Genomic DNA, 72089 nt, shown 5'->3' on the forward strand with positions numbered 1-72089 from the left:
TTGGGCTCTAGTTTCCTTATAGAATAAAAACAGACAGGTTAAGGGGTAAAGTAAAAAAGGTGATTGTGTGTGCTTAGTCACTCAGTCATGCCTGACTCTTTATGACCCCAGGAACAGGAGTCTGCCAGGCTCCTCTGTCCATGGGGATTCCCTAGGCAAGAATACTGAAGTGGGTTTCCATGCTCTTTCAGGAGATCATCCCAACCCAGGGATCAGAACCAGGTCTCCTGCATTGCACGTGGAGTCTTTACCATCTGAGCCACCAGGGAAGCCAAAAAGGTTATAAGTTGATGCAAATATTTCCTGGTTCTGGCCAGACTACAAATGATATGTATTATTTTCTTCTTTCCTACAGTCATTCCCAGGGGGGACTGGTCAGAATGTTTCCTTGAACTGCTGCTGCTGCTGCTCCTGCTAAGTCACTTTAGTCGTGTCTGACTCTGTGGGACCCCATAGATGGCAGCCCACCAGGCTCCCCTGTCCCTGGGATTCTCCAGGCAAGAACACTGGAGTGGGTTGCCATTTCCTTCTCCAATGCATGAAAGTGAAAAGTGAAAGTGAAGTCGCTCAGTCGTGTCTGACTCTTAGCGACCCCATGGACTGCAGCCCACCAGGCTCCTCCATCCATGGGATTTTCCAGGCAAGAGTACTGGAGTGGGGTGCCATTGCCTTCTCTGTTCCTTGCTTTAAATAAATGTAATTTTTCTTAATGTTTAGGCATGGGAGGCAGCATTCCCAGAGATGGACCATTTCTTTTGTATTCTATTAGCTACAGGCAACATCTCTTTAGTGATTCACTTGTAGCAACAGTAATAGAATACAAAGGTTAAAGTAAAACAGATCCAGTATGGAGTCATGTTTGTTCTTTCCCATTACAGTTACATTTATTTTAGTGTATCTATATAAAGAAGTAAAGCCATAACCAGGAATGACTCAATCATAAAAAGGAAAAAAAAAATTGGGTCATTTATAGAGACATGGATGGACCTAGAGAATGTCATACACAGTGAAGTATGTCAGAAAGAGAAATGCAAATATTGTATAATAATATATATATGTAGAATCTGTTTAAAAAGTTGATATAAATGATCTTATGTACAAAACAGAAATAGACACCCAGAAGTAGAGAACAAACATACGAATACTAAGGGGGGAAGGCAGGTGTATAATGAATTACGATATTGGGACTGATATATATACACACACACACTATTGATGTTTTGGGTAGAATAACGAGTAATAAGATAGGTAACTAATGAGAACCTATGCATTGACTCTACTCAATTCTCTGTGGTGACCTAAATGAGAAGAAACTCGAAGAAGAACAGAGCTATATGTGTATGTGTAGGTGATTCACTTTGCTGTACAGCAGAAAGTAGCACAACACTGTAAAGCAACTATGCATGCATGTGTGCTAAGTTGCTTCAAACGTGTCTCTTTGCGACACTATGGACTGTATACTGCAATAAAAATTTAAAAAGAGAATGTTTTTAGATTTACAGAAAAACTGAGAACATATTTCAGAAAATTTCTATATATTCCACACAATTAAAATTCTTATATTGCTAATGGTACAGTTGTTACAAATTAATAAGTGAGTATTTATATATAAAAACAAAGCAGTATGAGGAAACTGAGAATTAGTTAGGTCTATGTGGACTGCAAGGAGATCCAACCAGTCCATTCTAAAGGAGATCAGCCCTGGGTGTTCATTAGAACGACTGACACTGAAGCTGAAACTCCAATACTTTGGCCACCTCATGCGAATAATTGACTCCTTGGAAAAGACCCTGATGCTGGGAAGGATTGGGGGAAGGAGGAGAAGGGGATGACAGAAGATGAGATGGCTGAATGGCATCACTGACTTGATGGACATGAGTTTGAGTAAATTCCGGGAGTTGGTGATGGACAGGGAGGTCTGGCATGCTGCGATTCATGGGGTCGCAAAGAGTCAGACACGACTGAGCAACTGAACTGAACTGAACTGAATATGGACTGGTATGTAAAGATATTCAGAAGGCTAAGTAGTGCAAAGGAGAATTTATACCCAGAGACATAAACATACACACACACACACACACACATCTATATGTGTGTGTGTGTGTGTGTGTGTGTGTGTATACACATATACACTTGTACTTTCAAAATATTAGTTGAATTTCAGAAACAGAATGACTGCATTTGGAAGTACTGGGGAACATGTTTTGGGATGTGTATGAGGTTTATTCTACTTTCATTTGCCTGGCTTCTATATTTAGTATTTAAACTTATTCATCTTATTTTCAATTTTGATTTAAAAATTAAATACTACACTAAAACATTCATGTGTAAAGCAAATGAAATAGAAAAAAAGAATGGTCCATATAGCATTAAAATGTTAACTAGTATAATAAGAATGAGGTAAAGTATGAGAATTCAACTTAAAACCAAGAACGAGAAAGTAATGAAAGTAAATGCAGAAGTTAATTAAAAATTAGTGTGGTCTATAAAAATTTCATTGACTAATTCATTAAATGCTATTTATTGATGTCTCACTGAATGTATTCCACCTCTTTAAGTGCAATCATAAATCAGACATGATAGAGTGTACATTTTAGCAAGGAAACTATAATTATTTCTAAAAAAAATAATAGTTCATTCTTTAATTTAATTATTGTAAATCCTTTAGAATAAAGGAAAGCTTGCATCACACTTATAAAGATTTCAACATTTCAAATAAATTGTTTCTAAGGCTAAAGTAGTTTCTTCCTGATGAATAACACACTTATTTAATACTTGATCTCGTTGTGTTTCTCCAGAGTTTCTTCATAGCATTAGTCATCTCAGAATTTCTTAGACTGTAGATTAATGGGTTCAGCATGGGGGTTATGACTGTATAAAACACGCTCAATGATTTGTCAAAGGGGAAGGTCTTAGCAGGTCTTGAATACATGAAAATGCAGGGGACAAAAAAGCAGAAAACCACAGTGATGTGGGAACCACAGGTCTGGAGGGCTTTCCACCTCCCTTCCTGACTCAGGTTCTTCAGAGAGTGCAGGATGACTCCATAGGAGATGAGTAAGAGCATAAAAACCATAGCAGAGCTCAGTCCTCCATTGGCCACAACTAAGATGCCAATGACATAGGTGTCAGTACAGACAAGTTTCAATAAGGGGTACATGTCACACATATAGTGATCAATGACATTGGGGCCACAGAATGGGAGCCCATAAACAGTGCTAAGTTGAATTACTGAGTGTACACAGCCTCCAACACAGGACACCACCAGAAGTACAACACATACCCTCTGCCTCATGATGACCAAGTAATGCAGGGGCTTACAGATGGCCACATAGCGGTCATAGGCCATCACCAGCAGAAGGAAGACCTCTGATCCTCCAAAAAGGTGCTCTGTAAACAGCTGGGTCATACAAGATTGGAAGGATATTGTATTTACCCCAAAGAACAAGTCTGAAATCAATCTGGGGGAAATGGAAGAAGAGTAAATTAAATCTATAAATGACAAACTAGCAAGAAAAAAATACATAGGTGAATTCAGGGTCTTACTGAAAGTTATCGTCACAACAATGAGCAAGTTGCCCATCACAGTCAAAATGTAGACAAGCAAGAACATAACAAAAAGGACTTTCTGTTCCTTTGGATTTTGTGTGAGGCCCAGGAGGATGAAATAAGTTACATTTTTCCTTGGCTCCATCTAATCTGGATGGAAGCAATTTACCTGCAAAACAAGGAGAACACTTTTAAAGGCATTTTATTTATTTATTTATTTATTTTTCACCTGTCCCTATTCCCTTTACTCATTTTAAATAATATGTATATTTATTTTTCAATTGAAGGGTAGTTGATCTACAGAATTTTGCTTTCTGTCAAACCTCAACATGCATTTTAAATTAATCTTTTTATTAATCCATTCAATTAAAACAATGTATATGGAGTTTCCGTGTCCAATGCATCACAAGCATTATAATTACCAACTTGAATAAGGCATATTTCCCTATCTTCAGTGATATCACACATAGCAAGGGATCAAACAATTCCAGGCCAATGCATTAAAGGCCATTACAGAATATCCATACAATGCTAAGAGTCACAGTGTCGGATTATATCAATCAATCTGAAATAAGGGAAGACTTCTGAGAGGAAGTAATGCTTTGATTGAGCTTTCAAGGAAAAGTAAAAGAACAAGGAAAGATAAAAAGGGAATTCCATTAAAAGATGCCCCATGATGAAATTCCAAATGTGTACCACTGAGTCCCACTTAATATAATTTACATATTCAGTCAGAGCAGATAAAACTTTAGGTATAAAGTCAATAACCTGGATTGTTTCAAAACTCACTTGGGGTCTTTAGTAAAATATTCCTCTTTCTTCCTGAGCACTAATTACTGAAACAGTGTAATTTTGTGTCTCCAGCCTGTATGCATGCACTTATTTTGAATCTTGTACATGTAACACTTCCAATTTTGGACATCTCTAATTGAATATCAATTTGGTATTTTCACAAGAAATATTTTTTTCAATAAAAAATTCCTGTTCCTCATCTAATTAAATGATATCACCTTTAATATATTTGCTCAGACCAAACAAAAAAAAAAAATCTCAGAGTGCTTTTCACTCACTTATTGATCTCATATGCCTTTTTTCAGAACTTTACCAAATTCCTCTAGTCTCTAATTTCAATATGTATCACAAATTTAATCCTTCCCTATCCTCATTTCCCTCCTGGCCCAGTGCAATTTCCTCTCGCCAATTATGTCCTATTTTATTCTCACCTCAAACAATTTGTTCTCCTGAAGCAGTCCAAGTGATTTTTTTTTAAATTTTGTTCTGGTTCTTAGTGGTAAAGAACCCACCTGCTAATGCAGGAGAAATGAGAAGAGGGTTCAGTCCCCGGTTCGGGAAGACCTCCTGGAGGAGGGCATGGCAATTCACTCCAGTATTCTTGCCTGGAGAATCCCATGGACAGAGGAGCCTAGTGGGCTACAGTCCATATAGTCACACAGAGTCAGACACAACTGAAGAGACTTAGCATGCATGAATGCATATCACTCAACTGCTCAAAACTACCACGATGGATTCCAATCATGCACTCACCATTTAATATATCACACTTAATATTACAGTCTCAATAATGGTATTTCTCACATTTTATTTGAAGTAATTTCCCCAAGGTCACACACTTTATCTGATAAAACTAGAACTGGAATTGAAGTTTGACTTGCTTCAGAACAGCTTACTCTCTTACACAGTATAGTCACACAACTGTGAAGCCTGAATTCCACTATCTATTTAAGTCTCACCTTGTGGAGAAATGTTCACAACCTGAAAGATGTATTAACACGCTCATGAAGCCTTGGAAATCTTTCCATCCAGTATGACAACAGAGATCAAAAGACTGCTTGAGGATATTTGTCCTTTATTCAGCTGTTTATTTCCTCCATGGACTTGTCTGATTACTCATAAGATTTCCATTTTCACTGTAGACTATTTAAAGAAATTGCACAGAGCGCACTAAAAAAGAAATAAAAGAAAAAAAGAAAGAAAAAAGTTTACCATTCTAGGATAATTTAACCGAAAGAATTGCAAATCTTATATTTCCATAGGAAGACAGGAACTAGCCTTTTCCCAGGGAAATTGATCTCAAGTAAGTTCTTTTCCTACTTATTTTAGTATAGAAAAATTCCATTCAATTATTTAGTCCTTTTCATTCAATCAAGTTGGTTTGATAAAACTCAGTTCAGTTCAGTTCAGGCATGTCCAACAATTTGAGACCCCCATGGTCGGACTAGTTGAAAGTTGAATTGAAATGTTGACATGCTATTTTCTTGTGCTTTTCTTTCTTTCTTTCTCTTAATGCATTGCATTAAGCTTAACAAAGAACATACTGAAAATGTAGATATGTTCTTAAAAAGATATCATCATATTTCCCAATAGTATAAAAAAAAATACTGGACATTTAATCTATTCTGACTTTATTTATTATTGTCAGAATTGGCATGGGTCCAAGACTGATTCTTGTTTAATTAAATTCACTGGGATTTTCCACTACATTTTAAAGCAACATGTATACGTAAAGATACTACTAAACCACATCACAGAATTAGGGTTGAAAAGATATCACAGGGAGAAAAAACAGCTCTATAACCATTTTTAGACTCTTTCCAAATAACAAAATATCAGCCCAATAATTTTGTTCCAGTGAAGGTTAATTCATCAAGTGTCTCCACAATTGCCATAGTAAGTTTATCATTCTTTATATTTCATACTCAGTTTATCCTGTCTTGACATTTGTTACACATAAAATGTTATCACTAATTTGGATATAATATTTATGGTTTTGTCAAATTATTTTTCATAATTTAATAAAAAGATAGGTATTTTATACCAGGAACTGTGTTATGCATGAGGACACAGCAATTGATAAACAGGAAGCAAGCCATGTAAAAGTTCCTTCCCACACGCACCTTATATTTTCATACTAGAGTCACACAGTGAAGAAGGGGACAATTTAATAAATTAGCTGTAATCTTATGCAATGCTTATAAGAAAACAAATTGAGTACTGTGATAGAAATAAGAGGGAGAATTCTAATGTGCACACTGTAATCAGAGAAAACCTCTCTTAAAATGTGATGCTTAAGCTGAGATCTAAATGATAAAACTGGCTAGCATTGGAAGCACCATTACAGATAGTCAAATTAACTAAATATTAAGTTAAATTATCTCATTCCAGAGATGACCTGGGCTATGTGTAGAAAAAAATTATAAAATTTTAACAGATTTTTTTTATTGCAGTCTTAAGTTTTAAAGGAGTATATAGAGTGTGCACTTGTCTTGTTTCATATTTTAATGAGAAAGCTTTCAACTTTTGAAAGTTGAGTACAATATGAGCTGTGGTTCTGTCAGATACAGCCTTAATTATGTTTGGTACTTTCCTTCTATACTCAAATTGTTGGGGATTTTTTTTTTCATTATGAAGGGATATTGAATTTGCATACTATGAAAACACACAATGAAAAATGCAATGGTTCTTAGGTCAGGAAAGAGGCGGCACCATTTTAGTTTAACCAACGACAGCACGATTAGCATCAACAGTACAGCATCTCCTTGAGGATTCCTGTACTTTTTGGGTGTGCTTCTGCAAGTTGTTAACTGTAGCTCAGATTAGAATCTGTAACCCAAACCATCCAAAGATTCTTTAAGCCATTTAACTGGATAGAATATGTAGACATAATTCAGTGCCTTCAGATGAGAACTTTCACATGTACCAGACATAAAACTCTCCACGTCATCATCACTTTTAATGGAATGTCATCGATTTCAGAAGCATTCAATTAATAAGAGCCTCCCACTTTTGTGTGTGTGTGTGTGTGTGTGTGTGTGTGTGTGTGTTTGGCACAAGCAGTTACTTCTAAGAGGGTTAATTAGAGATGATGGTCATTCATTCAGTAAATATTAATTAAGCATTAATTTGTGCTTCCCTGCTGGATTCTGGGACAAATTCTCCCCTAGCTCAGGATATATGATACTGAACAAAACAGACACCCTATACTGCTTCTTAACTTCCTGTATTTGGAGTATTTACATATACGACTAGCATGTTATAATGAATTCATGTTCATAGCAAAATCAAGTTTTGACTTATCACACAAGTGTTGTTAGGGGGCTCAGACTTACAGCTGTGTCACTTCAACTTTTGAAAATACAGGGCCAGTTTATAAGGAAAGGATAAGAAAAAGAAATTCAAGTAAGGCCAAGGATATAAAGTACCATTAGAAGCAAGAATGCATACAAGGCCAATCAGCTTTCACAGTGTTCTTCCCAGCTGAGAGAGAAAAATTATGCACAACCTTTCCTAAAATTAGAATATATACACACACACATATAATCTCAAAACAAATAATAATCTCAAAAATGACAAAATGATCTCTGTTCATTTCCAAGGCAAACCATTCAATATCATTGTAATCCAAGCCTATGTCCCAACAAGGAACACTGAAGAAGCTGAAGTTGAACAGTTCTATGAAGACCTACAAGGTCTGACACCGTTTCCACTGTTTCCCCATCTATTTCCCATGAAGTGATGGGACCAGATGCCATGATCTTGGTTTTCTGAATGCTGAGCTTTAAGCCAACTTTTTCACTCTCCTCCTTCACTTTCATCAAGAGGCTTTTAGCTCCTCTTCACTTTGTTCCATAAGGGTGGTATCATCTGCATATCTGAGGTTATTGATATTTCTCCTGGCAATCTTGATTCCAGCTTGTGCTTCATTCAGCCCAGCATTTCTCATGATGTACTCTGCATATAAGTTAAATAAGTAGGGTGACAATACATGGCCTTGACGTACTCCTTTTCTTATTTGGAACCAGTCTGCTGTTCTATGTCCAATTATAACTGTTGCTTCCTGACCTGCACACAGGTTTCTTTATATTTGGGGGCTCCAGAATCACTGCAGATGGTGATTGCAGCCATGCAATTAAAAGACACTTACTCCTTGGAAGGAAAGTTATGACCAACTTAGATAGCATATTTTAAAAGCAGAGACATTACTCTGCCAATGAAGATCCATCTAGTCAAGGCTATGGTTTTTCCAATAGTCATGTATGAATGTGAGAGTTGGACGGTGAAGAAGGCTGAGCGCTGAAGAATTGATGCTTTTGAACTGTGATGTTGGAGAAGACTCTTGAGAGTCCCTTGGACTGCAAGAAGATCCAAGCAGTCCATCCTACAGATCAGAAGAAGGGGACGACAGAGGATGAGAAGGCTGGATGGCATCATCGAGTCAATGGACATGGGTTTGGGTAGACTCTGGAAGTTGGTGATTGACAGGGAGGCCTGGTGTGCTGTGGTTCTTGGAGTTGCAAAGAGCTGGAAATGACTGAGCAACTGAACTGACTGACTGCTGATATATATAAACAGAAACACACACACAGACATATATATTTGGTGGTTCAGTCACTAAGTCATGTTCATCTCTTGTGACCCCATGGACTGTGGACTGCCAGAATCCTCTGTCCATGGGATTTCCCAGGCAAAGATAGTGAAATGTGTTTCCATGTCCTTCTTCAGAGGATCTTCACTACCCAGGTTTGAACCCAGGTATCCTGCAGGAGACCTCTTGCATTGCAAGGGAATTCTTTACCAACTGAGTCACCATGGGAGATATATATATATATATATATAACATATACATATATATATATATATGTTATACATTTATTAGTTTAACACTCTAGGCCAGGTGTGTATTTCTATTACAATTTAGAGGACTTTATTGTTGGCAATAAAGTGTTCAAAATAACTAACATAAATGAGCACTTAAGTTCAGTTCCTAAAGAATCTGCCTGCAATGCAGGAGGCCTAGGTTTGATCCCTGGGTTGGGAAGATCCCCTGAAGAAGGAAAAGGCTATCCATTCCAGTATTCTGGTCTGGAGAATTCCAAGGACTGTATAGTCCATGGGGTCACAAAGTGTCAGACATGACTGAACAACTTTCATTTTCCTTTCACTTTCAGGTGTCCAAGAACTTACTTGGATTATTTTCTTTGATCTTGAAAATATCTTCATTATTCTCCATTTAATAAAAAATAAGAAAGGCATATTTTGCCAAAGTTTGCATTATTAGTGGCAAAGCTAAAATTTGATCTCAGAAGAATCTTTCTCAAAGACTATGCTCTTAACCATTAGAATATATTGAAAGCTATCACCCATTCCTTAAAAATGCACATGAAATATATTAAGCATAAAATCCCTACCAACAAAAGAAAAACTATAAAAATGAGGCTCTTAAAGTGAATGATTGGCTAAGATTATAATAAAAATGACTTTTTGTCATTTTGTCCAAGTGTGTACTGCTTGCCATCAGGCCAATAAAAGGAGAGATAGGTTGCTAGAACAAGGAAGGGGAACTTTATTCAGAAAGCTAGTGGAGAGAGGATACAGTGGGCTAGTGTTCGAAAGGATCATCATCCATGGGTTTGTGTGCTAGTTCCTTTATAGAACAAAAATGGAATGAGCAAAAATGAAGGAGCAAAATTTTAAGAGGCAATGCAAATATTTTCTACTTTTGGCCATACTCCAGAGGGCATGTGTTATTTCCTGCAGTAATTCAGTGGTGGGCCTGGTCAGGATGTTTTCTTGAGCTAAACAAATGTATTTTATTTTAATATTCATGCATAGAAGGCATTTTACCTGAGATAAGCCATTTCTTTTATATTCTTTAAGCTATAGGCATCATCCCTTTAGTGAGTAACTTGTACCAAAAGTAATAGAAAACAAAGTTTAAAGCAAAAGAAAAAGATCCAGTAGGAGTCATATTTGTTCTTTTCTATTTCATGGACATCAACTCTAATGCATCTTTGTTGCTCAATCACTCAGTCATGTCTGACTCTTTGTGACCCCATGAACTGCAGCCCCAGGCCTCCCTGTCCCTCACCATCTCCCAGAGTTTGCCCAAACTCATGTCATATCTAGTTTATAAAGACTGTATCTTTATAAAGAAGTAGAGTAAGAGCCAGGAATGACACAGCTATAGAATGGGTCATTTATAGAGACATGGATGGACCTAGAGACTGTCAGAGTGAAGTACATCAGAAAGATAAATGCAAATACTGTATAATAACACAAATATGTAGAATCTGAATAAATTGATACAGATGATCTTCCTTACAAAGCACAAATAGAGACTCAGATGTAGGAAAAAAACTAACAGATGCCAAGGGAGAAATGCAGGCAAGGGATGAATTGTGCAATTGGGATTGACATAAATATTGACACTATGTGTAAAATAGGTAACTAGTGAGAATTTGCTGCATAGCACAGGGAGCTTTACTCTTTGCTCTGTGGTGACCAAAACAGAAAGAAATTCAAAAACAGAGGGGATATATGTATACCTATATCTGATTCACTTTGCTATACAGTAGAAAGTAGCACATTGTAAATCAACTATGTTGCTGTTTAGTTGCTAAGTTGCGTCCGACTCTTTTCGCAACCCTGTGAACTGTAGGCTATTAGGTTCCTTTGTCTATAGAATTATTCAGACAAAAATACTGGAATGGGTTCTTGCTTTCTTCACTAGGGGATCATCCCTACCCAGGGATTGAAGCTGTGTCTCCTGTATTGGCAGAAGGATTCTTTATTACTGAGCCACCACAAATAAAAATTTCAAAAAGAAAATTCTTTTCGATTTACAGAAAAATTGAGAACATATTTCAGAGAATTTCTATATATTCTGCATGATCAATATCATATATTATCATGGTACATTTTTTTACAAATTAATAAGCCAATATTTCTACATTTAAAAAAAGTAAAGCAGTATGAGAAAATTGACAATTACTTAAGTCTATATGGACTAGTAGGGGTTCCCAGGTGGTGCTAGTGGTAAAGAACCTGGCTGCCAGTGCAGGAGACATAAGAGAAGGGTTCGATCCCTGGGTTGGGAAGATCCCTTGGAGAAAGTTGTGGCAACCCCCTCCAGTATTCTTGCCTGAAGAATCCTGTGGATGAAGAGCTTGGAGGGCTACCATCCCCAGGGTGGCAAAAAGTTGGACATGACTGAAAAAGCTTAGCCCTCATGCACACATATGGCCTGGCATTTAAAGATCTTCAGAAGGCTAAGTAGTGAAAAGTTTATACACAGTAGCATCAAAACAAATATATATGAAAACACACTTGTATTTGCAAAGATTATTAGTTGAATCTCAGAAACAAAGTGATTGCATCTGGGAGAAGAGGGGAACAATGATTTGGGATATGTATGAGGTTTATTCTACTCTCATTTTTCATGGATTCTTTATTTAATATTTGTAATTATTTATCATATTTTCAATTTTGATTTTAAAAAATTTTACACTAAAAAGTTAAGTGGTAAAGTAAATGAAATAGAATAAAGAATATGGTCCATATAGCATTAAACAATTCAACTATTATAATAATTAGAATGAAGGTAAAAGATAAGAATCTGACTTTAAGAATGAGAAAGTAATGAAAGTAAACCCAGAGGTTAGTTAAAAATCAGTGTATTCTATAAAAATTCCATTGACTAACATATTACCTTATTTATTGATGCCTTAACTGTAAATGTATTCCACCTCTCCAGGTGCAATGATTAAACCAGATAAACCAGATAGAGAGGTTGCATACTAGCAGAGAAATTGTCATTATTTATGAACAAGTGGTTCAATTTTAGTTATTATAAATCCTTTAGAAAGAAGGAAATCTTGCATCACATTATAAAGATTTTGCATTACAAAGAAATTGGTCCTAAAGCTAAATTAGTTTCTTCATTATAGATATTGTACTCATTTAATATTTGATCTGATTTTTTTTCTACAGAGCTTCTTCATAGCATTAGTCATTTCAGAATTTCTTAGACTGTAGATTAATGGGCTCAGCATGGGGGTTATGACTGTGAAAGAAACACACTCAATGATTTGTCAGTGGGGAAGGTCTTAGTGGGTCTTACATGCATAAAAATACAAGGAACAAAGAAGCAGACAACAACAGAGATGTGGGAGCCACATGTCTGGAGGGCTTTCTGCCTCCCTTCCTGACTCAGGTTCTTCAAAGGGTGCAAGATGACTGCACAGGAGATGAGTAAGAGCAGAAAAACAAGAGTGCAGATCAGTCCTCCATTGGCCAACACTAAGATGCCAATGATATAAGTGTCAGTACAGACAGGTTCCAATAAGGGGAACATATCAAACAGAAAGTGATCAATGACATAGGGGCCACAGAATTGGGACCCATAAACAGTGCTAAGCTGATTTACTGAGTGCAGAAAACCTCCCACCCATGATACCACCAGCAACACAGCACACACTCTTTGCCTCATAACAACCAAATAATGCAAGGGCTTCCAGATGGCCACATAGCAGTCATAGGCCATCACCAGCAGAAGGAAGACTCCTGATCCACCAAAAATGTGCTCTATGAACAGTTGACTCATGCAGGCTTCAAAAGATACGGTATTTTCTCCAAAGAACAAATCTGAAATCAATCTGGGTGTCATAGAAGATGAATAAGCAATATCCATAATTGATAAGCTAGCAAGAAAAAAGTACATCGGTGAGTTCAGGGTCTTACTGACAGTCATAGTCACAATCAAAATGTAGAAGAGCAAGAACATAACAAAAAGGACTTTCTGATCCTTTGGATTCTGTGTGAATCCCAGGAGGACAAAGTAAGTTGCATTGTTCCTAGATTCCATCTAGTCTGGACAGGAGCTGAGTTTACATATTAGAAACTGTATACCTACAAAATAAGGGTGAGATTTTTTAAAGTGCATTATAAATTAATCATTTTATGTATCCATGCAATTACCAAAATGTGTATAGAGCACCTATTTTTCTCCATTGTTTCAGAAAATGTGATCACCAAAATGAATGTCATACTGTCCTACTCATTGATATGATACATAATGACGCATTAAACAATTCTAGACCGGTGTAAGATGCCTTATAAGAATATTCACAGGATGCTAAAAGTCACAGTCTTCCCTGGTGGCTCAGATGGTAAAGAATCTGCCTGCAATGTGGGAGACCTGGGTTCAATCCCTGGGTCAGGAAGATCCCCTGGAGTAGGAAGTGGTAACCCACTCCACTACTCTTGCCTGGAGAATTCCATGGACAGAGGAATCCATGGGGTCACAAAGATTTGGATAAAACCAAGTGACTAACACTACTACTACTTAGAGTCATAGTGTAGAGATATAGCAAACCTAATTCAGAGGATATTTCCGGGGGGGGGGGGGGGGACGGGAAATCAACTGAGTTTTAAAGGAAAAATGATAGAACAAGAAAAGATGGAAAGGGAAGTCCATAAAAAGGTAAAATATTTCTAAAGTTCTGAAATTGTAATACTAAATACCTATATAAACTATTAGTAGTATACACATTCAGAGTGAGCAGCTCAACTATGAATAGAAAGTCACTGTCCTGTATCTCCGCAGAACTCACTGAGACTTTTCTTAGGGTCTTTAGTTACTGTTCTTTTTATCTGACCAATAAATAGTGAAGCAGTCAAATTTGTGTCTCCAGTCCATAAAATGAAGTCGCTCATTCATGTCCAGCTCTTTGTGACCCCGTGGACTGTAGCTCACCAGGCCTCTCAGTCCATAGAATTTTCTAGGCAAGAGTACTGGAGTGGGTTGCCATTTCATTCTCCAAGGGATCTTCCCAACCCAGGGATCGAACCTGGGTCTCCTACATATTGGGCAGACACTTTACCATCTGAGCCACCAGGGAATTACAGTTCATATCTCTAACCAAATTCCCAGACTTGTATAGGCAGCATTTTTGGACCTCAGTTGGGTATCAGTATAGTATTTATAAAGCAAATTTTAAATTTTACACAATAAAAAGTTGTCTCCCCTGATTTTAGGGGAAATGCTTCCAATTTTTCACCATTGAGGGTAATGCTTGCTGTGGGTTTGTCATATATAGCTCTTGTTATGTTGAGGTATGTTCCTTCTTTTCCTGCTTTCTGGAGAGTTTTAATCATAAATGGATGTTGAATTTTGTCAAAGGCTTTCTCTGAATCTATTGAGATAATCATATGGTTTTTATCTTTAAATTTGTTAATGTGATGTATTACATTGATTGATTTGCAGATATTAAAGAATTCTTGCATTTCTGGGATAAAGCCCACTTGGTCATGGTGTATGATTTTTTTAATATGTTGTTGGATTCTGTTTGCTAGAATTTTGTTAAGGATTTTTGCAACTATGTTTATCAGTGATATTGGCCTGTAGATTTCTTTTTTGTGGCATCTTTGTCTGGCTTTGGAATTAGGGTGAAGGTGGCCTCAAAGAATGAGTTTGGAAGTTTACCTTCTTCTGCAATTTTGTGGAAGAGTTTGAGTAAGATAGGTGTTAGCTCTTCTCTAAGTTTTTGGTTGAATTCAGCTGTGAAGCCATCTGGTCCTGGGCTTTTGTTTTCTGGAAGATTTCTGATTACAGTTTTGATTTCCTTGCTTGTGATGGGTTTGTTAAGATCTTCTATTGCTTCCTGGTTCAGTTTTGGAAAGTTATACTTCTCTAAGAACTTGCCCATTTCTTCCAAGTTGTCCATTTTATTGGCATAGAGCTGCTGGTAGTAGTCTCTTATGATCCTGTGTATTTCAGTGTTGTCTGTTGTGATCTCTCCATTTTCGTTTCTAATTTTGTTAATTTGGTTCTTCTCCCTTTGTTTCTTAATGAGTCTTGCTAATGGTTTGTCAATTTTGTTAATTTTTTCAACAAAACAGCTTTTAGCTTTGTTGATTTTTGCTATGGCCTCTTTAGTTTCTTTTGCATTTATTTCTGCCTTAATTTTTAAGATTTCTTTCCTTCTACTAACCCTGGGGTTCCTCATTTCTTCCTCCTCTAGTTGCTTTAGGGGTAGAGTTAGGTTATTTATTTGACTTTTTTATTGTTTCTTGAGGTAGGCCTGTAATGCTATGAATGTTCCCCTTAGCACTGCTTTTACAGTGTCCCATAGGTTTTGGGTTGTTGTGTTTTCATTTTCATTCATTTCTATGCATATTTTGATTTCTTTTTTGATTTCTTCTATGATTTGTTGGCTATTCAGCAGCGTGTTGTTTAGCCTCCATATGTTTGAATTTTTAATAATTTTTTTCCTGTAATTGAACATCTAATCTTACTGCACTGTGGTCAGAAAAGATGACTGGAACTATTTCAACTTTTTTCAATTTACCAAGACTAGATTTATGGCCCAGGATGTGATCAATTCTGGAGAAGGTTCCATGTGCACTTGAGAAAATGATGAAGCTGATTGTTTGGGGGTGAAACATCCTATAGATGTCAATAAGGTCTAGCTGGTCCATTGTGTCATTTAAAGTTTCTGTTTCTGGAGTTGAGCTAGAGGAGTTGCTTGTATATTTTTGAGATTAATCCTTTGTCCGTTGCTTCATTTGCTATTATTTTCTCCCAATCTGAGGGCTGTCTTTTCACCTTGCTTATAGTTTCCTTTGTTGTGCAAAAGCTTTTAAGTTTCATTAGGTCCCATTTGTTTGTTTTTGCTTTTATTTCTAAAATTCTGGGATGTGGGTCATAGAGGATCCTGCTGTGATTTATGTCGGAGAGGGTTTTGCCTATGTTCTCCTCTAGGTGTTTTATAGTTTCTGGTCTTACATTTAGATCTTTAATCCATTTTGAGTTTATTTTTGTGTATGGTGTTAGAAAGTGTTCTAGTTTCATTCTTTTACAGGTGGTTGACCAGTTTTCCCAGCACCACTTGTTAAAGAGGTTATCTTTTTTCCATTGTTTATTCTTGCCTCCTTTGTTGAAGATAAGGTGACCATAGGTTCATGGATTTATCTCTGGGCTTTCTATTCTGTTCCATTGATCTATATTTCTGTCTTTGTGCCAGTACCATACTGTCTTGATGACTGTGGCTTTGTAGTATAGTCTGAAGTCAGGCAGACTGATTCCTCCAAAATAAATGACCCAATAAAAAAATGGGCCTAAGAACTCAACAGACATTTCTCCAAGGAAGACATACAGAAGGCTAACAAACACATGAAAAGGTGCTCAACATCACTCATTATCAGAGAAATGCAAATCAAAACCACAATGAGGTACCATTATAGGCCAGTCAGGATGGCTGCTATCCAAAAGTCTACAAGCAATAAATGCTGGAGAGGGTGTGGAGAAAAGGGAACCCTCTTGCACTGTTGGTGGGAATGCAAATTAGTACAGTCACTATGGAAAACAGTGTGGAGATTTCTTAAAAAACTGGAAATAGAACTGCCATATGACCCAGCAATCCCACTTCTGGGCATACACACTGAGGAAACCAGATCCGAAAGAGACACGTGCACCCCAATGTTCATCACAGCACTGTTTATAATAGCCAGGACATGGAAGCAACCTAGATGCCCATCAGCAGACGAATGGATGAGGAAGCAGTGGTACATATACACCATGGAATATTACTCAGCCATTAAAAAGAATTCATTTGAATCAGTTCTAATGAGATGGATGAAACTGGAGCCCATTATACAGAGCAAAGTAAACCAGAAATATAAAGACCATTACAGTATACTAACACATATATATGGAATTTAGAAAGATGGTAATGATAACCCTATATGCAAAACAGAAAAAGAGACTCAGATGTATAGAACAGATTTGTGGACTCTGGGAGAAGGCGAGGGTGGGTTGTTTCAAGTGAACAGCATTGAAACATGTATATTATCTAGGGTGAAACAGATCACCAGCCCAGGTTGGGTGCATGAGACAAGTGCTTGGGCCTGGTGCACTGGGAAGACCCAGAGGGATCTGGTGGAGAGGGAGGTGGGAGGGGGGACCGGGATAGGGAATACATGTAAATCCATGGCTAATTCATTTCAATGTATGACAAAAACTACTGTAATGATGTAAAGTAATTAGCCTCCAACTAATAAAAATAAATGGAAAAAAAATTTAAAAAATAAACATAAAAAAATAAATAAATTTCTGTTTCCTTGTTAATTTTCTGTTTAGTTGATCTATCCATAATCGTGAGGGGGTATTAAAGTCTCCCACTAATATTGTGTTACTATTAATTTCCTCTTTCATACTCGTTGGCATTTGCCTTACATATTGCAGTGTTCCTATGTTGGGTGCATATATATTTATAATTGTTATATCTTCTTCTTGGATTGATCCTTTGATCATTATGTAGTGTCCTTCTTTGTCTCTCCTCACAGCATTTATTTGAAAGTCTATTTTATCTGATATGAGTTTTGCGACTCCTGCTTTTCTTTGGTCTCCATTTGGGTGAAATATTTTTTTCCAGCCCTTCACATTCAGTCGGTATGTGTCCCTTGTTTTGAGATGGGTCTCTTGTAGACAGCATATATAGGGGTCTTGTTCTTGTATCCATTCAGCCAGGCTTTGTCTTTTGGTTGGGGCATTCAACCCATTTACATTTAAGGTAATTATTGATAGGTATGTTCCCGTTGCCATTTACTTTGTTGTTTGGGGTTCACGTTTATACAATCGTTCTGTGTTGCCTGTCTAGCGAAGATCCTTTAGCATTTGTTGAAGAGCTGGTTTGGTGGTGCTGAATTCTCTCAGCTTTTGCTTGTGTGTAAAGCTTTTGAGTTCTCCTTCATATCTGAAAGAAATCCTTACTGGGTACAGTAATCTAGGTTGTAGGTTATTCTCTTTCATTGCTCTAAGCATGTCCTGCCATTCCCTTCTGGCCTGAAGGGTTTCTATTGATAGATCAGCTGTTATCCTTATGGGAATCCCTTTGTGCGTTATTTGCTGTTTCTCCCTTGCTGCTTTTAATATTTGCCCTTTGTGTTTGATCTTTGTTAATTTGATTAATATTTGTCTTGGGGTGTTTGCCCTTGGGTTTATCCTGTTTGGGACTCTCAGGGTTTCTTGGACTTAGGTGGCTATTTCCTTCCCCATTTTAGGGAACTTTTCATCTATTATCTCCTCAAGTAACTTCTCATGGCCTTTCTTTTTGTCTTCTTCTTCTGGTACAAGACAAGGGTGCCCACTCTCACCATTACTATTCAACATAGTTTTGGAAGTGTTGGCCACAGCAATCAGGGAAGAAAAAGAAGTAAAAGGAATCCAGATTAGAAAAGAAGAAGTGAAAGTCTCTCTATTTGCAAATGACATGATCCTCTACATAGAATACCCTAAATACTCTACCAGAAAATGACTAGAGCTAATCAACGAATATAGCAATGTTGCAGGATATAAAATTAACACAGAAATCTCTTGCATTCCTATACACTAACAATGAGAAAACAGAAAGAGAAATTAAGGAAACAATACCGTTCACCATTGCAACAAAATGAATAAAATACTTAGGAGTATATCTACCTAAAGAAACAAAAGACTTATACATAGAAAACTATAAATCACTGATGAAAGAAATCAAAGAGGACACAAACAGATGGAGAAATATACCGTGTTCATGGATTGGAAGAATCAATATTGTCAAAATGGCTATACTACCCAAAGCAATCTATACATTCAATGCAATCCCTATCAAGCTACCAACGGTATTTTTCACAGAAATAGAACAAATAATTTCACAATTTGTATGGAAATACAAAAACCCTCGAATAGCCAAAGTAATCTTGAGAAAGAAGAATGGAACTGGAGGAATCAACCTGCCTGACTTCAGACTCTACTACAAAGCCACAGTCATCAAAACAGTATGGTACTGGCACAAAGACAGAAATATAGATCAATGGAACAGAATAGAAACCCCGGAGATAAATTCACGAACCTATGGTCACCTTATCTTCAACAAAAGAGGCAAGGATATTCAATGGAAAAAAAACAACCTCTTTAACAAGTGGTGCTGGGAAAACTGGTCAACCACCTGTAAAAGAATGAAACTAGAACACTTTCTAACACCATACACAAAAATAAACTCAAAATGGATTAAAGATCTAAATGTAAGACCAGAAACTATAAAACGCCTTGAGGAGAACATAGGCAAAACACTCTCCAACATAAATCACAGCAGGATCCTCTATGACCCACATCCCAGAATTTTAGAAACAAAAGCAAAAACAAACAAATGGGACCTAATGAAACTTAAAAGCTTTTTCACAACAAAGGAAACTATAAGCAAGGTGAAAAGACAGCCCTCAGATTGGGAGAAAATAATAGCAAACGAAGCAACAGACAAAGGATTAATCTCAAAAATATACAAGCAACTCCTTCAGCTCAACTCCAGAAAAATAAATGACCCAATCAAAAAATGGGCCAAAGAACTCAACAGACATTTCTCCAAAGAAAACATACAGATGGCTAACAAACACATGAAAAGATGCTCAACATCACTCATCATCAGAGAAATGCAAATCAAAACCACAATGAGGTACCATTATACGCCAGTCAGGATGGCTGCTATCCAAAAGTCTACAAGCAATAAATGCTGGAGAGGGTGTGGAGAAAAGGGAACCCTCTTACACTGTTGGTGGGAATGCAAATTAGTACAGCCACTATGGAAAACAGTGTGGAGATTTCTTTAAAAACTGGAAATAGAACTGCCATATGACCCAGCAATCCCACTTCTGGGCATACACACTGAGGAAACCAGATCTGAAAGAGACACGTGCACCCCAATATTCATCACAGCACTGTTTATAATAGCCAGGACATGGAAGCAACCTAGATGCCCATCAGCAGATTAATGGATAAGGAAACTGTGGTACATATACACCATGGAATATTACTCAGCCATTAAAAAGAATTCATTTGAATCAGTTCTAATGAGATGGATGAAACTGGAGCCCATTATACAGAGCTAAGTAAGCCAGAAAGATAAAGACCATTACAGCATACTAACACATATACATGGAATTTAAAAAGATGGTAACGATAACCCTATATGTGAAACAGAAAAAGAGACACAGATGTATAGAACAGACTTGTGGACTCTGTGGGAGAAGGCCAGGGTGGGATGTTTCACGAGAACAGCATCGAAACATATATATTATCTAGGGTGAAACAGATCACCAGCCTAAGTTGGATGAATGAGACAAGTGCTCGGACCTGGTGCACTGGGAAGAGCTAGAGGGATGGGATGGAGAGGGAGGTGGGAGGGGGGACTGGGATGGGGAATACATGTAAATCCATGGCTAATTCATTTCAATGTATGACAAAAACCACTACAACATTGTAAAGTAATTAGCCTCCAACTAATAAAAATAAATGAAAAAAAAAAAGATGACAAAAAAAAAAAAAGTTGTGTCCCATCTCACTGCATAGTCCCACCTTTGATGTAATTGTTAAGAAAAAAAAAAAAAACAGTATTTTTCACTCCCCTTTTGCTTTCATATTACTTTTTGATACTTTTAGTTAAATCCTGGAGAAGGCAATGGCATCCCACTCCAGTACTCTTGCCTAAAAAATCCCATGGACTGAGGAGCCTGGTGCGCTGCCATCTATGGGGTCACACAGAGTCAGACACGCCTGAAGCGACTTAGCAGCAGCAGTAGCAGCAGCAACTAAATCCTACTGTTTCTATTTTTAAAATATAACACAAATTTGGTCATTTCTTGTCCCCCATTTCCTTCTTTGCCCACTGCCATAGCTTTCCATATCTCTCCACTTTTATTCTGGCCTTCAATTTGTTCTCTGAAAGTAGTCTAAACTTTACTCTTTAAATCTTGTTCTGATCATATTACTCAACTGCTCTGAATTCTAACAGTGGATTCCAATCAATCACTCACAATTTAATGTATCACATTTAATATTTGCAGTTAAAAGATCTGTAGCCACCATTTTGGGGGGTGAGGCTCAGAGGTAAAATGACTCACTTTTCAAAGCAGGAGATGGAGATTCAGTCCATACATTGGGAAAAACCCCTAGAAGATTAAATGTCAACCCACTCCAGTATTCTTGCCTGAGAAATCCCATGAACAGAGGAACCTGGCAGTGTACAGACCATGATGTAGCAAAAAGAGTTGAACACAGCTTAGCACTAAACAACAACAACAATTACCATGTAATAGTCTAAGAAAATGAGGTTCAGAACATCCAGCTATCTTCCTCAAAGTCAAGTACCTTTAAGTGATAAAAGTAGAACTGGAACCTAATTTTGATTTATTTCAAAATGATTAAATTTCTTACATAATAAATTCACACCATTGTGAAGACTGGTTCCCACAATTTACTATCAGTTTTACCTTGTGGAGCCTTGCTCACAATCGGAAGAAAGCTTTTTTATGTTGTTCATAAAAACCTGGAGTTCTTCTTTATCCTAGTACTACTACTAGAGAGTGAAAGCCTGCATTGTTACTTGGGGAAATATTTTATTACATTCAGTTGCCTGTTAATTTTCTTCATGGAATCTTCTGATTATACAGAAGACATCTTAATTGAATTGTAGATTGTTTAAGAGAAATACCATGGAAACTACAAAAAAACAAAGGTTTATCATGTTTAAATAGTTTATTGAAAAGACTACCAAGCTCTATGTTTATACAGGAAGATAGCAACTAGCCACTTCCCAGGAAAATTCATTATAATTAACTTACTTCCTTACTACCTTCAAAAAAAAGGAAAAAAGAAAATTTAACTCTTTAGTCCTTCTCAGTCCGTTCTGTTGGTTTGGCCAGACTAGTTGATTTGAGATTTTGAATACATTCCTGTGCTGTTTTCTTTTCTTTTCTCTCTCTCTCTTTTGATATTTTGATATCCATGTCTTCAGTTCTTTAAGCCTGAGAAGGACCTTCTGAAAACGTTCTATCAGTTTTTAAAAACATATTATCTTTTTTTCCCACTAGGGGCAAAGATCACTGGACATTTTATCCCTTCTAGTGACATTTATTATTAAGTGTTAGAACTGGAAAATGTCCAAGACTGATTCTAGCTTAATTAAATACACTGGGATTTTCTACTACATTTTAAAAGTACACCTGTATTTAAAGATACTACTAAGCCAAATCACAGAATTAAGGTCACAATGATGGAGGAAAAAATCAGCTTCAGCACCTTTTTAAGGCTACTGCCAACCAGGAGGAAAATACCAGCCCAATCATTTTGTCCCAGTAGATATTAGCTCATCATGTATTTCTTCATTTGCCCTAGCACATTTTTCTTTTCTTTTACTTACTACTCAATTTATTCTACCCTACTTTTGGCTAAACATGCAAAATTTTTATCAACAATTGAGGTATAATAACTAGTTATTTATCCATTTTAAGAAAAAAAATTAGTTTCACCCCAAAACAATCAACTTCACCTTTTTCTCAAGTGCACACGGAACCTTCTCCAGAATAGATCACATCCTGGGCCATAAATCTAGTCTTGGTAAATTCAAAAAGATTGAAATCATTCCAGTCATCTTTTCTGACCACAGTGCAGTACGATTAGATCTCAATTACAGGAAAAAAATTATTAAAAATTCAAACATATGGAGGCTAAACAACACGCTTCTGAATAACCAACAAATCATAGAAGAGATCAAAAAAGAAATCAAAATATGAATAGAAATGAATGAAAATGATAACACAACAACCCAAAACCTATGGGACACTGTAAAAGCAGTGCTAAGGGGAAGATTCATAGCATTACAGGCCTACCTCAGGAAACAAGAAAAAAGTCAAATAAATAACCTAACTCTACACCTAAAGCAACTAGAGGAAGAGGAAATGAAGAACCCCAGGGTTAGTTGAAGGAAAGAAATCTTAAAAATTAGGGCAGAAATAAATGCAAAAGAAACTAAAGAGACCATAGCAAAAATTAACAAAGCTAAAAGCTGGTTTTTTGAAAAAATTAACAAAATTGACAAACCATTAGCAAGACTCATTAAGAAACAAAGGGAGAAGAACCAAATTAACAAAATTAGAAATGAAAATGGAGAGATCACAACAGACAACACTGAAATACAAAGGATCATAAGAGACTACTACCAGCAGCTCTATGCCAATAAAATGGACAACTTGGAAGAAATGGACAAGTTCTTAGAGAAGTATAACTTTCCAAAACTGAACCAGGAAGAAATAGAAGATCTTAACAAAATGATCACAAGCAAGGAAATCGAAACTGTAATCAGAAATCTTCCAGCAAACAAAAGCCCAGGACCAGATGGCTTCACAGCTGAATTCTACCAAAAATTTAGAGAAGAGCTAACACCTATCTTACTCAAACTCTTCCAGAAAATTGCAGAAGAAGGTAGACTTCCAAACTCATTCTATGAGGCCACCATCACCCTAATTCCAAAACCAGACAAAGATGCCACAAAAAAAGAAAACTACAGGCCAATATCACTGATGAACATAGATGCAAAAATCCTTAACAAAATTCTAGCAAACAGAATCCAACAACATATTAAAAAAATCATTCATCATGACCAAGTGGGCTTTATCCCAGGAATGCAAGGATTCTTTAATATCCGCAAGTCAATCAATGTAATACACCACATTAACAAATTGAAAGATAAAAACCATATGATTATCTCAATAGATGCAGAAAAAGCCTTTGACAAAATTCAACATCCATTTATGATTAAAACTCTCCAGAAAGCAGGAATAGAAGGAACATACCTCAACATAATAAAAGCTATATATGACAAACCCACAGCAAGCATCACCCTCAATGGTGAAAAATTGAAAGCATTTCCCCTGAAATCAGGAACAAGACAAGGGTGCCCACTCTCACCACTACTATTCAACATAGTTTTGGAAGTTTTGGCCACAGCAATCAGGGCAGAAAAAGAAGTAAAAGGAATCCAGATAGGAAAAGAAGAAGTGAAACTCTCGCTGTTTGCAGATGACATGATCCTCTACATAGAAAACCCTAAAGACTCTACCAGAAAATTACTAGAGCTAATCAACGAATACAGTCAAGTTGCAGGATATAAAATTAACACACAGAAATCTCTTGCATTCCTATACACTAACAATGAGAAAACAGAAAGAGAAATTAAGGAAACAATACCATTCACCATTGCAACAAAAAGAATAAAATACTTAGGAGTATATCTACCTAAGGAAACAAAAGACCTATACATAGAAAACTATAAAACACTGATGAAAGAAATCAAAGAGGACACAAGCAGATGGAGAAATATACCGTGTTCATGGATTGGAAGAATCAATATTGTCAAAATGGCTATACTACCCAAAGTAATCTATAGATTCAATGCAATCCCTATCAAACTACCAACAGTATTTTTCACAGAACTAGAACAAATAATTTCACAATTTGTATGGAAATACAAAAAACCTCGAATAGCCAAAGTATCCTGAGAAAGAAGAATGGAACTGGAGGAATCAATCTGCCTGACTTCAGACTCTACTACAAAGCAACAGTCATCAAGACAGTATGGTACTGGCACAAAGACAGAAATATAGATCAATGGAACAGAATAGAAAGCCCAGAGATAAGTCCACGAACCTATGGTCACCTTATCTTCGACAAAGGAGGCAAGGATATACATTGGAAAAAAGATAACCTCTTTAACAAGTGGTGCTGGGAAAACTGGTCAACCACCTGTAAAAGAATGAAACTAGAACACTTTCTAACACCATACACAAAAATAAACTCAAAATGGATTAAAGATCTAAATGTAAGACCAGAAACTATCAAACTCCTTGAGGAGAACATAGGCAAAACACTCTCCGACATAAATCACAGCAGGATCCTCTATGACCCACATCCCGAGAATTTCAGAAATAAAAGCAAAAATAAACAAATGGGACCTAATGAAACTTAAAAGCTTTTGCACAACAAAGGAAACTATAAGCAAGGTGAAAAGACAGCCCTCAGATTGGGAGAAAATAATAGCAAACGAAGCAACGGACAAAGGATTAATCTCAAAAATATACAAGCAACTCCTCCAGCTCAACTCCAGAAAAATAAATGACCCAATCAAAAAATGGGCCAAAGAACTCAACAGACATTTCCCCAAGGAAGACATACAGATGGCTAACAAACACATGAAAAGATGCTCAACATCACTCATTATCAGAGAAATGCAAATCAAAACCACAATGAGGTACCATTATACGCCAGTCAGGATGGCTGCTATCCAAAAGTCTACAAGCAATAAGTGCTGGAGAGGGTGTGGAGAAAAGGGAACCCTCTTACACTGTTGGTGGGAATGCAAATTAGTACAGCCACTATGGAAAACAGTGTGGAGATTTCTTAAAAAGCTGGAAATAGAACTGCCATATGACCCAGCAATCCCACTTCTGGGCATACACACCAAGGAAACCAGATCTGAAAGAGCCACATGCACCCCAATGTTCATCGCAGCACTGTTTATAATAGCCAGGTCATGGAAGCAACCCAGATGCCCATCAGCAGACGAATGGATGAGGAAGCTGTGGTACATATACACCATGGAATATTACTCAGCCATTAAAAAGAATTCATTTGAATCAGTTCTAATGAGATGGATGAAACTGGAGCCCATTATACAGAGCGAAGTAAGCCAGAAAGATAAAGACCGTTACAGTATACTAACACATATATATGGACTTTAGAAATATGGTAATGATAACCCTATATGCAAAACAGAAAAAGAGACTCAGATGTATGGAACAGACTTGTGGACTCTGGGAGAAGGCGAGGGTGGGATGTTTCAGGAGAACAGCATTGAAACATGTATATTATCTAGAGTGAAACGGATAAGCAGCTCAGGTTGGGTACATGAGACAAGTGCTCGGGCCTGGTACACTGGGAAGACCCAGAGGGATCGGGGTGGAGTGGGTGGTGGGTGGGGGGACTGGGATGGGGAATACATGTAAATCCATGGCTAATTCATATCAATGTATAACAAAAACTACTGTAATGATGTAAAGTAATTAGCCTCCAACTAATAAAAATTAAAAAAAAAATTAAAAAAAAAGAAAAAAAATTAAGCATGTTAATTGTTCAGTCATATCTAACTCTGCGATCCCATGAACATGTCAGTTTCCTCTGTCAGGTTCCCATGAGCCTTCCAGGCTCCTCTATCCATGGAATTGTCAAGGCAATAATATTGGAGTGGTAGTCATTCCCATCTCCAAGGGTTCTTCCTGACACAGGGATCAAACCCTGGTCTCCTGCCTGGCTGGCAGACTCCTTACCATAATTTGGGAAAAAAAAAAGATATCTACATCTTATATCTAAATTGGTGATGCTGCTGCTGCTAAGTCGCTTCAGTCATGGCCGACTCTGTGCGACCCCATAGATGGCAGCCCATCAGGCTCCCCCGTCCCTGGGATCCTCCAGGCAAGAACAGTGGAGTGGGTTCCCATTTCCTTCAATGCATGAAAGTGAAGTTGCTCAGTCGTGTCCGACTCTTCGCGACCCCATGGACTGCAGCCTACCAGGCTCCTCGGTCCATGGGACTCTCCATGCAAGAGTACTGGAGTGGGTTGCATTGCCTTCTCTGAAATTGGTAATGAAAAATATACAAAACATATTTTATTACCAATTTAGATGTAAGAACTAGATATTAATTGAACTATTTTACTTTTAAATTTTAGGTACTTATTTTATTCCATGAATGGTACTACAGGTGAGGACACAGCATTTAATAAAAAAAGGAAAATTCCTTCCTGTATGGAACTTATATTCTTATAATAGAATCAGACAATAAAGAGAGAATTTAATAAAGTAGATATAGACTTATTCAGTGCTTCTCAGACAATAAATAGTGTACCATGACAGAATAAGTGGGAAATATCTACTATAGATAGTATAATCAGAGATGATCTTTCTTAGAAGATGATGTTTACACTGAGATCCAAAGGATAGGAAGTGGCTACCACTGGAAGCATTATTGCAGGCAGTCAAATTAAATGAGTTACTTAAGTAAAATTAGCCCATTTCCTAGGTTACCTGGTCTGTACCTGAGAAACTCTACAAGTTTGACAGGAATTTTTGTTGCAGTATCATGTTACAAAGAAATGGTGAGAAGGTGAGAGTATGCACACATTTTGGGGAGGAAGACACACTGCCTAGATTGTGGGAGCCCAACCCCCTGTAGGATCTTAGTTCCCTGACAAGGGATTGAACCTGGGCCGTAGCAGTGAAAGATCCAGTCCTATCACTGGACCACCAGGGAATTCCCAAGTGTGTGCACTCTTGTCTTGATCCAGATTTTATTGGAAAAGCTTTCAACCTTTCAATGTTGAGTAAGTTTTGAGCTGTGGGTTGCTTGTATTTTGTTCAGTTTTGTTCCTTCTATACCTGATTTGTTCATAGCTTATTTTTTTTATTATGAAAGGATGTGAATTTCGCTTCTATAAGTGAACAACACAAAATGGAAATTAAAAAAAAAATAATTCCATTTAGAATAGCATCAGAAAGAGTAAAGAATTAAGCAAGGAGGCAAAGTTTTGTACACTAAAAACTACAAAAAGTTGCTGAAACATTATGGAATACACAAACAACTGAAAAAAATCATAAACTCAAATATTTAATATTATTAAGAAGTCAATGCAACCTACAGTGATCTACAACTTCAGTGCAATTCCAATAAAAATCCCAAAATTATTTAATACAGAAGTGAAAAAAAATCTAAAATTTAAATGAAATCTCATAGTATTCCAAATAGACAAAACAATTATTGTTCAGTCACTAAGTCAGGTCCAACTTCCGTGTGACACCACAGACTGCAGCATGCCGGGGTCCTTTGTCCTCCACTGTTTCCCAGAATTTGTTCAAATTCATGTGCATCGAGTTGGCGATGCTCTCTAACCATCTCATATCCTCTGCAGCCCCCTCCTCCTTTTGCCTTCAATCTTTTCCAGCATCAGAGTCTTTCCCAATGAGTCAGCTCTTCACATCAAATGACTAAACTATTGGAGCTTCAGTTTCAGCACCAATCCTCCCAATGAATATTCAGGGTTGATTTCCTTTAGGATTGACTGGTTTGATCTCCTTGCTGGCCAAGAGACTCTCAAGAGTCTTCTCCAGTACCACAATTCAAAAGTACCAGCTCTTTGGCTCTCAGCCTTCTATTTGGTCTAACTCTCACATCTGTACATGACTACTGGGGAAACAATTGCTTTGACTATATGGATCTTTGTCAGCAAAGTGATGTCTCTGTTTTTTAATATGCTATCTAGTTTTGTTGTAGCTTTCCTTTCTAAGAGCAAGACAAAACAATAATATTTCCTTATTCTAAAATGTACCATAAAGCTATGATAATCAAAACAGTGTGATGATGGCATAGAGACAGAGATAAAGGGGAAGTGGTCATCATGCTGGAATAGGAAGACCCTACAACTCTTTACAGTGCAAGTGCCATTGATGTCAATGACCTAAAGACCAGCAGAAAAGATCCCTGTTCATAGAATTCAAATAAGCAGGCCAACAATATACAGCCTTGCCATTCTCCTTTCCCAGCTTTGAACCAGTCCATTATCCCATGTTTAGTTCTAACTGTTGCTTTTTGACCTGCATACAGGTTTCTACCAAGGGAACATTTCATGAAAAGATGGACTCAGTAAAGACAGAAATGGTATGGATCTAACAGAAGCAGAAGATATTAAGAAGAGGTGGCAAGAAAACACAGAAAACTATACAAAAAAGATCTTCATGACCCAGATAATCACAATAGTGTGATCACTCACCTAGAGCCAGACATCCTGGAATGCGAAGTCAAGAGGGCCTTAGGAAGCATCACTATGAACAAAGCTAGTGGAGGTGATGGAATTCCAGTTGAACTATTTCAAATCCTGAAAGATGGTGCGGTGAAAGTGCTACACTCAATATGCCAGCCAATTTGGAAAACTCAGCAGTGGTCACAGGATTGGAAACGGTCAGTTTTCATTCCAATCCCTAAGAAAGGTAATCTCAAAGAATGCTCAAACTACTGCACAATTGCACTCATCTCACACGCTAGTAAAATAATGCTCAAAATTCTCGAAGCCAGGCTTCAGCAATGTATGAACTGTGAACTTCCAGATGTTCAAGCTTGTTTTAGAAAAGGCAGAGGAAACAGATATAAAATTGCCAACATCCACTGGATCATGGGAAAAGCAAGAGGGTTCCGTAAAATCATCTACTTTTGCTTTATTGACTATGTCAAAGCCTTTGACTGTGTGGATCACAATAAACTGTGGAAAATTCTTAAAGAGATGGGAATACCAGACCATCTGACCTGCCTCTTGAGAAACCTGTATGCATGTCAAAGAAATAACAATTAGACCTGAACATGAAACAACAGACTGGTTCCAAATAGGAAAAGGAGTATGTCAAGGCTGTATATTATCACCCTGCTTATTTAACTTATATGCAGAGTATATCATGAGAAACGCTGGGCTGGAAGAAGCACAAGCTAGAATCAAGATTGCCAGGAGAAATATCAATAACCTCAGATATGCAGATGACACCACCCTTATGGCAGAAAGTGAAGAAGAACTAAGGAGCCTCTTGATGAAAATGAAAGAGGAGAGTGAAAAAGTTGGCTTAAAGCTTAACATTAAAAAAACTAAGATCATGGTATCCAGTTCTATCACTTCATGGGAAATAGATGGAGAAACATACACAGTGTCTACAACTTTATTTTGGGGGGCTCCAAAATCACTGCATATGGCGATTGCAGCCATGAAATTAAAAGACGCTTACTCCTTGGAAGGAAAGTTATGACCAACCTAGACAGCATATTAAAAAGCAGAGACATTACTTTGCCAAACAAAGTTCCATCTAGTCAAAACTATGGTTTTTCCAGTAGTCATGTATGGATGTGAGAGTTGGACTATAAAGAGAGCTGAGTGCTGAAGAATTGATGCTTTTGAACTGTGGTGTTGGAGAAGACTCTTGAGAGTCCCTTGGACTGCCAGACGATCCATCTAGTCCATCCTAAAGGAGATCATTCCTGGGTGTTCATTGGAAGGACTGATGCTAAAGCTGAAACTCCAATACTTTGGCCACCTGATGAGAACACCTGACTCATTTGAAAATACCCTGATGCTTGGAAAGATTGAGGGCAAGATGAGAAGAGGATGACAGAGGATGAGATGGTTGGACGGCATCACCGACTCAATCGACATGAGTTTGGGTAAACTGCGGGAGTTGGTGGTGGATGGGGAGGCTTGGCATGCTGTGATTCATGGGGTCACAAAGAGTCGGATACAACTGAGTGAGTGAACTGAACTGAACAGGTTTCTAAGCATACAGATAAAAAGAAAGTGAAAAGAAAGGAAAGTGTTACATGCTCAGTCATGTCTGACTTTTTGCAACCCTATGGACTACAGTCCCCCAGGCTCCTCTGTCCATGGAATTCTAAAGACAAGAATACAGAAATGGCTTGTCTTTCACTTCTCCAGGTGATCTTCTTGACCCAGGTATTGAACCTGAGTCCCCTGCATTGCAAGAGGTTTCTTTACCATAAGGTGGTCTGGTGTCTCCATCTCTTTTATGAAAAAAGATGTAATTATGATTAAAAAACATGAAATGTGAGTGGGGTAGTAAAATGTAGTGTTCTAAGAATTTATTCAAAATGTATTGATTATAGGTTTAAAAAAAAAAAAGAATTTTCCGAAGTTTGTTGTGATCCATAGTGTCAAAGGCTTTACCATAGCTAATGAAGCTCAAGTAGATGTTTCCCTCGAACTCGCTTGCTTTCTTCATGATCCAAAGAATGCTAGCAATTTGATTTCTGGTTTCTTTGCCTTTTCTAAACCCAGATTTTACATTTGAAAATTCTCAGTTCATGTACTGCTGAAGTCTACCTTGAAGGATTTTGATCATAACCTTGCTAGCATGAGCAATGAACATAATTATATAGTAGTTTGAATATTTGTTGGCATTGTTGGAAAGAAAACTGATCTTTTCCATTTCTATGACCACTGCTGAGTCATCCAAATGTGCTGGCATACTGAATGCAGTATTTTAATAGCATCATCTTTTAGGGTTTTAAATAGCCAGCTGATGTTTTGTCACCTCTACTAGCTTTGTTCATAGTAACGAACTCACGTGACTTCACACACCAAGATATAAGTCTCTAGATGAGTGACCACACCACTGTGGTTATCTAAGTCATGAATATATTTTTTGTATAGCTCTTCTGTGTATTTTTTCTGCCTCTTCTTAATCTTTTCTGCTTCTGTTAGGTCCTCACCACTTCTGTTATTTATTGTGCCCATCTTTTTATGAAATATTTCTTTGATATCTCTGATTTTCTTAAAGAGATCTCTAGGCCTTTTTATTCTATTGCTTTCCTCTGTTTCTTTGCCTTGTTCACTTAAGAAGGCCTTCTTATCTCTCCTTGCTATTCTCTGGAACTCTGCTTTCATTTGGGTAATTTTTTTTCCCTATTCTCCTATACTTTTTGCTTCTCTTCTTTCCTTGGCTATTTGTCAAGTCTTCTTGGACAATCGCTTTGCCTTCTTGCATTTGCATCTTATGATGAGGACAGAGGATGAAATGCTTAGATAGCATCCCTGGCTCAATGAAAGTGAATTTAAGCAAAATCTGGGAAACAGTGAAGGACAGGGAAGACTGGTGTGCTGCAGTTCATGGGGTCACAGAATCAGGCATGAGTTAGCAACTGAACAGCAACACCATACTCACATAAATAATATACTGAACAGTAACTTTTGCCACAGCCTTACTGATACTAAATATTGTCATTATTGTGTATATTAACCAAATAGTGAGGTAAAAAGTCATCTCATGTTAATTTGTTTTCATTTAATCATTCATTAACGGAATTTAATTGATAGCATAAATAATGCATGTATTATTGGTTTCCAAATAAAATAAAATTAAATGTAGTATAATGCATATATAGAGATGCATAATCTATACACATATGCTAATTAAGCTAATAATAGTAATATATCATTTAGTACATGCTATATATCAGAAATTTTGCTAATACTCTATATCATTTTAAATTAAATGATAATTTAATCCTCACAATTAGCTATAATAAGATAACTTCATGGCTGATATAATAGAACAAAATTATTAATTTGCTTAATACTATAAATGATAAAGCCTGGATGTGAACCAAGAAGTCAGTTTTACAGCTGATAGATTTTTCTTATATCTGAATTTCTCATGGGGCTAAATGATTTATTCAGTAAAACCCTGGATAACAGCAAGGTGATAAAAATGTATGTAGGATGAGCCTCTGTGTCAGTTTTAAGGAGCATTAGTGCCCTGTGTTCCTCAGAAACCCTCTGCCTGGAACACAGGTATCAGCAAAAGACTATGTCTCTAATAAAGGACTTTAGAAGGGTTATTTCTGATGGTAAGTCTTCCCAAGCTACTTGTTTTGCTTGAAAGATGAGTGGAGATACAAATACCTACAGTAACACCTTCTCTGGATGAAAATTACTATCACTTTGTAGATATATAAACTGCTTTTTGATTGCATCCAGAGGGAGGGGCTTAATTCCTAAACAACCTTTCTTGGTTTCACCACCCCCTCCCTGAGCAAATCATCAGCATCACCCTCAGCACCAACATAAACACCATCCCTGTGGGCAGAGCTGCTCACAAATACATATATATGTTGCATTTTTGTCTGTATGTGTGATCCAAATTATCGGGTCCTTAAATAATTAGAATTATTAACTCATCAAAACAGAAAGAAAAACACTACCAAAACTCTTTCTCAAAGGTGAGTAGCAGAAAAATAAAGTTAAAGAAAATTATTATAAGTGGAAAGCAGAAATATACATAATAATACACATATAGGCACACACATAGAAAACTGCATGAAAAAAAGGAAAACATAAAATTTGCCTAAAACTCTTCTCTACATACTAGATGCTCCTGTTCCTCCTTTTTCTAAGAAATGTTTCTGAAACACACTCTTTCATTCACTCATCTCATGATCTGGATTGTAAGTCAAGATAAAAGTTGTTGATTACTCAAGACTCTTCCTCTTGAGGCTTTAATGTGTTTATACAGACAAACAGGTGAACTACTAACACTTTTTAAATATACTTGTTACCTTATACAAGTGATTCAACTATTTCAATGATTTCAAATTAGTGGTTCAAATTAATAAAAACATGTTTACTACTTAAATAAATTGTTAAAACTGCCTCCTCAAAAATTCATTCTCATGTTACCTCATGTTCAGTTCAGTTCAGTTCAGTTCAGTCACTCAGTCGTGTCTGACTCTTTGCGACTCCATGAATTGCAGCACACCAGGCCTCCCTGTCTATCACCAGCTCCCGAAGTTTACGCAAACTCATGCCCATCGAGTCGGTGATGCCATCCAGCCATCTCATTCTCTGTCATCCCCTTCTCCTCCTGCCTCCAACCCTTCCCAGAATCATGGTCTTTTCCAGTGAGTCAACTCTCCGCATGAAGTGGCCAAAGTATTGGAGTTTCAGCTTCAGCATCAGTCCTTCCAATGAACACCCAGGACTGATCTCCCTTAGGATAGGCTGGCTGGATATCCTTGCAGTCCAAGGGCTCTCAAGAGTCTTCTCCAACACCACAGCTCAAAAGCATCAATTCTTTGGCCCTCAGCTTTCTTCACAGTCCAACTCTCACATCCATACATGACCACTGGAAAAACCATAGCCTTGACCAGATGGACCTTTGTTGGCAAAGTAATGTCTCTGCTTTTTAATATGCTGTCTAGGTTGGTCATAACTTTCCTTCCAAGGAGTAAGCGTCTTTTAATTTCATGGCTGCGGTCACCATCTGCAGTGATTTTGGAGCCCCAATAAAAACAAAGTTTGACACTGTTTCCACTGTCTCCCCATCTATTTCCCCTGAGGTGATGGGACCAGATGCCATGATCTTAGTTTTCTGAATGTTAAGCTTTAAGCCAACTTTTTCACTCTCCTCTTTCACTTTCATCAAGAGGCTTTTTAGTTCCTCTTCACTCTCTGCCATAAGGGTGGTGTCATCTGCATATCTGAGGTTATTGATATTTCTTCTGGCAATCTTGATTCCAGCTTGTGCTTCATCCAGCCCAGTGTTTCTCATGATATATTCTGCATATAAGTTAAATAAGCAGGGTGACAATATACAGCCTTGACGTACTCCTTTTCCTATTTGGAACCAGTCTGTTGTTCCATGTCCAGTTCTAACTGTTGCTTCCTGACCTGCACTACCTCATGTTAGTGACCTCTAAAAGACAATCATCTGTGGTCCCAGTAAGTAGAATGCACATATTGTACAAGTAGATATTCTGGGATCATGTCAGGACAGCCAAAATCACTGTGCCATCTAGGCTGTGCTAAAACAAACTTTTCTCTAGGAATCATGACACGTTAGTTTCATCATAGCAAATCCAACTGGAGGCAAGTAAATCAGAACCACACTTGAAGCAAAACATCTGATTAACTAATAAGGAATCATTTTAATAGGACCAGTGGTTCTAATGATTTTGAAGAAATAATTAAAACAGGTGGTCTAAGTGGCCAAGGACTTATATAGGTAGACACTCTTGTGGATGGTAGAGGAATTCAAATTTCATCTAACTAGGAAATGTTGCCAGAAAGATAGCCAGCTAAGCTGTTTACAAAATCATTGAAATAAGTCTGTCACTTAGGTGTATTTGAGTTTAATTGGTAAACACTTTACAGTCCACATCTTAGAAGATATAGCATCATTGAGATGTTCTCCTTTGGGTAATAGACCTGGGCTAAAAGAGATCAAAGTGCTATTTTCAAATGGCACAGGATTTCAAAATATGTAGACTTTCATCATTTCAACTGCATCCCTTTGAGGTTGTTTCTATTGACTGAGGCACTAGTCACTATACCCATGTGTTCCCATCCACCCCTGCAATGATCCCCTTTTCCCAGGGGCAGAGCTTCCCTGGACTCAGGCCAAACTGATGCTCCAGGTGTACAAAGCTAGATCATGTTATAATATTAACCATCCATTTATTTCTTCAACAGGTAAGCTCTCTTCTTGAATGTAAGAAAGTCCAAACAATGATTTGTTTGCGTGATAATATAGATGAAGAAAAGTCAATAAGACTTATTCTTGGCCATCTAATTAGTACCAGGACTGAATTTTTCTATCATGTAACCTGGTGCTCTCTATTCTATCAATATTATTATTAACACTGTGTCACATCTAACTACAGGACAGTTGCCTTTATAAAAAATTTGAAAATGTACCTCAGGTTTGAAAAATAATAACTAAATTCTTTCTCAATGCATGCATCATGCTAAGTCATTTCAGTCCTGACCAACTTTTTGAGGCCATGGGAACTGCAGTGGCCTGACTCATTTGCTCATGGGATACCCCAGACCAGAATACTGGTGTGGGTCTCCATGTCCTCCTCCAGGGGATCTTCCCGACCCACAGATCGAATCCACGTTGCCTAAGTCTCTTGCATTGGCAAGCGTGTTCTTTACCACTAGTGCCACCTGGTAAACACTTCTCAGTGCATAATGGTTAGTATTATCAAGTGACATACTTTCAATTTAGAAATAGTGAGGGTTGCAGCCTTCATTCTTTTTCTAACTTCATTTGTACTAAATATTAATTTACAACACATTTCACAACAGATTACAACTTGGACCTTAATGTAGTTGACCACTTAATGAAGTCTCCTGAGAAGGAGGAGCATAAGAATTTTACTGAATATGATTCTTGAAGGTTGTGGGTCATGTTCTGTGTTTGGATGATCTTTACTATCTTTCTAATGTTACCCCATGATCTTACCTAGTGGCTTGAACATATGTTAGTGAATTTATTTTTTCTTTCACTATTCATCTCAGATGTGCTTTCTTAGAGATTTGTTCCTTAATTTTCTCTGCCTTGAAAAGAGTAATACCACAAATATACCAGCTCTTTGTGTGATTTGTATATATCTGTGCATTATAAAAGAAAAATAGTAAGAAATATTCATCTCCCAAGGAATTAGTTTTGCTTTGTTGGGAGAGATATTTCCCCCATTTCAAATGCATGTTTTAAAATAACCTACTTATTTTTCAAAAGGAAGATGTGTAATACAGTTATTCAAACTTGGATCAAACTGAAAATCTGTCTTTGCTTCAAACGACTACACAAATAGATATATCTAATTCTTCTCTCTGGCATCACCCTCTTATAAATAAAATGTGTGGTTTTTTTTTTAATCTTACCCATTGTTAACAAAATTATACTTTTAGTTTAGGTGTTTACTTGCTTATTACCTATCTACTCCACATTGGAACTTTAGTCCCATAAAAAAGAACTTTTTTGTGTGTGTATTCAATGTTGTATACCAGCTCCCATAAGTCTCTGGCCCAGTGTAGGCACCAAACAATGTGTATATATATATGTATGTATGTATATATATATACTAGAAATGGGTGCGTATATAACACCTACACCAGAAATGAGTATATATATATATACACATATATGTATATACTCACTAGAAAATACACATATATATATACACACTAGAAAAAGTGGCTCTATGTTCTACTCTATTCAGTGCAGGTAATTTTAACTTACTTATTACCTACACTGAATAGAGTAAAACATAGAGTCACTTTTTCCAGTAATAATTGTGTACACTACAGAATAGCAATGGGAGAGCTCTATGGAAATGCACCTATGTCATTCTTCAAGGTGCTACCTCATGCTCAAACAGAATATCAATTTCCTCAGTGATTGAGCTGCTTATTTTTCCTTTAAATATCTCTTTCACCCAAGTGTCATGTCCTTTGAAATTCAAACATTTGAATTTCATTTCCTGAGTCTATGTCATCTCACTTATCATGATACCCATGAAGGGAGCATATCTGCAGGAAAAAATCTGATGGCTTTTCATTAACACAAGAAGAGTCTACAGAGTATAAGTAACCTGGGAAATGAAGGCAAACAGGGAGACAAAGGGAAGAAAATGCCTCACACTGAGAACAATATCTCAGTGACACTCTTCACAATGTGGCCAATAATCAGATATGTGTTTTTCATTTCATGATATCAAGGAGTATTGATAAGTGAGAAGAGTAGAGGAAGCAAAGACTAAAAGACCTGATAATGTTGTCTAACTTCATTGGATCACATTTTCCTTCTGTATAAAATGGAGTGAAGACCTCTCTAATAATACTTGCTGCTACATGAATAAAGTATGTAAAGAACCTATCAAAAGGTATGCATCATACTTGCCTCCAACAGTAGTACACTCATTCCACTCACTTAATGCCTAATATTTTATGGAATTAAAAGTTCAGATTAAACCAAAATATCCTTACATAACAGATCCAAACATTACTTATGTCATTATTATGTTTTTAAGTATCAGAAATAAGCATGTGACAGTTCTTAGGGGAGATTCTTGGTGATAGTGCAAAGGATCATCTAAACAAGCATTAAACTTACAAACCATCAAGACTCTATACACTGAGAATGCAAGACTGCCTTGCATTTCCTCCTTCAGTTCTTATACCTTGAAAGATTGCTGTTGGCAATTAACAATTTATGCATCATTAATCTTCTCGCCCTTCTGTCGAGTCCCAGGTGTATCCTCTAAGATGCAATCATTGGCCTGAGTTTCCCTCTCCAAATCCTCTGTTTGGTCTTAGCATAGAAACCACTCTTAGTGTTTTCCCATCCTTACCCCCAGGGTACTACCCTCCCTTCTCTAAAAATCATTAGACAAAATGAACCACATAGCATTTAGTCGAGATTTTTTGAAATGTTTCATTCTCATCAGCAATTACAAACTGGATAATTTTAATAGGTTAAGTATTGATGATATGTTTTAGATCTAGACTTTGTTGGAAAATGTTTGGTTTCTTATGAACTGGAGATATTCCAACATGACTTAGTAAACACAATCACACCAGTATGATGCTCTGCTATTACAGTATGTGAAAATTAGGGGAAAAATAGTTCCAGTTGATCATTGGGTTTGAGAAAGTGATATTTCTGAGAAGCAACAGAAGTAACATTTGTTACAAGTGTTGTAATCAGAGAACTTAGATTTATGAGTTATATAATGTAGAATGACCTTGTATCCTTCACATGCATAGAACAGTATTGCAACCTTGCAGTATTAGCTATTTTATTTTTATGATGGACAATTTAAATACTGGGAAAAATCTGAAAGAAATTTTTAGCTTTATAAATGGGAAGTTTATATGAATATATATCACATCATTATTGATGTTATAATTATATATTAATAATAATATTTAATATGACATATTATTAAATAATTATTAATGGAAAATCTGAAATAAAATTTTAGTTTTATGAAAAAGGAATCCTTTGCCATGGTATCAACTTGTAGTGCTATATTTGAGACATTTGCTACAAGGCTGCAGTGATTCCAACATGATTTTCCTGAAGGACAAAGTGGACAATTAAAACTAAAGGTAAGTTTCATAACTGTATACCTAAACATAGTATGGACTACTGTGTTTTATTTGAATGAAAGCAAAACTAAGTTTTAAAGACTTTGGTCAGAAGTTCATAGCTGAAACTTTTGAAAGGAAGCTGTATTCTAGTTTTCCTGACACACACTATGGGATAAAAATGTGTGATTTGATTTCAATAAATTAGTAAGTATTCGTGGCTTCAATTTATTTCTCTGTAAAATGGGGATAATGATAATGGAACCACCAGTTTACATGGACAAATCAACTGAAGCAAATATGCCATATAGATAATAAGGGGATCATTTAATGTAAATATATGTATCAGACAAATACATAGCTTCATATAGTTCCCTTCATAGTTTTGAACCTAATTAAATGACTTTCTGTTGAAACTTGATTAAAAAAAATGCTTGCCATTCTTATTTCAAATGTTTCCTCAGTCTTTGTATGGAAGAAAACATTTCCTTCATATTCAAGGAAACCATGAGCTATAAGGATATTTAAACAAATAATAAAGAGCAAATTAAGAGTGATTTCAAACTTTCTGACCTAAACTGTGTGGCAAAAAAAAAAATGAAGTAGATTGTGAATTATTCATTCCTCCTTTTATGGGTACTTCTCTATTTGTTTTTAGTAAATTCTTATTTCAGAAAAAGAAAATCAGTAATGATTCTTGCACTTCCATCTCTCTCTTGCCCACATATCTATCTGAGAATTTCTATACCAGAATACTTTCCCACAGGCTAAGCAGAAATTAAAGAAATTATGAAATCAGATCCTATGGAAAGCAACTTTCATCCAAGAAGCATATATAAAGAATTTAGTACAGAAGCAGTAAGACTCTGGAGAAAAAATATGCAACAATGATCCACTAGGAGATTATAGTTCTTTTCCTTGCTTATTCAAAATCTATAAATGTGAACATACAAGCCTTGGTAAAGTATATTAAGTTATCAAAAAGACTAAAAATAGCTAGCCATTATCAAATACCCAACAAATGTTAGTTTCTAGTCCTTTTTTTTTTAGTTGATAAAATACCTTTTTCTGGGGAGAAATCAGCATGAGAAATCTTTTTAATGGAGATGATCTGAAAAATTCTTAAATTTCTTTCACAATTTACAACAGGTAAAATCTTCCCTATGTATATAAATCATTACTTTCTCGGACTCAAGGATAGCCTAAGCTACTCTCCTCTTCAACACACTCCACATGACATTTTTCACCTCTGTGTTTCTCACTGTGTAAATGATAGGATTTAACATGGGAGTGAGTATTATAAAGAACACACTCACCAATTTGTTCCCAGGGTAAGTGGTCACAGGACGCATGTAACTAAATATACAAGGGACAAAATAGAGCACCACTACTGTAAAATGGGAGCCACATGTAGATAAGGCCTTATGCTGTCCTTCAGAGCCATGGGATTTCAGGGAGCTCAGGATGACTATGTAGGAGATGAAGAGCAGGAAAAAAAATGAGCAAGCACATGGCCCCACTGTTGGATGCCACCACCATTCCAAGTGTGTGTGTGTGACTGCAGGCAATTTTCAACAGTGAGAAGAAATCACACATGAAGTGGTCCATGACATTGTGACCACAGAAGGTCAAGTCTACTGTGAAAAGAATCTGCACAGTAGCATGCATGATCCCCCCAATCAAGGCCACAACCACTAGAAGCTGGCAGACTTCCAGTTGCATGATGGTTGTGTAGTGCAGAGGCTTGCAGATGGCCACATAGCAGTCATAGGCCATGACAATGAGGACTATGACTTCTGATCCTCCCAGGAAGTGAACCAAAAAGAATTGAGCCAGGCATCCATGCCAAGAGATGGTTCTCCTCTGGTACAGCAGATCAATGGGCATTTTAGGGATTGTGGCAGATATGTAAAAGGCATCTATGAGTGGGAATGAGGGAGATGGTGATGGCAATGAGCAGATTGGCCACCATGGTAAACAGGAAAATGAGCAGAAAGACAATGAAGAGTACTTTCTGTAAGTGTGGATTCTGTGTGAGTCCCAAGAGAACAAATTCTGTCACGTTGCTTTGAAGCATAAGAAGATCCATTCAGCAAGTAACAACTTTTTAGAGCCTGAATTACCTAAAAAGTAATAAAGAATGGTGCTTGTTAATCTTGAAAGGATTCTGGTCTGAATTTCTGAGAAAAAAATAGTGCAGTCACTGTAAATGTGCAGCATGTCTTTGGCATTCTTGCCCAGTATTTTCTTCAAGACTTTCTTACTTCTTCAATGATGGCTGTTATCTCTTCGGACTCCTAGTACCTAACACCTGTAAAATATTGATAAGGACATTTGATATATGATTTACTGAAAAACACTGTGCTATGTACATGAGACCTGGATTCTCACTTTGGTTCCTTCTCCATTGGCCTTTGTTGCATCATCTCAGTATCTCAAACTTTCAAGCCCTTCTCTGTGTCTATGAGGTTATAAGTTGTAATTCTCAGATGTATCTTGTAGGCTCAGAAGTGAAGTGAAGTGAAGTGAAGTGAAGTGGCTCAGTCATGTCCAACTCTTTGTGACCCCATGGACTGTAGCCTGCCAGGCTCCTCTGTCCACGGGATTTTCCAGGCAAGAATACTGGAGTGGGTTGCCATTTCCTTCTCCAGGGGATCTTCCCAACCCAGGGATTGAACCCAGGTCTCCTGCATTGTAGGCAGATGCTTTTACTGTCTGAGCCACCAGGGAAGTCTCAGAGGTCCTGTGCAAATATAAGAATAATTCCTTCATTCATGATAATCTATATTTGAACACTCAGTTCTAACTGTGAAAACAAATACATGATCAACAATTTTCCATCACAGTGAAGTGTAAGTCGTTCAGTCGCGTTCAACTCTTTGTGACTCCATGGACTATACATTCCATGGAATTCTCCAGGCCAGAATACTGGAGTGGATAGCCATTCCCTTCTGCAGGGGATCTTCCCAACCCAGAGATTGAATCCAGGTCTCCTGCATTGCAAGCAGATTCTTTACCAGCTGAGCTACCAGGGAAGCCCCTATCTATCTATCATAAACAAGTAATTTATGGAAATGTACATATACACAACGGGCATGGGTTTGAGTAAACTCTGGGAGTTTGTGATGGACAGGGAGGCCTGGAGTGCTGTGATTCATGGGGTCGCAAAGAGTCGGACACGACTGAGCGACTGAACTGAACTGAACTGATATAAGTCCTTGGTGACACATCCACCCTGGTACCTATCAGAATACATAAGCTACTCAGCTGTGTTTCTTCACTCTGACCGCTAGAGTGTCTGGCATGATGTCTGCAGTGCCTGAAACCTATTAAATGATAACACATGCTTGGTAAATAGCCATTCCCCATGGATAAGAGTCGCTCTGCTTTTCCAGACTATGGGCTTCCCTAGTGGCTCAGTCCACTCCACTCCAGTACTCTTGGCTGGAAAATCCCATGGACGGAGGAGCCTGGTAGGCTGCAGTCCATGGGGTCGCTAAGAGTCGGATACGACTGAGTGACTTCACTTTCATGGATTGGAGAAGGAAATGGCAACCCACTCCAGTATTCTTGCCTGGAGAATCCCAAGGATGGGGTAGTGCCGGGAGCCAGCACACGAGATCCCACCCATGACAAGGTCATGAGGAGAAGACCTGACAAGCAAGGCAGATCAGGACTTCAGGGATTTCGAAAAGCTGCCCCGGCGCTCACCTTAAAGATGATCTCTGTCTTTCTGATGCTTGCTATATTAGACTACTCCCTAATTTCTGTGACACGGGTAGAAGGCCTTCCCCGATCTCTCTCCAAACAGAATCAACTTAGAACTTTAATCAATATGTCCCCTGGACGGTGGTATCCTATAAGATTATCCAGGATGAAAGGAGTGTTTCAATTTAGACCCCTTTGCTGGCATTCTAGCCTGCTTGGCAAATGCGTACTAATGCACATGACTGCTCACAACACCTTAATCATAAACAGCATAAAGAACCTGATCACACAAAAGGCACTAATAGGCACAGAGCCCTTCGGGAGGTGAGGAAGCCCTATTAGAGAACATAAAAATATTATTCTAAAAGTGGTTGTAGTTAAAGACTTAGAAAAATAAGAGTTTAGAAATCTTCATTTTAACCAGGAATGCTAAACAGGGGCTGCCTCACTGGAGATGCAGAGTCTTTGTGTGGTAAACATTTTAGATAAATTTAACTGCTAACTTCTGCAAAAGGACTGATCTTTTTGTTCATTAAAGAATAGATTATGGAAAACAGCTTTGCATTCACTTAGGTCATAAAATGTCAATAGGCCCCATGGCCAGAATGTACAAGACTCTCACAAAGAAGTATGCAGAAAACACCCTGATTTCGTGAAGGATAAGTTGATGTAATATTAAACTATCTTCCCCTTAAAAATGTACTAACTTAGAATATAAAAGCTACGGTAAAAAAAATAAAGATTTGCCAGACTCTGCTGCACACCCCCAGTCTGGCTCTCTCTCTCTCTCTCTCTCTCTCTCTTTTTCTCGCCGACGCCGTTCATCCTGAGGGTACCCCTGGATCCTGCTGAGGCTGGACCCCGGCAAGTGGCGCCACGAACAGGGAACCCGAAGGTAATCCCCCCCATTGTTCAGTCTTTGGGATGGCTCGGACCCCACTCGGGTGCTGCGGGCCCCCCTGCCTGAGATAGGTAGGGTGAGGAAAGTGGGTAGGCTTTAGGTTTATTCTTTAGGACCCCACTAGGGCACTACAGGCCCCCCTGCATAAGAAAGGTAGGGTAAGGAAGGTGGGTAGGTTTAAGGTTCCTTCTTTTCTAAGATTAAGATCCTCTCCTTTTTCTTCTTCTAATTAGTAACAAAAATGGGTAACAGTGAGTTAAAGGAAAGACAGCTTTTTATTGGGGTTATATTGCAGCTATTAAATAAAAGAAGTATTAAAGTAAAAAAGGCTGGTGTTCAATCATTTTTCACATTTGTACAGGAGCAATGTCCTTATTTTCCAGGAGAGAGCAGTTCTCCTGAGTTCCCTTACCCTCCTGCCCTCCACTCGGGTGCCCTTTCCAGTGAGATCTCTTGCTTTGTCAGCACATGTGTCTCTCAGACAATTCATTTATAAGAGCCCAGTTACTGGCCCTGGAAGGGGTCCCGCTTCTTGCAACTGGTGGGGACTCTTCTTCGCTGAGACTGACATCCTGACCACTCGGGGTACTCAGAGGCCAGCTTGCCTGCCAATGGACCAGACCCAGTGGCCGCAACTGGGACCCTTTTGTCCCTGGTCTCCTCCTGATGCAGACAACTGGCCAGAGTGCCCTGAATAGTAAGGAACAAGAGACTTAATTGACCTCTCTCCCCTTCCCTCTCTCTTTCCTCTCCTTAGCCCTTCCTATCCTTCCCATTTTTCTAATCCCCTGGTCCTGGATGCAGGAATCTGGTCGAAGGGCCTCAGCTTGAGCTGAGGATTGGAGACTGATCACCTCCTCTTGGCAGAGAACTCGAATTCTGGTTTCTGGTAGGGCCGAGTTCCAGTCCTCCCTTCTCTGGAAGCCCAGGGAAAAGTCCCATAATGCCTGGGTATCTGCAGGTGGCAGGAGACATCTGTAAGGCCACCCCTTTTGCCCCCCTTTCCTGCCTCCTCCTCCTTCTTTTCCTTTCCTCCTCTTAAATTTTTGAAGACATCTGAAGTTCTGTGTCTCTATAGAAGGTTTTCTGAGAGACTGTATTCTTGTATTTAAGGGAGTGTCTGATGAGGACTGCCAGGTTTATATGTGTGTGTTTTAACTCTGTGTTCTGTGTTGTGATTTTTGATGGCCATTTTGCTTTTTGTTAGAACTTGATTTTCTTTCCCTGTGCCTTGAGACCAGGGCTCTCAGGAACACTTATCTAGACCATCTCTAACTCCTGAGACTGAGGGAAAAGGGAAAAAGCCTTTAAAATTTTTTATTTATTTCAACTTTTTTATAAACTAGTAAATTTTATATTGTAATATCTAATTCATGACCAAACTTAAAAAATGAAGCTAGATCTTGCACTGTGTCTGTCTAAATATGTCTTGGTATGTCTTTGTCTCTGGGTAATATTTTTTAGGTTAATTTGTAAAAGAGCTCTATTTAATTGGCTTAAAAAAAGGTAAGTGCTTACAAATCAAATAATTCTAAATTAAACAATAAATTCCAGGTTCAGGTAAACTGGAAAATATTCAGTATTAAGTACCTGATATTAATGCTTGTTTGTTGACCTAATATAGACATGTCTTAGAGTAATTAACATCAAGTAAAATATTTTCATTATGCCTAGGTTTATTATAAGTTAAATATTGTTATATTGTAATATCTGTTACAAGTTTGTCAGCAAGGAAAGTACCTCAAGTAAAGAAACTTCAAAAAAAAAATGTAAATGAGATAGGAGTTTTTAGATAAACTATTAAAAATCATCATACTTTAGAAATGTCTCTCTAAAACAGTCCCTTTAGATTTTGGTAACCTGAATTTCTAGGGTTGTGCTAAATTAAGTGACTGATTTATTGAATAGCTAGATCATTTAAAAAAAAAAAATAAGATTCTGAAACATTCATTACTGAACACTAATTTCCTCTTACAGAGAAACTAGAGATTTTGGACTATTAATGAATAATGTTTGATGCCATCCTGAGATGTTTGCTAAAATTTTTTAAAAAATTGGCACTGGTATTTATGTTCACCAATCTGTAGATTGATAATATAAAGGTCAATTCTTGGTTGCTTAAGGAAAGTAAGATGTGTGTGTTCAGTAAAGAAGGTATGAGGAATGAAGTTACATTTTATGAAGGAAAAAGGAAGTAAGTCTGACTTATAGTTGGCTGTTCCAGGATGGGAGAACAAATGGGTACAGAAAGTGATAAAAAGGTTTTATAGAAACTAGACCCCAAGGAAAGAGTTTTGTGTATAAACAAAAGTTTTCTTGAGATGTTGAACTGCCTTTGATAATGGATTTTAAGTTTCTTTACCTCTGAAGTGATCTGTTCTATGTTTACCTTTAAAATCTTCTTTTTTACTTTGGCTAAGTAAATATATTATTTCACAGTGATCTATATGATTCTACCTGACAGAGTACTATAAACCCTTTTGATATTTATTGACAAAACTGCCTAAATAGCTTGACTTCTAGCTGACTTTGGGATGCTTCAGAGGGCCCCTGAGACATCCCAAAGAGCTATTAAACTACCTGAGTTCATTTGACATGTTAAATTGCATGGGAATTATTGTTGGAGGAGTGATAAATCTTCTCAGGTTATATTGTATGGTTGATGTTACTTATATAGATATCCTAGAAATTATGTGAAATTCATGAAAATCTGATATGTCCTGGTAAAATGTTGTCAGTTATAATTTTAGTTATCATGTTAAAGTGTTACAAGTCACAGCAATGACCAGGCTACTTTGTCAATTACAATTTAATTAGATTTTAAACATGCCTTGTATGGTTTCACTCTCATGCCTTTAAAAAAATACTGCTAGTTCTTCAAGATTTATATAAAAGACTTTTCTAAGAGTAGCTGATAAATTTCGTTTATTTGCTATCTGGTAAATTCGTAACAGACTGAAATTTAGTCTACTCTCTATGTTAAGAGAACAAAGTTTTCTTAGAATGAATCTTTCAATAACAGATTATGAATTTCTTTGCCTTTAAGTGATTTATATTTGTTTTTAAAATCTTTTGTTACTTTAGTAAAGTAAATAAGTGCTATTTAAGATTATGGTACGTGTAAAAGCTCATTTTGCTTCTCAAAAATAACCTCTCACTGTTAGACTTGTGCTATCCTAATGTCCTTAAAACATGGCAACAGTCTACTCCTAAATCGAAAACTTAAAAATGGGTGAACAATAACTGAAAATCAAAGAGTCAGGGCTATGGAAAATCCAAGACGGCCACTTGGCTTTTTCCAGCTCCCTGACAAACTTCATTTTTATTTGATGGGTTAAAGCCTTCCCTGGCTACAGGGTTAATGTATCCATAAAAAAAAAAAATCACTGAATATTAAGTTTTGTAAATTGTTAAACTAAGTTTCTAGTTTTGTTAATTAAGGTTTAGTGTTTACTAAGACTCACTTCTGAGATAGTTCCTTGTTATGTTATATTGCTAACAGATTTAATTAAGTTATTAAAAAAGACACTCTAAGTTTGTTTCTAAAGCTTATCTCAGTAATCTATCTTTGGATGAAGATCAGATGCCTCATGACCTGCAACCAAGACATCCTGTGCGGGCAACTCAACAAGCCTCCATACCCACATGGGGACAAATTAAGTCGCTTTGCCATCAAGCACAGAGAATAGCTTCTCTACAGGGATCTTCAGCCTCTCCTAAAAGGTTTTTATAGCTATGCTTGCTTCACTTTCTTGCCAGGTAAATGCTACCTCTTCTACATCAGAAAAATATTGGGCATCAAAAGAAAATATTGGGCATATTTCCCTGATCCCCCGACTTTCCAAGTAGTTACTTGGAACAATGACCCTATACGGGTCAACACAAACCAGCCTCATCTTTTGGGAGGATCCTATACTTCCTATGATAAAGATCACTATCCCATTAATATTAACTGTACTTTTAGGGGATTAACAGATGATCTTCCCCTTTGCCTTAACTTCCCAAGAAATCTTATCACTCCCTCGGAGCCTCCCAGAAAGCAATTTTGACAGATTCTCCAACATCAAAATTTTCAGATAAAACAGGAGATCGGCTGGTGTGGATATTACAGGCCCGTATGCCCGGGGTCCTTGACCCCTATAAATCCTTGTTCCTCAACGCTCCACCAAAATATCCAAATTGTATTGATGTTGCTCCTTCAGACGTCATATGGAAAACTATAGAAAACAAGACTGGAGCAATCCAAACCCAAGTCAGGATCCAGGATCTGTTCCTGACTATGTCAATAGGTTTAGCAATTGGAAAGATGATTCCGTCCCTTGGCCGTTGGCAGCCAGCAGATGGCATCATAATCAATTTGTTCCCCCCATGTTGTCCTATACAACTAAGGGGAAAACTTTTTGGCGACCAGAAATTCGGAGAGCCCTTGCTGCCACCTCCCTTGTTACTCTATCTCGGCCGGAGAACGATTCCACCTATTCTGTACTGGCTTCTTTACCCTCCCCTTACGTTTTTTTGTTCACTAATAACTCTAAAAAGCTTCATATACAGATGAACTATTCAGGTGGACCAAATATAGTCAGTCTACTGTGAACAGTGCATGCTCTCGTCCTGCCTAACCTCTCAGTATAATATTTGTTCCTTCGTGGTGCTGCGACGCCCACCTTACCTGATGGTGCCCGTCGCAGTGAGTACCTATTGGTATAACAATTACGGTCTAGCCGTTCTGCAACAACTGCAAGATTTAATGTGATCCCGACGGCTTGTAGGACGACTTACCTTTGGGATTTCAGCCTTAATAATCGCAATTACCTCTGTCACTGTGGCAGCGATATCATTGACTCAACAGGTACATACTGCTCAATATATCAATGATATTTCAAAAAATGTTTCTTTAGCTCTAGCTACACAAGAGATTATAAATAGGAAATTAGTATTAAAAGTAGATGCCCTAGAAGAATCGGTCATACATATTGGAACTGAATTACAGGCCTTAAAAGTAAAGTTAGCATTATCCTGTCACGCCAACTATCAGTGGATTTGTGTAACACCCCTAAAAGTAAATGATACAGATTATAATTGGGAAAAGATTAAAAATCATATTTCAGGTGTATGGAATAGCTCCAGCATTAGTTTAGGTCTTGGAAAGCTTCACGATCAGCTAAAAACCTTAGAACATTCCCGTCTGGACTTTACTGCTGCAGGGGCTGCTAATGATTTTTTTCATACCTTTTCTAACTTTATTACTGGAAAAAATATCCTATCAACTATCCTCAGTTATGCTACTGTGGCAGCCCTAGTCCTACTTCTCATTATAATCCTTCCTTGTATTGTCAGAACTCTCCATCAGAACACTCAGAAGCTCGTGGCTGAGATCCATCTAGCTGTCTTAAAAAATAAAAAAAAAAGGGGAGGGAGATCCCACTCATGGCAAGATCATGAGGAGAAGACCTGACAAGCAAGGCAGATCAGGACTTCAGGAATTTCAAAAAGCTGCCCCAGCACTCACCTTAAAAATGATCTCTGTCTTTCTGATGCTTGCTATATTAGACTACTCCCTAATTTCTGTGACATGGGTAGAAGGCCTTCCCCGATCTCTCTCCAAACAGAATCAACTTAGAACTTTATTCAGTATGTCCCCCAGACGGTGGTATCCTATAAGATTATCCAGGATGAAAGGAGTGTTTCAATTTAGACCCCTTTGCTGGCATTCTAGCCTGCTTGGCAAATGCGTACTAATGCACATGACTGCTCACAACACCTTATCATAAACAGCATAAAGAACCTGATCACACAAAAGGCACTAATAGGCACAGAGCCCTTTGGGAGGTGAGGAAGCCCTATTAGAGAACATAAAAATATTATTCTAAAAGTGGTTGTAGTTAAAGACTTAGAAAAATAAGAGTTTAGAAATCTTCATTTTAACCAGGAATGCTAAACAGGGGCTGCCTCACTGGAGATGCAGAGTCTTTGTGTGGTAAACCTTTTAGATAAATTTAACTGCTAACTTCTGCAAAAGGACTGACCTTTTTGTTCATTAAAGAATAGATTATGGAAAACAGCTTTGCATTCACTTAGGTCATAAAATGTCAATAGGCCCCATGGCCAGAAGATAATGTACAAGACTCTCACAAAGAAGTATGCAGAAAACACCCTGATTTCATGAAGGATAAGTTGATGTAATATTAAACTATCTTCCCCTTAAAAATGTACTAACTTAGAATATAAAAGCTACGGTAAAAAAAATAAAGATTTGCCAGACTCTGGTGCACACCCCCAGTCTGCTCTCTCTCTTTCTCTCTCACTCTCTCTCTCTCTCTTTTTCTCACTGATGCTGTTCATCCTGAGGCTACCCCTGGATCCTGCTGAGGCTGGACCCCAGCAGGGTAGCCTGGTGGGCTGCCATCTATGGGGTCACAGAGTCAAACACAACTGAAGTGACTTAGCAGTAGCAGCAATGACTCAGTAAGTAAAGAATCTGTCTGCAATGCAAGAGATGGGTTTTGATCTCTGGGTTGGGAAGATCCCCTGGAGAAGGAAATGGCTACCCACTCCAGTATTTTTGCCTGGGAAATTCCATAGACAGAGGAGCCTGGCAGGCTACAGTCCATGGAATCACAAGAGTTGGACACAATTTAGTGACTAAAGTACCACCACACAGACTACAAAACTACATGGATTCAAGTGTTGTTGTCCTCTAGCTCTGTTTACTGTCACTCTGTATGAGAAACATAAATTAATTATTGAAAGGTAGCTGCAGTCTAGGTTTATAATTTCTGGCACAGATTATGGGGTAGGTATGAAAATAACTATTGCCTCATGGAAAAAGCATGTTAATATGTCAAGATAATTATATTGTTTCAAGTGATATTTTTTCTTCTTCAAAATCATGTTCCACATACAATTTAACATAGTCATCTTCAAAAAATTGATAGCTTCAGTAGACTTGAATTAAAAAAAACTTGTACAGGTATTCAGAGGAAGAGGATTTGTTAAGAAAAGGAAATCCTTATTTTCAACATTCTAAAAGAAAAAAAAAAGAATATGGAGTACAAAGAGAAATAACATTAATAGATAAGTTATAGAGATAGGTAATACACTATGCATACACATACATTAAGACCAACTAATAGAAATACATATAAAATCCATTACTATAAGTATCTATTGCATGCTCACTCATTCAACAAATATTTACTTAACACCCACTACATATGCCGACTATGGACAGAGGCTTGTGACAGTGTACAGGAGACAGGGATCAAGACTATCCCCATGGAAAAGAAAGGCAAAATGGTTGTCTGAGGAGGCCTTACAAATAGCTGTGAAAACAAGAGAAGAAAAAACCAAAGGAGAAAAGGAAAGATATTCCTATTTGAATGCAGAGTTCCAAAGAATAACCAGGAGAGGTAAGAAAGCCTTCCTCAGCGATCAATGCAAACATATAGAGGAAAACAACAGAATGGAAAAGACTAGAGATCCCTTCAAGAAAATTAGAGATACCAAGGGAACATTTCATGCAAAGATGGACTCGATAAAGGACAGAAAAGACATGGACCTAACAGAAGCAGAAGATATTAAGAAGAGGTGGCAAGAATACACAGAAGGACTGTACAAAAAAGATATTCATGACCTATATAATCACAATGGTGTGATCACTCACCTCGAACCAGATATCCTGGAATGTGAAGTCAAGTGGGCCTTAGAAAGCATCACTACAAACAAAGCTAGTAGATGTGTTGGGATTCCAGTTGAGCTATTTCAAATCCTGAAAGGTGATGCTGTGTAAGTGCTGCACTCAGTATGCCAGCCAATTTGGAAGACTCAGCTGTGGCCACAGGACTGGAAAAGGTCAGTTTTCATTTCAATCCCTAAGAAGGGCAATCCCAAAGAATGCTCAAACTACCACACAATTGCACTCATCTCACACGCTAGTAAAGTAATGCTCAAAATTCTCCAAGCCAGGCTTCAGCAATACGTGAACCGTGAACTTTCAGATGTTCAAGCTGGTTTTAGAAAAGGCAGAGGAACCAGAGATCAAATTTCCAATATCCGCTGGATCATGGAAAAATCAAGAGAGTTCCAGAAAAATATCTATTTGTGCTTTATTATGTCAAAGCCTTCGACTGTGTTGATCACAATAAACTGTGGGAAATTCTGAAGGAGATGGGCATACCAGACCACCTAACCTGCCTCCTGAGAAACCTGTATGCAGGTCAGGAAGCAATAGCTAGAACTGGGCATGGAACAACAGACGGATTCCAAATAGGAAAAGGAGTACGTCAAGGCTGTATATTGTCACCCTGCTTATTTAACTTATATGCAGAGTACATCATGAGAAATGCTGGGCTGGAAGAAGCATATGCTGGAATCAAGATTGCCAGGAGAAATATCAATAACCTCAGATATGCAGATGATACCACCCATATGACAGAAAGTGAAGAGGAACTAAGAAGCCTCTTGATGAAAGTGAAAGATGAGAGTGAAAAAGTTGGCTTAAAGCTTAACATTCAGAAAACTAAGATCATGGCATCTGGTCCCATCACCTCATGGGAAATAGATGGGGAGACGGTGGAAACAGTGTCAGACTTTATTTTTTTGTGCTCCAAAATCACTGCAGATGGTGATTGCAGCCATGAAATTAAAAGACGCTTACTCCTTGGAAGGGAAGTTATGACCAATCTAGACAGCATATTAAAAAGCAGAGACATTACTTTGTCAACAAACGTCCATCTGGTCAAGGCTATGGTTTTTCCAGTGGTCATGTATGTATGTGAGAGTTGGAATGTGAGGAAAGTTGAGTGCTGAAAAACTGATGCTTTTGATTTGTGGTGTTGGAGAAGACTCTTGAGAGTCCCTTGGACTGTAAGGAGTTCCAACCAGTCCATCCTGAAGGAGATAAGTCCTGGGTGTTCATTGGAAGGACTGATGCTGAAGCTGAAACTCCAGTACTTTGGCCACCTCATACAAAGAGTTGACTCATTGTAGAAGACCCTGATGCTGGGAGGGATTGGGGGCAGGAGGAGAAGGCAACTGCAGAAGATGAGATGGCTAGATGGCATCACTGACTCAATGGGCATGGGTTTGAGTAGACTCTGGGATTTTGTGATGGACAGGGAGGTCTGGTGTGCTGGGATTCATGGGGTCGCAAAGAGTCAGACACGACTGAGTGACTGAACTGAACTGAACTGAAGCTGGAAGGAGATCCAATCAGTCAATCCCAAAGTATATCAGTCCTGGGTGTTCATTGGAAGGACTGTTGCTGAAGCTGAAACTCCAGTACTTTGGCCACCTCATGGGAAGAGTTGACTCATTGAAAAAGACCTTGATGCTGGGAGGGATTGGGGGCAGAGGAGAAGGGGACAACAGAGGATGAGATGGCTGGATGGCATCACCAACTCGATGGGCATGAGTTTGAGTAAACTCTGGGAGTTGGTGATGGACAGGGAGGCATGGCATGCTGTGATTCATGGGGTCGCAAAGAGTCGGACATGACTGAGCGACTGAACTGAACTGAACCAAACTGAAGGTGGAAGGAGGCCTCACATACAGAAAAATACAAGGCACACAAAAGAGGACCACCACGGTAATGTGGGAGCCACAGGTGGGCAAGTCTTTGCGCCTCCCTTCCTGACTAACATTCCTTTCAGAATGCAGGATGACCCCATAGGAGATGAATAAGAGTGTAAAGATGACCACAGACATTGCCCTGTCATTGACCACCACTGTGAAAACAGTGATGTGGGTGACAGTGCAGGCAGGTTTTAACAAGGAGTACACATCACAGATGAAATGGTCAATGATATTCGGGCCACAGAGGAAAGGTTTTAAACAAAGAGAGGATGAAATACTCCATGTAAAAACCTGCCAACCAGGCCAACAGCACGAGCAGAACACACACTCGCTGATTAATGATTGTCAAATAATGCAAGGGTTTGCAGATGGCCATGTAGCAGTCATTGGCCATGACCGCCAGAAGGCATATATCAACACCACGAAAAAAGTGCCACATAAAAGCTGAGTTATGCAAGCTTGGAAGGAAATGATTTTCTTCTCACATAGTAAGCTTGTTATCATATCTGGGGTGACTGTAGTGGAATAAACAGCATCTATAAATGATAAGTAGCCAAGAAAGAAATACATGGGAGCATCCAGGGTTGGACTGAACACTATAGGCACAATTATGAGTAGGTTGCCCACCATGGCCGCAATGTAGATGAGCAAGAACAAGACAAATAATATTTTCTGACCCTGAATGCTCTGAGTGAGCCCCAAGAGGACAAATTCGGTTACAGTGTTCCTTTGTTTCATAGTTGCTTCTGAATGTCTATGTTCCAGATAAAATTACCTGTGAATATAATTATTATGAGAGATTCCCTGAAATCTTTCAAAAATTTGTTTTTTTCATTCAGTCAATAGGCAATATGGTTATTATGTTTCATAATTTCAGGGTACATAATACAAAATTGATTAAAATAACATCTCTAACCTCAAAATCCTTATATAGTAATAAAGAGGTAGTAATTTAGAGATGAGTGTGAAAAAATGACACATTTTTAAGTAATGAGGTGCCTCATTTACCTTTCCAACTGAAAACTAACTAAATTGTATGTATAGTTAATATCTTACCAAAGCTCAATATAGATTTAAACTTTTAATAAGGAGTTAAAACAAAAATTATCCTTACTTTTCATTTACCAAGGTGATGACTGTGTGCATTCTAGAGGTAGAAGAGTCTTCTTTACCAATCACTGAAATTCCATTTAGATATATTTAACGATTTTATTTTTTCCCAAAACTCAAGAAAAGAAACTCAGAACATCAATTAACAAAAGTATAATAGTTTAAAGAAAGATTTGCATTTTAGAGAATATACACAGAATTAATATCTAAATTAAATCAATATCTGTAAGCAATAAACAAGAAATAAATAAATTAAAATGTAAAATGAATAAACATATTAAAAAATTAATGGAAAAAGAAATCTAAATGATCAATGAATATGTGATAAGATGTTGTAGGTCACTCATCAACAGAAAAATAGAATTTTTTTCCCATAGCCTTACCTACATTATGTATTGTGATTTTTGAATATAGGTTAGCCAAGCAATAAAGTAAAAAAGAATCTCATTTTGTTTTGCATTCAATCATTCATTTATAAAATTTTGTTGATGACACAAATGATAAATGCATTATTGGTCTCCAGATAAATTAACTGCAATGTAATGTCTATATATAAACACATAATTTATATACAGATACAAATTTTTAAAAATACAAATAATAAATCATTTAATACATGCTATGCACCATGTACCAGCCTTTTTACTAAGACTTTATACATATATTCTCATTGAATTCTCAAAAGGGATATAATGAGACATTTTATGACTGAGATAAAGCAAAATATAATTTGCTTAACAGTATACAGTTTGTGGTGTTAAAGCCTAGATTTGAATACAAGAAGCTGACATATTTTTCTTGCATCTGAATTTCTCATGGAGCTAAATGATTTATTCAATAGAATCCTGGACGACAGGCAGTGATAGCAGTGTACTTAGGGAGAGCCTTTGGGTCATCATTTTAAAGGAGGAGCAGTGCCCTGTGCTCCTCAGAGACCCATGCCTTGAGCACAAGCATCATCAACAGACTCTGATGAAGGACTGTAAAAGGGTTGTTTTAACTCTCAGTCTCCTCAATTCACTGTTTTCCTCGAAAGATGAGGAGATGGAATTCTCTGCAGTAGCACTTTCTCTTGTTGGAAATTCCTATCTCATCGTTTATACAAAAATTAATGCTTCCTTGGAATCCTTCCCAGAAGCAGGGGACTAAATCCCTGAACAATCTCTATTGATTTCACCGCTCCCCACCCCAAGTAAATCATCGGCATACACTCAGCACCAATATTAACACCACCCATGTATGTGGTTACATGTGTATGTGTGATGTGTGTGTGTGATCCATCTTACTGATTTCATTGTATTAAAAGAATCATTAACTCATCAAAACACAATGAAAACCATTGCATAAATACTTTCTCAAAGATAATTAGTAGAGAAATAAAGTTAAATGAAATTAGTACAAGAGGAAAAACAGAAATATACATGTAATACACACACATAGAAAACTGCATAAAGGAGAAATATACATTGTTTCTAAGACTCTCCTATACATACTAGATGCTCATGTTCCTCCTTTTTCTAAGAAATGTCTCTGAAACACAGACATGCTCTTTTATCCACTCATCTCATGATCTACATATTGATCAAAATGTAAACACTTAAGTTTTGATATTTTTCCCAAAGAGATGAAATAGAGCTAACAGTTGATAGTGCAGGGCTTTTCATCCTGAGGCTACAGTTTGTTTACACAGACAAAACAGGTGAACTACTGGCACATTTTAAATATAATATGATTGTCCCTGTATACAAGTGGTCCAATTATATCAATAGTTTCATAATAGAAGTTCATATTAATAAGACCATTTTAATAATCAAAAGAGTTGCTCAAATCACCTCAAAAATTCAGCCTAATGTCTTCTCTGTGACCTTTAAAATCCAGTTACCTGATGGCTTCTATATGTAGAAGACAAGATATTATCCAAATAAAATTTCTTTTCGATCATGTCAGAGTAACCTAAAGATGACTTCATCCAGCATGTACTGATGAGAACTTCAATCTACTAAAAGAAGCTAGAAATCATGACACATTAGCATTTCAACTTAGCAAATCTAAGCATTAGTCAAGCAAATCAGGATCAAACTTGGAGCAAATATGCAATCACTTAATGGGGAGTTATTTTGATAGGACCAGAGCTCTTAAAGGTTTTTAAAGAAAGATTTAAAATAGATATTCTAAGCACTTGTCTCATGCATCCAACCTGGGCTGGTGATCTGTTTCACCCTAGATATACATGTTTCGATGCTGTTCTCTTGAAACATCCCACCCTCGCCTTCTCCCACAGAGTCCACAAGTCTGTTCTATACATCTGAGTCTCTTTTTCTTTTTTTGCATATAGGGTTATCATTACCATCATTCTAAATTCCATATATATGTGTTAGTATACTGTAATGGTCTTTATCTTTCTGGCTTACTTCGCTCTGTATAATGGGCTCCAGTTTCACCCATCTCATTAGAACTGATTCAAACTGGGAAGACCCAGAGGGATGGGGTGGAGAGGGAGGTGGGAGGGGGGACCGGGATGGGGAATACATGTAAATCCATGGCTAATTCATTTCAATGTATGACAAAAACCACTGCAATGTTGTAAAGTAATTAGACTCCAACTAATAAAAATAAATGGAAAAAATAGATATTCTAATTTATTAAAATAAAAAAAGATGTTCTAAATGTCTAAGCATTTAGGAAACAAACCTTGTGGGTGGCAGAGAAATTCAAATTTCATCTACATAAGAAATGTCAAAAAGACAGTCACCTAAGCTGGTTACAAAATGATAGAACTATACCTGTCTCTTAGCTATATTTAAGTGTAATTTGTAAACAGTTTCCAGATGACACCTTCAAAGACACATCATTATTGTTATATTGTCATTTGGGTAAAAGACCTGGGATAAAAGAGGGCAGAATGCCATTTTCAAATGGCACAGAATTTCAGAATGTGTGAACTTGAGTCATTTCAACTGCATCCCTTTGAGGTTATATCTCTACTGACTGAGACACTAATCATCATAGAAGTGAATTCCCATCCAACCCTGCAATGATCCACTTTTCCCAGGGGCAGAGCTCACTGGGACTGGTCAAGCTGATGGTTCACAAACAGAAATTCAGATCATAGTATTAGCCATTCAATTATTTGTTTATTATGTAAGCTCTCTCTTGAATAGAAGAATAGTCACAAAATGATTCACCTGTGTGATAAAACAAATGAATAAATGTGAAAAGGACTTATTCTTGGCCACCTAGCTACTACCAGGACTGAATTCTATCACCTCATCTGGTGCTCTCTATATCCTTCAAAACTATTAGTAATAATGTGTCACATTTAGTTACGGGACAGCTGTCATTATAAAAGATTTGAAAATGTTCCTCTGGTAGAAAATAAAAGAACTAAATTATTTCTCAATGCATAATGGTTAGTATTATAAAGTGATATGCTCTCAATTCAGAAGTATTTAGGGTTATAGCCTTCATTCTTCCTCTAACTTAAGTCCCAGATTTACTGGGACTTAACAACTTACAACACACTTCACAGATTGCAACTGGCTCATTAACATACTCAACAAGTCTGAGAGGTGGGAGTCTCTTAATTTTACTGATAATGTTTCTCACAGGTGATACACCAGCCTCTGTGCTTTGATTACCTTTACTATCATTCTAGTTACTCCACGGTCTTACCTAACCTTTTAACATGAACTAAGCAGTATTCCTCAATCTTTCTTAAACTTTTGCCCCTAAAGTTATTTTGTAGACATTCTGTTCCCTTAATCATCTGCACTTTGAAAACAATAATACCACAAATATTAACCCATTTATGTGTGTTACATATATTTGTGTCTTATATAAAGGGCAGTAAGAAATGTTTATCACACCATAAACTGCTTTTTACCTTATTGGAAGACATATCACACCATTTCAAATGTACTTTTCTAAATAGTATACTTACTTTTTTAAAAAGAAAGAGATGTAATGTGGTTACTTATATGGGCCAAACTGAAAGTCTAGCTGTGCTTCAGACAAATATAAATCTCTATCCAATTCTTTTCCCCTGTATCATACTATTTTAAACTGTCCTTCATCTTAATCATTATCAAAAATTACATCATTTGCTTATTTTCTTGCTTATTATCCATCTATTCTCCACTAGAAATTTAGTTCCAAAAAACGCAAGCCTTGTTTGTACTATTCAGTTTTGTATACCCAGCTCCCATAACTCTCTGGCCCTCTGTAGGCATTGAACTCTATTGTTTGATAAATTAAATATCAAAATTCCGTAAATTGAATTGATCATATATTTATTTCTTTCTAGTTATAGATGTTAATAACATGTGACAAAAATGGGAAAATCCCTATGGAAAGAGTACCTATTTAGCTCTTCAAGTTGCTACTCTCAAGTCCAAAGTATCAACCTTCTTAAAGATTGGGTTGCTCTGCTTTCATCTAAACATTGTTTACACCCAAGTGTCACTTTCTTTGAAATTCAAATATTTGGAATGTTGTTTCAAACCCGTTGCCTCCCACTTTTAATGATGCCCACAAAAGCCAATCTATGTGCTGAGAAAAGATCATTGGATGGCTTTTCCTTGACACAGAGGAATCAAGAAAGTGTATATAACCTAGGTAATAGGGATCAACAGAGTGTTAAGGGGGAAAAAAAAACACCCCTCTCCTTAAAAAATAAGGGAATACAGTCTCAATGACAATCTCCACAATGTGGCTAATGATCAATTCCCTGTTTGGGTATTTTCACATTGTGTTAACAAGTAAAAGTGAAAGTCGCTCAGTCCTGTCTGACTCTTTGCGACCCCATCGACTATACAGTCCATGGAATTCTCCAGGCCAGAATACTGGAGCAGGTAGCCTTTCCCTTCTCCAGGAGATCTTCTCAACCCAGGGATCAAACCCAGGCCTCCTGCATTGCAGACAGATTCTTTAGCAGCTGAGTCAGAGTATTTTCATTGGGAGGGGTAGAGAATGCTGACTCTAAAGCACTTGATATCATTGTTTAACTCTACTGAATCTCATTTTTTTGTTGTATAAAATGGAGTATAAACCTCTCTAATAATACTTACTGCTACATGAGTCCTGTATGTAAAGAGTCTAGTAAAATATATGCCTCTTATGCCTCCAAGAATAATGAGCTCATTCCCCTCATTTAATATTTTCAAGGAATAAAAAGTCCAGTTTAAACCAAAAGAGTTTTGCACAACAGATTCAAGCACCATTTATGTATTTATGCCAATAATTTTAGTAGACATATATTCACTTTCTCATTTTTTAATTGTCAGAAATAATCAGCTGGCTGTTGATTCGCAGGAGACATTCTCAGTTATGAGGGCCAAGGAGACTCTAAATAAGTTCCAAACTTATTCACAAACCCCAAGACTATTCACTGAGACTGTCAGGCTGCCTTAAATTTCTTCCTTCAGTTATTACATCTTCTAAGTTTGCTGTTGAGAGTTCATCATTTGTGCCTTATTAATCTTCTCACAATCCTGCTGAGTCCTTTGTATGGCTCCTAAGATACAATCATTGGCTTTATTTCCTTTCTTTGGATCCTCTATTTGGTCTTAAGAGTGGAAGCAATCTTTACTCAGTACTTTTACTATCCTTACCCATAGGTTACAGTCCTCCTCTCTAACAGTCACAAGACAAAATGAACCACATATCATTTAGCCTAAATTTTGTTGAAATGTCTCTTTCTCACCTGCAATTGCAAACTTGATCATTTTAATAGATTGTATACTGATGATTTCATCTCCCAGGGCTAGACTTTATGGGAAATAGTTCTGCTTTTCATATATTTGAGACAGCCATGGACAACTTAGTAAACACACCACCCTCAGAACCAGGCTCTGGCATTACTGAATAGTCAAATTATGGAACAAATAGCTCCAGTAGAACACTTAATCCTTGATCCTGAGAAAGTGAGATTTCTGAGAAGTGATTGGCATTGGAGTGCTGTAGTCAGAGAACCTTAGGTTTATGAGTTATAGCATAATGTAGGATGTATTTCTAACATGCATAGAGGAGTATCACAGGTATCCCCACTTTCCAAAAGTTCACCTTAGCTACTTCATTTTCATGGAGGCCAACATTAATACTCGCTTTCAATAATGGGAAAGAAATTTAAAAGGGATTTTTAGTAACAATATTTATTACTATGGATGTTTAATTTTCAAATACATAGAGTTTTTAAAGTATTTTGACATTAATTTCCCAGTTTGAAATTAACTTCTCATTTTGATATTAATTTCTCATTTAAATGTTTCTTCTTTGCAATCACTTTCTGTTTCTTCAGTCTTTAACTTTCCAGAGGCTTTCAATAGCTAAGACAAAGCTCTGTCTTGGTGTGTCACTTTGAACTTTAAAATGTGTGGGTAATTTTCAAATAAACACATGTTCCCAAGTCTCCTGGTTTATAGTTTATAGGAACTTTAATATAATTTGTATTCTGTTATTGTGTGAAATTGTATAAATCTTAATTACATTGAATTGGTTCATAGTGTTTTTCAGGTCTACTATATCCTTCTACTTTTTGTCTATTCATTCTATTAATTTTTGAGAGTTTGATATTGAAACTCCAACTAAAAATCTTAATTTATCTACTTAAAAGGAATAATTGTAATATATAGTGGAACTATATGTAACTTTGTTCTGTATTTTCCAAGTCTCCTGTAAATGTGTTATCATACTTTCATAATTTAGAAAATAAAAAAATAAATAATTTGCCATATTACTAACATGTAGTGCTACACTTGAAACAAGCCAGGAAAGTCCCCTGGAGAAGGAAATGGCAATCCACTCCAGTACTCTTGCCTGGAGAATCCCATGAACAGAGGAATCTTGTGGGCTATGGTTCATGGGGGTAGCAAAGAGTCTGACATGGCTGAGCATGCATGCACATGCACAATAATTTTAACATAATTTTTGAAGGGTAAATGAACAATTAAGACTACTGATAATTTTATCATTTATATATCTAGACATTCCAAGTATGACTGTTTAATTTGAAAGAAAGTAAGGCTTAGTTTTAAAGACCTAGGTTGGAAGTTTGCAGCTGAAACTATGAAAGGAAACTACATTCTAGTTTTCCTGACACACACTGTGGTTTAGTAAACTATTAAAATTCCTTTGGCTTCAATTTGTATTCTTGTGAAATGGGGATAATGACAATGAATCTACTAGTTTAGTATGAGGATAAGTCAGTTGAAGCAAATATGGAAGACAAATAATAAAATGTTCATTTAATATAAATATATGCATCAGATCTACATATAGCTACAAATAGTTCCTTCCATAAATTTGGAACTTAATCAAATAACTTTCTGGTGAAATGTAATGAAAGATGATTACTATTGTTGTTTCAAATGGTTCCCCAAGTCTTTTTTTAATAAGTTTATTTATTTTATTGGAAACTAATTACTTTAAAATATTCTATTGGTTTTGCACTGACATGAATCTTCCACATGTGTACATGTGTTGCCCATCCTGAACCCCCCTCCACCCTCCTGCTCATCCCATCCCTCTGGGTCATCCCAGTGCACCAGCCCCGAGCACCCTGTATCTTGCATCAAACCTGGACTGGCAATTCATTTCACATATGATACTATACATGTTTCAATGCCATTCTCCCAAATCATCCTACCCTGGCCCTCTGTCAGAGAGTTCAAAAGACTTCTATACATCTGTGTCTCTTTTGCTGTATCACATACAGGGTTATCATTACCATCTTTCTAAATTCCATATATATGCGTTAGTATACTATATTGGTGCTTTTCTTTCTGACTTACACCACTCTGTATAATAGGCTCCAGTTTCACCCACCTCATTAGAACTGATATTCAAATGTATTCTTTTTAATGGCTGAGTAATATTCCATTGTGTATATGTACCACTGTTTTCTTATCCATTTGTCTGCTGATGGACATCTAGGTTGCTTCCATGTCCTGGCTATTATAAACAGTGCTGAGATGAACATTGGGGTACACGTGTCTCTTTCAATTTTGGTTTCCTCTGTGCGTATGCCTAGGAGTGGGATTGCTGTGTCATATGGCAGTTCTATTTCCAGTTTTCAAATTAATCTCACACTGTTCTCCATAGTGGCTGTACTACTTCGCATTCCCATCAACAGTGTAAGAGGGTTCCCTTTTCTCCACACCCTCTCCAGCATTTATTGCTTGTAGACTTTTGGATAGCAGCCATTCTGACTGGCATGAAATGGTACCTCATTGTGATTTTTATTTGCATTTCTCTGATAATGAGTGATTTGAGAATCTTTTAATGTGTTTGTTATCTATCTGTATGGATAGATACAGATACATTTCTCCTCTTTGGAGAAATGCCTGTTTAGTTCTTTGGCCCATTTTTTTATTGGGTGGTTTATTTTTCTGGAATTGAGCTGCAGGTGTTCCTTGTATATTTTTGAGATTAGTTCTTTGTCAGTTGCTTCATTTGCTATTATTTTCTCCCATTTTGAAGGCTGTCTTTTCACCTAGCTTAGAGTTTCCTTTGTTGTGCAGAAGCTTTTAAGTTTAATTAGGTCCCATTTGTTTGTTTTTTTATTTTATTTCCAATATTCTGGGAGGTTGGTCATAGAGGATACTGCTGTGATTTACGTCGGAGAGTGTTTTGTCTGTTTTCCTCTAGGAATTGCATAGTTTCTGGTCTTACATTTAGATCTTTAATCCATTTTAAATTTATTTTTGTGTATGGTGTTAGAAAGCGTTCTAGCTTCTTTTTTTTTTTTTTTTTTTTACAAGTGATTGACCAGTTTTTCCAGCACCACTTGTTAAAGAAATTGTCATTTCTCCATTGTATATTCTTGCCTCCTTTGTCAAAGATAAGGTGTCCATAGGTGCGTGAATTTATCTCTGGGCTTTCAGTTTTGTTCCATTGATCTATATTTCTGTCTTTGTGCCAGTACCATACTGTCTTGATGACTGTGGCTTTATAGTAGAGCCTGAAGTCAGCCAGGTTGATTCCTCCAGTTCCATTCTTCTTTCTTAAGATTTCTTTGGCTATTGGAGGTTTTTTGTATTTCCACACAAATTGTGAAATTATTTGTTCTCGTTCTGTGAAGAATACCATCGGTATCTTGATAGGTATCACATTGAATCTATAGATTGCTTTGAGTAGTATACTCATTTTCACTACATTGATTCTTTCAATCAATGAACATGGTATATTTCTCCAACTATTTGTGTCCTCTTTGATTTCCTTTCACCAGTGTTTTATAGTTTTCTATATATAGGTTTCTTGTTTCTTTAGGTAGATATATTCTTATGTGTTTTATTATTTTCGGTGCAATGGTGAATGGAATTGTTTCATTAATTTCTCTTTCTGTTTTCTCATTGTTAGTGTATAGGGATGCAAGGAATTTTTGTGTGTTAATTTTATATCCTGCAACTTTACTGTATACATTGATTAGCTCTAGTATTTTTCTGGTGGAGTCTTTAGGGTTTTCTATACAGAGGATAGTGTCATTTGCAAACAGTGAGAGTTTTACTTCTTCTTTTCCAATCTGAATTCCTTTTATTTCCTTTTCTGTTCTGATTGCTGTTGCCAAAACTTCCAAAACTATGTTGAATAGTAGTGGTAAGAGTGGGCACCCTTGTCATGTTCCTGACTTTAGGGGAAATTCTTTCAATTTTTCCCCATTGAGGATAATGTTTGCTATGGGTTTGTCAAATATAGTTTTTATTATGTTGAGATATGTTCCTTCTATCCATGCTTTCTGGGGGGATTTTATCATAAATGAATGTTGAATTTTGTCAAAGGCTTTCTCTTCATCTCTTGAGAATATCATATGATTTTTATTTTTCAATTTGTTAATGTGGTGTATTGCATAGATTGATTTGTGGTTACTGAAGAATCCTTGCATCCCTGGGATAAAGCCCACTTGGTCATGATGTATGATCTTTTTAATATGTTGTTGGATTCTGTTTGCTAGAATTTTGTTAAGGAATTTTGCATCTATGTTCATCAGTAATATTGACCTGTAGTTTTCTTTTTCTGTGGCATCTTTGTCAGGTTTTGGTATTAGGGTGATGGTGGCCTCATAGAATGAGTTTGAAAGTTTACCTTCTTCTGAAATTTTCTGGAAGAATTTGAGTAGGATAAGTGTTAACTCTTCTCTAAATTTTTAGTAGACTTCAGTTGTGAAGCCGTCTCATCCTGGGCTTGTCTGCTGGAAGATTTCTGATTACAGTTTCAATTTCCATGCTTGTCATGGGTCTGTTAAGATTTTCTATTTTTTCCTGGTTCAGTTTAGGAAAGTTGTACTTTTCTAAGAATTTGTCCATTTCTTCCAAATTGTCCATCTTATTGGCATATAGTTGCAGGTAGTAGTCTCTTATGATCCTTCATATTTCTGTGTTTTCCCTTGTGATCTCCATTTTCATTTCTAATTTTGTGAATTTGATTTTTTTCATTTGTTACTTGATGAGTCTGGTTAATGATTTGTCAATTTATTTATCCTCTCAAAGAACCAGGTTTTGAATTTGTTGATTTTTTTGCTATGGTCTGTTTTTTTCTTTTGCATTTATTTCTGCCCTAATTTTTAAGATTTCTTTCCTTCTACTAACCCTGAGATTCTTCCTTTCTTTCTTTCTTAGTTGCTTTAGGCGTACGGTTAGGTTATATATTTGACTTTTTTCTTCTTTCTTGAGGTGAGCCTGTATTGCTAAGAACCTTCCCCTTAGCACTGCTTTTAAAGTGTCCCATAGGTTTTGGGTTTTTGTGTTTTTATTTTCATTCATTTATATGCATATTTTGATTTCATTTTGATTTCTTCTGTGATTTGTTGGTTATTCAGCAGCGTGTTGTTCAGCTTCCATACTTTGGAATTGTTAATAGTTTTTCTCCTGTAATTGGCATCTAATCTTACTGCATTGTGGTCAGAAAAGATGCTTGGAAAGATTTCAATTTTTTTGAATTTCCAAAGGCTAGATTTATGGCCCAGGATGTGATCTATTCTGGAGAAGGTTCTGTGTTTGCTTGACATAAAGGTGAAATTCATTGTTTTGGGGTGAAATGTCCTATAGATATGAATTAGGTCTAACTGGTCTATTGTATCATTTAAAGATTGTGTTTCCTTGTTAATTTTCTGTTCAGTTGATCTATCCATAAGTGTGAGTGGGGTATTAAAGTCTCCCACTATTATTGTGTTATTGATAATTTCCACTTTCATACTTGACACAATGTGGTCCACTGGAGAAGGGAATGGCAAACCACTTCAGTATTCTTGCCTTGAGAACCCCATGAACAGGATGAAAAGGCAAAAAGATAGGACACTGAAAGATGAACTCCCCAGGTTGGTAGGTGCCCAATATGCTACTGGAGATCAGTGGAGAAATAACTCCAGAAAGAAGGAAGGGATGGAACCAAAGCAAAAACAATACCCAGTGGTGGATGTGACGGGTGATAGTTGCAAGGTCTGATGCTATAAAGAACAGTATTGCATAGTAAACTGGAATGTTAGGTCCATGAATCAAGGCAAATTGGAAGAGTTCAAACAGGAGATGGCAAGAGTGAACGTCAACATTCTAAAAATCAGCAAATTAAGATGGACTAGAATTGGTGAATTTAACTCAGATGACCATTATATCTCCTACTGTGGGCAGGAATCCCTTAGAAGAAATGGGGTAGCCATCATGGTCAACAAAAGAGTCTGAAATGAATGCGTTCTCAAAAATGACAGAATGATCTCTTCATTTCCAAGGCAAACCATTCAATATCACGGTAATCCAAGCCTATGCTCCAACCAGTAGTGCTGAAGAAGTCGATGTTGAACAGTTCTACGAAGACGTACAAGACCTTTTAGAACTAACACCCAAAAAAGATGTCCTTTTCATTATAGGGGACTTTAATGCAAAAGTAGGTAGTTAGGAAACACATGGAGTAAAGGCAACTTTGAGCTTGGAATACAGAATGAAGCAGGGCAAAGGCGAATAGAGTTCTGCCAAAAGAACACACTGGCCATAGCAAACACTCTCTTCAAACAACACAAGAGAAGACTCTGCACATGGACATCACCAGATGGTCAACACTGAAATCAGATTGATTATATTATTTGCAGCCAAAAATGGAGAAGCTCTATACAGTCAGCAAAAACAAGACTGGGAGCTGACTGTGGCTCATCATGAACTCCTTATTGCCAAATTCAGACATAAACTGAAGAAAATAGGGAAAAACATCGGATCATTCAGATATGACCTAAATCAAACCCCCTATGATTAAACAGTGGAAGTGAGAAATAGATTTAAAAGACTAGATCTGATAGACAGAGTGCCTGATGAACTATGGATGGAGGTCCATAACATTAAAGAGGAGACAGGGATTAAGATCATCCCCATGGGAAAAAAATGCAAAAAAGAAAAATGGCTGTCTGAGGAGGCCTTACAAATAGCTGTGAAAAGAAGAGAAGCGAAAGCAAAGGAGAAAAGGAAAGATATTCCCATCTGAATGCAGAGTTCCAAAGAACACCAAGGAGAGACAAAAAAAGTCTATCTCAGCGATCAGTGCAAACAAACAGAGGAGAACAATAGAATGGGAAAGACTAGAGATCTCTTCGAGAAAATTAGAGATACCAAGGGAACATTTTGTGCAAAGATGTGCTCAATAAAGGACAGAAATGGCATGGACCTAACAGAAGCAGAAGATATTAAGAAGAGGTGGCAAGAATACACAGAAGGACTGAATAAAAAAGATCTTCATGACCCAGGTAATTATGATGGTGTGATCACTCACCTACAGCCAGGCATCCTGGAATGTAATGTCAAGTGCACCTTAGAAAGCATCACTATGAACAAAGCTAGTGGAGGCGATGGAATTCCAGTTGAGCTATTTCAAATCCTGAAAGATGATGCTGTGAAAGTGCTGCACTCAGTATGCCAGCAAATTCGGAAAACTCAGCAGTGGCCACAGGACTGGAAAAGCTCAGTTTTCCTTCCAATCCCAAAGAAAGGCAATCCCAAAGAATGCTCAAACTACGGCACAATTGTACTCATCTCACACACTGGTAAAGCAATGCTCAAAATTCTCTAAGCCAGAATTCTCTAAGCCAGTTCTCAGCAATACGTGAACCATGAACTTCCAGATGTTCAAGCTGGTTTTAGAAAAGGCAGAACCACAGTTCAAATTGCCAACATCCCTGGCATCATCAAAAAAGAAAGAGAGCTCCAGAAAAACATCTATTTCTGCTTTATTGACTATGCCAAAGCCTTTGACTGTGTGGATCACAATAATTTCTGGAAAATTCTTAAAGCAATGGGTATACCAGACCATTGTCTTATCTCTTGAGTAACCTGTATGAAAGTCAGGAAGTAACAGTTAGAACTGGACATGGAACAACAGACTGGTTCCAAACAGGAAAAGGAGTATGTCAAGGCTGTATATTGTGACCCTGCTTATTTAACTTATGTGCAGAGTACATCATGAAAAATGCTCGGCTGGAAGAAGCACAAGCTGGAATCAGATTTCCAGGAGAAATATCAATAACCTCGGATATGCAGATGACACCAACCTTATGGCAGAAAGTGAAGAACAACTAAAAGGCCTCTTGATGAAAGTGAAGGAGGAGTGTGAAAAAGTTGGCTTAAAGCTCAGCATTCAGAAAACTAAGATCATGGCATCTGGCCCCATCACCTCATGGGAAGTAGATGGGGAAACAGTGGAAACATTGGCAGACTTTATTTTGGGGGGCTTCAAAATCACTGCAGATGGTGATTGCAGCCTTGAAATTAAAAGACACTTACTCCTTGGAAGGAAAGTTATGACCAACCTAGATAGCATATTTAAAAACAGAGACATTACTTTGCCAACTAAAGCCCATCCAATCAAGGCAGTGGCTTTTCCAGTGGTCATGTATGAATATGAGAGTTGGACAGTTAAGAAAGTTGAATGCCAAAGAATTGATGCTTTTGAACTGTCTTGTTGGAGAGACTCTTGAGAGTCTCTTGGACTGCAGGAAAATCCAACCAGTCCATCCTAAAGGAAATCAGCCCTAAGTTTTTATTGGAAGGACTGATGTTGAAGCTGAAACCCCAATACTTTGGCCACATCATGCAAAGAGTTGACTCATTGGAAAAGAACCTAATGCTGGAAATGATTAGGGGTGTAGGAGGAGAAGGGGACAACAGAGGATGAGATGGCTGGATGGTATCATTGACTGGATGGATATGGGTTTGGGTAGACTCTGGGAGTTGGTGATGGACAGGGAGGCCTGGCATGCTGCAATTCATGGTGTCACAAAGAGTCGGACATGACTGAGCTACTAAACTTAACGGAACTGAGTACTTGTTAGCATTTGTCTTACATACTGCCATGCTCCTATTTTGGGTGCATGTATATTTTTAATTGCTATTTCTTCTTTTTGGATTGATCCTTTGATCATTATGTAGCATCCTTCTTTGACTCTTTTCACAGCCTTTGTTTTAAAGTCTATTTTATCTGAAATGAGTATTGCTACTCTTGCCTTCTTTTGGTGGAATATTTGCATGGAATATCTTTTTCCAGCCCTTCACTTTCAGTCTGTATGTGTCCCTTGTTTCGAGGTGTATCTCTTGTAGACTACATATACAGGGGTCTTGTTTTTGTATCCATTTAGCCACTCATTGTCTTTTGGTTGGGGCATTCAACCCATTAACATTTAAGGCGATCATTGATTAAGTATGATCCCGTTGTCATTTACTTTATTATTTTGGGTTCGTGGTTATATACACTTTCTGTGTTTCCTGTCTAGACAAGATCCTTTAGCATTTGTTGGAGAGCTTGTATGTTGGTGCTGAATTCTCTCAGCTTTTGCTTATCTGTAAAGCTTTTGATTTATCCTTCATATTTGAATGAGATCCTTGCTGGGTACTGTAATCTGGGCTATAGTTTATTTTCTTTCATTACTTTAAGCATGTCCTGCCATTCCCTTCTGTCCTGAAGAGCTTCTATTGAAAGATCAACTATTATCCTTTTGGGAATCCCCATGTGTGTTATTTGTTGTTTTTCCCTTGCTGCTTTTAATATTTGTTCTTTGTTTTTTATCTTTGTTAATTTGATTAATATGTGTCTTGGGGTGTTTTGCCTTGGGTTTATCCTTTTTGGAGTTTCTGGATTTCTTGGACTTGGGTGGCTATTTCCTTCCCCATTTTAGGTGAGTTTTCAACTATTATCTCCTCAAGTATTTTCTCATGGCCTTTCTTTTTGTCTTCTTCTCCTCTGGGACTCCTATGATTTGAATGTTGGGATATTTAACATTGTCCCAGAGGTCCCTGAGGTTGTCCTCATTTCTTTTATTTTTTTTTTCCTTTTTTCTTCTCTATTTCATTTATTTCTACCATTCTATCTTCTACTTCACTCATCCTATCTTCTGCCTCTGTTATTCTACTGTTGGATCTTTCCAGAGTGTTTTTCTAATCTCATTTATTGCATTATTCATTATATATTGACTCTTTTTTTTTTATTTCTTCTAGATCCTTGTGAAACCTTTCCTGCATCTTCTCCATCCTTGTCTCCAGGCTATTTATCTGCAACTCCATTTTGTTTTCAAGATTTTGGATCATTTTCACTATCATTATTCAGAATTCTTTATCAGGTAGATTCTGTATCTCTTCCTCTTTTATTTGATTTGGTGGGCATTTATCCTATTCCTTTACCTGCTGGGTATTTCTCTGCCTTTTCATCTTATTTATATTGCTGTGTTTGGGGTGGACTTTCCATATTCTGGCCGTTTGTGGTTCCTCTTTATTGTGGAGGTTCCTCGCTGTGGATGGAGTTGGATGGGTGACTTGTCAAGGTTTCCTGGTTAGGAAAGCTTGTGTTGGTATTCTGATGGATGGAGTTGGATTTATTCTCTCTAGAGTGCAATGAAGTGTCCAGTAATGAGTTTTGAGTAGTCAGTGGGTTTGGTGTGACTTTGGGCAGCCTGCATATTGAAGCTCAGGGCTATGTTCCTGTGTTGATGGAGAATTTGTGTGGTATGTCTTGCTTTGGAGCTTGTTAGCCCTTGGGTGGTGCTTGGTTTCTGAGTAGGCATGGAGGTGTTTGATGAGCACCTATTGATTAATGATCCCTGGAGTCAAGAGTTCTAGTGTTTTCAGGATTTGAACTTAAGCCTCCTGTCTCTGGTTTTCAGTCTTATACTTACAGTACCCTCAAGATTTCTCCATCTATACAGCACTGATGGTAAGACATCTAGGTTAATGATGAAAAGTTTCTCCACAGTGAGGGACACCTGGAGAGGTACACAGAGTAACATGAAGATGAGAAGAGGGAGGAAGGAGATAGAGGTGACCAGGAGGAGAAGAGGGGGAATCAAAAGGGGAGAGAGCAAGCAAGCCAGTAACCACTTCCTTATGTGCTCTCCACAGTCTGGATCCCACAGAAATGTTCACGGACTTTCACAGAGAAGAGGAGAGGGAAGGAGATAGAGGTGGCCAGGAGGAAAAAGGGGGAATCAAAAGAAGAGATACAGATCCAGCCAGTAATCAGTTCCCTAAGTGTTCTCCATAGCCCAGAACACACAAAGAGATTCACTGACTTGTGTAGAGAAGAGAAGGGGGAGGGAGGAGATAGAAGCCACCTGGAGGAGAAAAAGGAGAGTCCAAAGGGCAAGAGAGCAATCAAGCCAGTAATCTTGCTCCCAAGTAAAAATGGGTACTGAAGATCAGGTTTTTAAAGGTAGAGAATTGATAACAACAACAACAAATTGATAACAAATACCATAAAGCAAAGATTAAGAATCTAGAGTACAGGCTAAATTCTCAAAAGTACAATATTAAATTTTTAAAAAAAGTCACAAGAAAAAAAAATATATATATAAAGTTTGCTTAAAAATAGGGTCCTTTTTTTGCAAAGTAATAGCAGGTTATAAAAATGAAAATTAAAGGAGTAATAGAGGACTTAAAATGAAAAAAAAATTAAAAAATAAAAAAATGATAATAGTAAAAATATATCTAGGACTTTCTCTGGTGTTGTTGTGGACAGTGTGGGGTCAGTTCATTTTCAGATAGTTCCTTGATCCGGCTTATACTTCTCAAGATCTATAGGCCCCTTCCTATGTAGTCGGTGCTAACTGCAGGGTTTTAATCTATTGCACCTGTCACTTCGAAAGCAGTTCTCTCTGTTTATTTTAGCTTCTTCTGTCTGCTGGTCTCTTCACTGTCTAATTTCCGCCCTGACACAAGGGGGCGTGGTGGTCACTTTTTTAGGCTCACTTGTTCAGTCGTGCTGTGGGGAGGGAGGAACACTGCAAACAAATATCACTGGCGAGTGTGGGGCGTGCTCACAGTGTCTGGGCTACACTAGGTTTGCCCCAACTCACAGCATGTGTACTTTCCCAGTCTACACTGCTCAGGCTCTAGGATGCTCTGCTGGGAAATGTCTGAGGTGGGCCCTGGGATGTGTGCACTTCCCAGGCCTAAGCCACTCAGGTTCAGGTACTCAGGTACTCCACAAAGGCACAGACTCTGTTGGGCCTGCATTTGTACCCTTCCCAGGTCCGAGCAGCTTAGGTGATCAGGTGCTTGGCGAGCACGGTCGCCCCCTGTTGGAGGCTGCAGCTTATCACCTCCCCCATCCCATCCCCTCAGTTTTCTGGGTGTACATCCAGCGAGCCTTCTCAGGTGTGCTGTGTGTCTCTTCTGGGGAGCTGATCTCTGGCTACAACCCTCTTGGCGGATATGGACCATCCAGAATCCCAAGAAGTCTTGGTTAGCAACGAAGCCTGCTTGCAGTTTGGTGAAGGATGCCTCTCTGGGGCCACGATTGCCCCCTTCCAGCTCTGGCTGTCACAGCCTGCCTGTCTCCGGTGGGGGATGGGCTGGTCTGTAGCTGGCTAGCTCTGCTCAGTCCTTTGTTCTGTGAGTGCGTCTGCCAGTGTCTTAGGTTAGGGCTTTTTGCAGGATAGCTATCCCACAGTCTGGGTTCCTATCTCAAGTTAATTCCCTCAGATTGCCCTCAGGGCATTCAGGCGTGGTAATTACCCAAAGCAATGCAGCCCATGCCTCCCTGTCCAGTCCCTGCTTGCTAGTGGTGGATGCGAGCAACTGTGCCTCTTCTCCTCTGGGAGGTGCCATTAGGCATGTAATCTGTGGGCTTTAATTATTTATTTGTTTTTCCT

At 37.6% G+C, this 72089-nt stretch overlaps 2 protein-coding genes and 3 pseudogenes across 2 annotated transcripts; 1 reads left to right on the plus strand and 4 right to left on the minus strand.

Annotated features, from left to right (window-relative positions):
• Positions 1-2764: 2764 nt before the first annotated feature.
• Positions 2765-3694, minus strand: LOC110141191 (olfactory receptor 4A47-like). Its single transcript, XM_020899982.2, has one exon. It carries the CDS (start codon positions 3692-3694, stop codon positions 2765-2767), a length of 930 nt encoding a protein of 309 aa, XP_020755641.2.
• Positions 3695-12403: 8709 nt separating this feature from the next.
• LOC139033715 (olfactory receptor 4A47-like) lies at positions 12404-13210 on the minus strand. The gene has a single exon (XM_070463195.1). It carries the CDS (start codon positions 13208-13210, stop codon positions 12404-12406), a length of 807 nt encoding a protein of 268 aa, XP_070319296.1.
• A 26683-nt stretch (positions 13211-39893) lies between these two features.
• On the minus strand, positions 39894-40780 carry LOC139033717 (olfactory receptor 4C3D-like; annotated as a pseudogene).
• A 5897-nt stretch (positions 40781-46677) lies between these two features.
• On the plus strand, positions 46678-48755 carry LOC110123024 (endogenous retrovirus group K member 8 Env polyprotein-like; annotated as a pseudogene).
• A 1560-nt stretch (positions 48756-50315) lies between these two features.
• On the minus strand, positions 50316-53611 carry LOC139033716 (olfactory receptor 4A15-like; annotated as a pseudogene).
• Positions 53612-72089: the final 18478 nt, after the last annotated feature.

This window comes from Odocoileus virginianus, unplaced genomic scaffold, assembly GCF_023699985.2.
Source record: "Odocoileus virginianus isolate 20LAN1187 ecotype Illinois unplaced genomic scaffold, Ovbor_1.2 Unplaced_Scaffold_40, whole genome shotgun sequence".
Classification (NCBI taxonomy): domain Eukaryota; kingdom Metazoa; phylum Chordata; class Mammalia; order Artiodactyla; family Cervidae; genus Odocoileus; species Odocoileus virginianus.

Excerpts from the sequence above, each read along its gene's own strand:
- LOC139033715 (XM_070463195.1), bottom strand. The coding sequence starts at position 13,210 with ATGGAATCTAGGAACAATGCAACTTACTTTGTCCTCCTGGGATTCACA.
- LOC110141191 (XM_020899982.2), bottom strand. The coding sequence starts at position 3,694 with ATGGAGCCAAGGAAAAATGTAACTTATTTCATCCTCCTGGGCCTCACA.